Raw genomic sequence first — 57335 nt, forward strand, 5'->3', positions numbered from 1 at the left:
AAAATGTCATGACCGGGACTCCCTAATTCCGGTAAGCATCTACTTATGGACAACTGTTATTATGGCGTGACATTAATAAATGCGGACTTGATGTCTAAAATTACTAATTTGTTTGAACTTTGAAGTACAAGTTAAAAATTGATCCAAAATAACCAAAAACCAAAACTTAACTTGCCAAAAACCAAACTTTAAAAAATTATTTTCTCATAAACGCTTGTGTCACAATATAAAACATAAATGGTTTTCAAGTTAAAACATATGTGTGCATCGTCGGGTGAGTTGAGAGAGAAATGGAAGGGATTCGAGCAACTGCCATAGCCTACTACGATAGAGCGACCAGAGGAGAGAAAGACCTGGTGAAACAGTACTTCAACAAATTCGACATCAAGGGGGACGGGAAAATCACCCTCCAACAATACAAGAACGGGGTCGCGAAACATCTCTCCGATGAGAATATCTTCAGAAAACTGGATGCCAACGGGGACGGAGCCCTGGATTTTGATGAGATCACATGTCTTTACTACATGGAGAAGAAACTCGGGTTGCATAAATGCGCCGGGTGCCGAGATTTGCTCGTCGGAGCCTACTTTTCTTGCTTGCGTTGCGTTGAAGATGGGTTGGGTTCCGAGTGTCGTCTGTGCTGTGCTTGCTACCATCTGGGAGAATTTAGCCATAATCACTCGCTGAGTAACTTCTTGGATCAACATTCTATGGCTAAGGTGATGAAAAACCACACCCCCGATGCACGGCGAGATCGGAGAAAGGTATGTTTTGGAAGTTTTTGTTCATATTTCATGGACTTTTTCTTGCTTGTTACCTTATTTTTCATGAATTTCATATTTTTAGTTTTCAATTGAAAAAAATTTGGATCTAGAAATAAAGGGTCGATGTCATATCTGTCGTAATGAATATAGTTGATTGGATTCAGCTAACTGATTAGTTGAAAGAATCCACTGGTTCATAAAAATTGTATCGTACGAGTGTACACGAGATTTTTCTTACATTGTACACTGTCGGTGATAAAGTGAGCCTAGCTTTTACATTTATTTTCAAAAAGGGGCTCAGATTCAATCAATAATTGGTAAACTTGATGGGAAATAATGACGAGTTTAATTTCAGCTTATTTGAAGGTAAAAGTAGAAAAATGTGTTAAATTTTGAAAAAGAAAATGCTCTTATTTGTCGGGAGTCAACGCCTCTGATCTACAATCATTCATTGGACACGGTTTAGGATCGATGTACAATTGATGACTTACATAAGAGTTTGTCTAAAGACGACAGGGAAAGGTCAGTTAATATCTTTTCACCAACCAAAAGTGATATAATACATGAATTGCATAGTTTCACATCAATAATTATTTCTTTGCTTAATTTTTTTTTTTCGGTATTTATTTGCTTAACTCGTTGCTCTTAAAGATTGACTTATTTAAAAATGAAGGCACTTGCATCAAATTTTGGTGGTTTATTTAATGTCACTCCAAGACTCGGTAATACATATACATTAATCGAACTTTCATTACATTTTGATTGTCATTTTTAAATAAAATGTTAAGTTGTAGTTAAGCATTAAATAAAATCATATTTTTTAACTTTGAGAAAATGACTAAACTCGAGCCGGAACTGTCACGTCTCGAGACCATGGTTAGTCGACATTGACATTGTTTTACAATCATACAATTGAAAACAATTAGCATCGTAGTACAATATAAACCAAAAACCAATCTATTACTCATAATTAATCATAAAATTGTCTTTACAATGTAAATTATTAAAACGATAAAAATATGTGGAAGCGCTTACTACTTACTAAGTGAAAACTAAAATATAATTTGGAGGGTAGAGTAAGGGGTGATCACTCAATAAGCGGGGGTTTTTCGAGCACATACATAACAAATACACATGAATTTTGAAAATCATATATCATATCATGCATAACATGATTCTCATAACATGTCATCATACTAACCATAAGCATAATTTTGGCCAAGACACTGAGGTTCTTCTATTTTCTATGGTTTACTGATATCAGTCCCTAACTTTTACTCATCTAAGAGGGCGAGAGCGTATAACGGTTACAATTCTACTGTATAAGGGCCATAAACATATTGTGCATGCTAGATTCCCACCCATATCCTGAATCCTTACAGTGCCAAAACATAAAACATACGATAATCGTATCAAGAATGAGTAGAAACAGAATAACGGTGCTGGATCGAAACTTTAAAAAACGAAATAATTCATACACTACATAGAACATATTATAAAACAAGTCCACTTACCTTAGATCTGGAAGAAAATGTGAATAATTCAGAAATCATAGAAGAATTATGCAACCGACACTTCGAAAACGCAGTATCACATCTACCAAAAAATCATCCGCCTTCCTTGCGCCTTATTGAACTATTGGATCGGGCTCAAACTTGGACATTACGTTCACAACTACATCAAATAAATTATGAACGTAGAGATCAGGTTTGAGAGTGTTTTTAACCTGTTCATGAACGAAAAACCGTAGGTATGCTGTTCCCGCTTAAAATCTGAGCAGTTTTCTTGCGAAGAGTATATATAAACGAAAAAATAATCGTGGGATTTGGCTGAAATTTGGATATGTTATTCAAACATATGAAAGCATATTCTGAACGGTGGAGATCGGATTCTAAGCACGTGGGCGAGAGAAATAATTTTCTGAACTTGGACAGAACTTTGATGACACTCAGCAAAATTTTGGAAAGGAATTTCAAAAATTTGGAGCAAAAACTGAAAATTTTGAATTTTTGAATGGTGTGAAATTTTGAATGATATGGGTGATATTTATAGGGGTGAACTTAAAAATCTTATCATAATTTGGTTGATATTTCTTCCATAATTTTGAGATAATTCCTCCATAAATATCGAGATGTTCCTTCCATTCATGTTACATCACCAAATTCTGAAACTAGATGGTTGCATGTAGACTGCTTTCTTGTATATATTCATTATGTATCTGGACTGTACTGAAAATTCGCTAGTTTCTTTGTTGAACAAGCTGTCTTGTAAACAATATTTCCTTCCAATTATTTTAATATCTAGCCTTTATTTCGAATTTAATGTATATCTTGTATTGGATTTCGAATTTCATGTATTTATTGGATTAGAATTTTTTTTGAATACTATGTATTATTTAATATTTTAGAATTTATTGTTTTTACAGCAATACCATAATCAGGTGTAGTTAAAGATGAAGAACTGCGAGCAAACAATAAAGTACAAAAATCAAGTGTAGATTTTAAGATAACGCACAACTCGGACAACAATTATCCTTGACTTCTTAGATGATTGTAAGAATTGACTGAGATTTTGTACCACATAACAAAGATCGGGTCTAGTAACCATGAGATATATCAACTTACCAACAAGTCGTTTGAAGCACTTGAATCTGGTAATAAGGAATCAACATGATTATATGATGTCCAAGATGGGTGTGTTTTAGATCTCCACCAATCTCGAGGCAAGTATGTTTTAGTAATAAAGTGTTAGTTATAGAAATGGCTCATAATTCTATATTACAATGGATTTACACCTCAAATTTAACAGATTACTTCGCTTCTGTTAAACAAAATTTATCAATCATTGATGCAGAAAGAGTTGGAAGAACTCCGGCAGATTGCAAAATCCTATTACCTTGCAAGCTCCCAAGAAGTCCAGGACTTAGCACACAAATTCTTCGACTCCATGGATATGGATGGAGATGGTAAGGTGGATCTCTCTGAATTCCTGGAATTCATGAAGGAAGAAGGCTACACACGAATGCAGAATCCTAAATTCTTTAGGGAGTTAGACGTGGACGACAATGGAACCTTAGATTTCGACGAGGTCATGACAGCATATTACATTAACAAAAGCGGGCGCCCGTTCTGTGACAATTGCGATAATTTCATACGAGGAATATATTTCTCATGTGTCGAATGCTACAGAAACCCTAAAGACTCGTTTAATCTGTGCTGCGATTGTTATCGTTCTAAGAAATGTGATCACAAGCATGATGGTCGGGCTCAATTCTTGGACAACTTTGCGTTGTTGGAAGCTATGAAAAATTCGCGTCCGACGCAAAGGAATGAAAATGATCAACAAAATCAGGTATATATCTTTGTTAAGTACAAACACTCTAATATATATATATATATATATATATATATATATATATATATATATATATATATATATATAGTCTGATGATGTTGTATCATTTTGTGAAAATTTAATTTTTGTTGGCAGGCTAGAAGTCCGGTGCCATCACAATCACAAGCTACGAGAAGTCCAATACCATCAAAGACACAGGAAAAAATTCCTGCAGTACCATCACATACTACGACAGCTAATCCTGCACCTAGTTATACAAATAATGTTTTCTATAATACATATATTGTGAACCCTCCTACTCCGGTCACAAATTATCACAACGCCGTTATTCGTCCACCAAACCGGGTCAGTATTTTTTAATTTTTTTTTAAAATTATATTCTAGAATTTCAATTGGCTCAATTAATATATCTAAACATGTGAAAATGGAATTAATACGGACAGTATATATATATATATATATATATATATATATATATATATATATATATATATATATATATATATATATATATATATATATATATATATACATGAATTTCAGAACCACTGGGGGTTGGCACTTAGAGCATTGGAGGCGGCGCTGGCTATTGCAACCTCCGTGTCCATGTGTACCATCATGTGAAATATTGATCCAAAAATGTCAGCCACTTAATTTTATGCATGCATTTCGCAAGTTCATAATTTGGATGTTCGAATTGATGTAGACCAATTACTATGAGTTTGATTTGTTCTACTAATGCTTTCTCAGACGAGTCAGTTAATTCTTTTGTTTTCTATGATTTGAAGATTTATTTTGAGAAAATGTGTACGAAAATGTAATTTATGCTTTATTTTGTATTGAATTTTGATTTGTAATATTTATTCATGAATTATGTATATTATACTCCGTTCCAATTTTTCTTTTTCTTTTTTTCCTTGCTTGATTCCCAGAACTATCCACCACAAATTGTCAGTTGCATTATTTATTCAACTCAATGGAAAGATTTTTTCTTAATTTTACAATAAAAATATAATTATAACAAAGGAATTAAAAATTTTGCTTTACCTTAATTTTTTTTATTAAAACTAATAGAATGAATTTATTTAATTGTTTTAAGTTTTTTTAATTATGAAAAGTTATTTTAAGGCTTTTGGATATTTCATTTAATATTGATTTCATAATGTCCGAAAAATTTAGGAAAAATCCACATAGATCGCATTAAAATGATTCGGAGGTTATATATTAAATAGCGAATTAAATGACTGAGAAATCAATATTTTTAGCGATATTTTTTATTTAACAATGATTTTCAGACGTGATGGTTCATGGAAGAAGGTACCCGGACACGGAAGAAATTTAATTTCCATAAATTTACAAGGGAATTCTGAGGTAAATCAGTCATTTAAATAGTTTTGGAGAGGAAAGATATTTGTTAAAAGGGGTATGTATTTTTTTATTTGAACTTTCAACATTTTTATTTAATGTGCTAAACTCACTTTTAATAAATTAACTAGTAACGTTAAATCCTGAAAAATAAAAAGAACAAATAAATATATAGAAGAATAATCCAAAACCCTCATCCCACACTCGCGTTAATCAGAAGCAGAAAAAAAGAAGGGTTGCGGCTAGGGTTCTCGGGTAGAGGTCGAATTTTTCAAATCCTAGACAAATTTCGGCTGTTCTCGAGACATCTTCCAACCGCCGGGTCATCTACGAACCATCTCCGATCCAATACGAGACAAGTTTTAACCCTTCGTTTGACTTATCGATGAATTTTCAAAAAAAAAATCCTATCTCTTCGGGTAGCATGCATTCACGCCATTAAGGGCTTCGAAGGTATGCGTTGCTATGTCAAACTTGGATTTTTGTATGTCTTATTAAACGACTATAACTTTGAAGGGAAAAAAAAATTATGAGTTACATTTCATAAAATTATTTTTGAATATTTTTATACGAGGATACGAGGATGATGAAGTATTAAGGAAAATGTTGATTTTTTAACTTTTATATTGGTTTATAAAAATATGAGGTAAGGAAAAAATGTATTTTTATGTGTTCAAGTATGAAGAAATATGTTTAATGTACGTCTTATTTTATTATATGTTACTTATTATTTCGGAAGGACTTGCTAGCACACAAATTCTTCGAGTCTATGGTTCGTTAGTTTTCGTCGAAGCAGGTGAGTATGATTAAGTTGGTGATGGCAGGCGAGGATGAGTTGTTCATGGTGGAAGTCACTCATCCGAGTCATTCTAGTATTTTCGTATTAAATAAATTTGAGTTTATGAATTTTGAAATATTGGTTTTAAGTGAAATATTATTTTAGTACGTAATGGAAAGAACGGCTTCTCGTGATATTTGAGTTTATGAATTTTACTAATGAATTAAAGAGGAGTTGGGGTTTAGCAATTCCAGGTACCTTATCATGAGTAGTAGCTAGCTAATGTTGCTAACACGGATATTCAAAGAACGGCTTCTCGTGATATTAGTTTTTAGTATATGAATCCAGATTTGCTAACAGTACCGGCTCTTCGTATATATTTTTTTAATATTGAAAGGAATATTTTATTTCTAAGTAATCTTTGTTTTTTATTTAAATTGAAAAATAAGAGTTTTGCATTTGTACACTAATCTAATTTGATCTAATAATAAGGTTTATTCCTAGACTTGGTTCATCTAATATAATCTTGGTATTTATCCACTATGATTTGTTTTTTGTATTTATCTTTCTGCACTTGCACAAGTTCAGTATTTGAGATTATTTTTTTTTTGTGATTCATTCACAAAATTACCATGTTGCTGATGTGTGTTGAAGACACGTGAAGAAACAACACACACGCACACACACACACACATTCATACATATATATATATATATATATATATATATATATATATATATATATATATATATATATATTGGATATCTTCCCCGTTGATTATTATTCATTAGAATTATTTTAGCATTAATTTGTAATTTTTAAAGATGAATCCTTGGACTAAAAAAATATCCAATTAAATTTCTTGGAAGTAATATGAGAACAATCTAAAACATCTGTAGACCGAGAAACATGAAAATATAGATACAATAATTAACAAAGATGCTCATCCTTTTACTCGTGATCACGCAAGAAATCCAAGCCGTTCTCCATTCTTCTTCGCAATTCGAATCAATGCTTGCCGTTGCTTTGGGTCTGCCCCTATTGATTTGCAAAACTCGGTTATTACCTGAAAGTTTTTATGCAACATCAAATTATACTTTTAAAAAGAAATACTAATAACAATAAGAAGAAAATAAAGCAGTTTGTATAAATTATGTTATAATAACAAAAACCCAAAATTATTCTCAAACTAGTTAGGATTCGATATCTGCTCTGGTTTTTATCTCTTGGGTTAGGGAAGAAACTTTATATCTGTGTAAATGAGTCGTAACTATTTTAACTTTCTATAATTAATAAATGTCGTAAATTTGTGGTATGCATTATTACCAAAACAAAAGTTATAGAAGATTCCTTAACCAAGAGTTTGGCCCATGCAATATGAAGTGCATGTCTTCTTCTTTTTTTTTCCTCTGCCATTTTCAATTAGATTAAAAAATGCACAATTATTTTGATAATTGATTCGAATCCAATATTTGTATGTGGTCATATAGACTTCCGATCATTCTTCTAAAGATTGACAAATTCATGTCAAATATTAATCGAGTGCTTGGATTCCAGACACACCTTGGCTTATATATATATATATATATATATATATTCAAGAAAATTTTGATGAGATCTGCCCAGAAGCATGATTATATGTATCCAATAATTTTCAGAAGATCACACCGACAGATGTTTAATTAACAGTGAGTTACGTTACCTGCGAGTGTAGAGCGATGGCTTTGCCCCTCAGTTGATTGAACTTCTTCTTCCCAATAATATTACGCGCCACCACCACAACTGGAGCGAAGATGCCTTTCCCTTCATTCACATTCCTCATCACCGGACGCAACCGGACCGACCGCGCCACCCTGGAATGTGGCGCCGCCGCCGCCGCCGCCTTGGACTGCAGCGCCATGGTGTTGTCTTCGCCTCCGGAGATGGACGTGCCCCAGCTTCCTAGAGAAGCAGTTGCGGAAAGCGAAGTAGCCATTTTTTCTGTTGGGATGAGATCTTGAGTTGAGTGATAGAAGATTTTGGTGGTCATTTGTTTGATGGAATATTTAGAGCCACAAGAAGTTCTTGTTCTAGATTTTTCTTTTCTTGAATTTGTTATTAGTAAATTTAGGAGAAAAATAACATTAGATAGCCCAAAAAAATTCATACTAAATTACTAGATAATAAATTATTAAATTAATATTGCTCCCGAAAATTATTATTTTCGAAAATTATGATAAATAAATAAGATAAATATATTTTTATTTATTATATAATTATACCAATAGTAGGCACATGATATATTTTGCTTCAAATTAATATAATCTTAAACTAATTATGTGAAACTGGCTTCTTATTAATTGACATTAATAAAATAAGTTAAGTAGCTTCATAATTATAATTTGATTTTTACTTTATGGTATTTATTCTTAAATTCATTAATTTTATTTTAAATTATTAAAATTATTTTTTCAAATATTTTATTCCACATATCATCATTAAAAATAACATACCTTTCAAATAATAATTTTGTGTGAAATATTCGAGCTAGAGTGAAACTGTTTGGAACAATAACAAATCCACATGCATATATGTATGTATATTATATGGTGAAACGAAAACGATGCACACAATGTATCATACACAAAATCAAACCAAAAATTAATCAAGCAACCCTTAATCAAGTTCGAGATCAACTGTCTTTTTATGTCAACCTTAACAACCAGTTTGATCAGAGACTGGCATCAACTGTAACACTGCCCCTTGATCTCCTAAAACTTTCCAACTTTTCATGTTCTTCAAAGCACAAGGATCCAAACTTTGTTCTTCCTTGGGGTGACATTTTGGTGTATTTGGCTCGTACTCATGATCTAACACAGCATTCTCCTTTTCGTGCCTCAGCGGTGCTACCTTAGCTTTCACTGCTTTCCACTGACTCAAATTTTCAACTGGACTAAGCACAGAAAGCACATGTTTTTTCCTATCGTTAGCATACAAATCTGATCCAATCACCTCGATCTCTTCATTCTTCAAGCCAAGATTTTGCTTTAAAACACTATTTTTCTCATCATTTTCACTGTCACAATTGTCTCCCTTATCTTCGTTGCTACTTAGGTCATCTTCAAACTCGTAGCCGTCGTCTTCTTCTTCTTCGTAGATCTCGTCTGTGCTGCAGTTACGATATCTGTGATTTTGAGGGTAGGATTTGTTGTTTGTACATGGTGTCCTTCACGAAATTCTGGAAATGTCCTTTTCGAAATCCTGGAAACAGCAACGATTCTTTAAGTCGAGGCAAGGATAAATCCTTTATCCACAAGACGATATTGCCCGTATACAAGTGCTTTACGTTAACGGCAATCGTCCCTAAGATACAACGACTCCTATCTAGAGTAGTAGCACAACAAACTCTAGACTTCGACGAACAAAGAAATGCAAGATCTTTCAAGTGTGTATGAACAAAAATCTGCAGCAATATGGAGAAGAAATTCGATGCAACAAAAGTGTGTAAATGAATGCATGTAAGGGATATATATAGAGCATCAAAGATTGTCTTGAATGAACACAATATTTCGTGTAAAGATCCAACATTTGATGAGTAGCCACCTTGTTTCGATGAAAGGACGCCTTGTTATTCTTCCGCACAGCAGTGCACGCGCACCCGCACGAGAACTGGCGCGGCCGTGCGCCATGTTCTGTCCGCGCACTTTGAAAACCAGAGTGGCGCGCGCAGCTGCGCGCTGCCTTCTGTTCGCGTGCAAGAATGCGGGCATCCGCGCAAGGGCGCACCAGCTTCTGTTTGGACACCAACAAAATTTATTCCTTCAAATAATTTTGGTCCAAAAAAATTAATATTGGTCAAAGACCCAACCGCACCACGCCGCGCCGGGTCGGACGGACGCGCGTGTGTATTTAATTCACCGAGACCTAGTCTAGTAGCGTGAACCAAACGGTGCTTAGTATATATGTGAGGTCAAAGCGCGTAAACAAAAACAATGAGACTAATGAGTCATTAAATTAAGGGAAAATTATATTTTTTTAATCATATTTATTTATTTTCTAACGATTATGGTTGTTAATGTTATCAAAATTTAATCTTAATCTTGTATCATTTTAGTTTGGTAATTTTATTTTTTTCATCAAGAGAGTTGATGTTGCACTATATCATATACCAACCTATATGATTTTTTTTTGAATAGTAGATTATACTTTTTTTATTTACTAAAAAAAATTTTGAATGCACAAGCACCTATGACTAAATTTAATCTACATTGAAAAAGAAATTAAAACATAATTTAATTAGCTTATATGAATAAATTTTTTTGGAATATATTTAGCTATAAAAAATTTAAATCCATTTTACATATTGGGTTTTTCGGAGAAAATGCTGAGAGAAATATAAATCCATTCTAAATAATTTTTCCTTGAATCCAATGTTTCCACGAAAATAAAATATCTCTCCCGTTTTTACCTCTTCCACCGATAATAATAATTAACAATAATAAATAAATAAATAAATAATAACAAATAAATAAAATGTTCACTCAAAAAAAAAAAAAAATTAACTTCGAATCTCAGCCCTCAACCTGGAACCTCATCTGATCCCAGCCCTTCATATAAAGTCACCTCTCTTTTCTTCGCTACTATTCAGCAGTCGGCTGAGTTAGTTCACGCAGCTGACCCCAAACCCTTATTACCTTGAACTCAGCACTAATCTCTGCAATTTTTCATCGGAATTATTCATGGATTCAGATCAGGGGAAGCTTTTCATAGGTGGAATTTCATGGGAAACAGATGAGGAGAAGCTGAAAGAGTACTTTCAAGGATATGGAGAAGTATTGCAGACGGCGGTGATGAGAGACAAGATTTCTGGAAAGCCAAGAGGCTTTGGTTTTGTCGTATTTTCAGATCCAAACATTCTTGATGGAGTTCTTCAGGATAGGCATGTTATTGATGGCCGCACGGTAAGATTCGTCTGGCTTTTTGTTCATTTTCATTCGTTTGTTCGCGAAATATCTGTGTTCGACATTCGAGTTTTTCTTGGTTTATTTTAGCATCTGGGTTTATGTCAATTTACCTTTATTTTAAATATCTATGTTATCTAGCAAGCTCCAATTAGATGCTTATTGTTTTGGGGACCTAGTATTTGAATTTGTATTTCTTTTGTATTTGGTTTTTGTCGAGACCCATGTTTTCAGTTTTCTCGTTTATAACCACGTTGATTTCATTTACGTGTATGGCATACAATTATCCCATCTGCATAACATGCGTTTAAAGTATAAGCACTTTCCTAGAAAATAGCCCGAAGAATGCATTTATATCTTGAAATTTCTTGTTGTATTTTTTTTTGCTTTTGCTATATCTTCAGTTTTTGGTATCAGTTCATATATTAACCATCATTTAGGGTTGTTTTGCTTCATGGGAGACATTTTTAGCCAACAGCCATTCTGTTCCTGATGGTTTGTTTGTGTTTTGTTTATCATTGTTAAGAATTCTCATTGCATGTTGTGTTATTTGCCTGTCTTAATACTTTAGCATTTATTATGTGCACTGTATGGGTTTTACACAACCCAACTGCCAATTGTTGATAGGGTAGTTTTTCAACACAAGATTATGTCTGTTAATTAATTGTTCAATATTATTTGACTATCAATTCATAGGCTTCTTCCGATGGAAGATACTGTAACGTACTGCTAATCGACATCTTGGTACTATTCTGCTGTTGATTATTTTACGTATTTAGGAAAAGAGAAATAGTCAATAAACTAAGAAAACTCGGCTGATTTTTTTATATCATCCAGTTACTGTTTTTTGAAATGACATGAGCAAGATTTTGGATGATGTTTCATCCATTTATGACGTAAAATAGCTTGTACAGTGGATTAGCACGTGGGGTTGAAACTGTTTGCTAAGTTCTTCAACCAACTCCAGGAAGAACGTGCAGTTGAATTACCCCGCCTTTTATGTGATGATTTTTGTTCTTTATAATGATGGGATTTTATTGTTATACCTGATAGGTCGAGGCTAAAAGAGCTTTATCACGAGAGGAACAGCAAGTTTCTAAAGTTGGAAACCCTGGTGGCGCAAGAAATTTTGGAGGTGGTGGAAGTACCAGAACAAAGAAGATATTCGTTGGGGGTTTGCCAGCAACTTTGAGTGAGGATGGATTTAGGCAGTATTTCGAGACTTATGGTATGGTAACTGATGTAGTGATAATGTATGACCAGCAAACAAACCGCCCTCGCGGATTTGGCTTCATTTCATTTGATTCTGAGGAAGCAGTAGATAGGGTTTTACACAAGACATTTCATGACTTAAATGGCAAGCAAGTGGAAGTGAAGCGTGCTCTTCCCAAAGACGCCAATGTTGGTGGTGGTGGCCGATCTATGGGTGGTGGGGCTGGTGGTAACAGTGGAGGATATCAGGGTTATGGATCTTCTGGTGGTAATTCAAGTTCTTATGATGGGCGAATGGAATCAAAGTATATGCATTCACAAAATGCTAGTGGTGGTTATCCTACTTATGGTTCGTCTGGGTATAATGCTCCTGGTTATGGGTATGGCAATGGTATAGGCTATGGCTACGGGAATTATGGTGGTGCCAACCCAGGGTATAGTGGTCCTGCTGGTGGAGGCTATGCAAATCCTAATACTGGATATGGTGGTGGCCCTCCAAATGCTCCTAGAAGTTCATGGGGCTCACAAGCTCCAGCTGCATATGGCTATGGAAGCTCTCAGTGGGGTACTCCTGGCGGCGGCGGCGCAGGTAACAATGTGCTTCCTACTGGTCAATCTCCAGTTGGTTCTTCTGGATTCGGGAATCAAGGTTATGGTTACAGTGGGTATGGAGGAAATGATGGAGGTTATGGAAATCAAGCGGCTTATGGAGCTGTTGGTGGGCGTTCGGCAACCGGCCAAAATGGTAGTGCTCCTGGAGATCTTCAATCTGGTTCTGGCAGTTACATGGGTGGTGGTTATGGCGATGGAACCGGTAATATAGGCTATGGAAATGCTGGATGGCGATCTGATTCATCAGCAATGGGGTCACATGGTGGCCAAGTTGGCTATGGAAGCGGGTATGGTAGTGGTTCAAATCGATCGGGTCAGCAGCAATAATTTATCGCTTGAAGTCAATCTATTCTTCTTTTGAGGAGCTCTTACAGTTTACAAACTCTCCTCTCTGGCCAAAGTAGGTGGCTCTTGCCAGAAGTCACCTATTCTATGGGACTCTTTGGATTTCTTAAGTTTGTTTGATCATATTTATTGGTTTTACTGTTATGCCAGTTTCTAATAAGTCATACTTCTTCGAGAGTAGTCTTCTTGCAATTTTCTTTGCTTTGAAGTGTAGTTTTAAGCTTGTTTTGTGTAATGTTTGAGATATGCTAGTTTCTATTGAACCTATCCTAGTGAATTGCTGGTGAGCTATTAGTGTTTTGACCTGTAACCCCAGTAGAAAGGTTTGTGTGCTCTGGATTCTCCATTTCCATGATGGTGGTGATATTTCATTGCTAATCTGTTCGTTGAATGTGGCTTACCATAAACTGAATGATGTTTCTTTGATATTGATATCATTAAATGCATGTTGATTTGGTGAACCTTTAGTGGCAGGAGCTCGGATATTTCCGTAATATATAATTCTTTCAATAATGGAACTATCGAAGATCTTAGCTCTAGTTCTTGTTCATAGAGCTGTAATTTTTGTTGGAAGTTCAGCATTATGGCATCAGATAAATTAGTTTCGTAATGGATTTCAGTGATAGATAGCAGTAATGGGATGAATAGCCATAAAGGATAGCGGTAATCTACTGGTAGATACATTTTGGCAATGGTATAATCTTCCTCCTGTATTTGGCCTTGTGTTGTACAGGAGTGGAGGGGCTTGCATAAAAAAGTTGGATCAAAAATTTTCCAAGCAAGCTAAACATGAGCATATTGGATAATCTGTTTAGCATGGAATGAGACTTTAGAGGTGGCTGTGCCTGTTGTGACACGAGAATTAACTTGAGCAGAAGCAGTCCCTGCAGCTGTTGAAATGATATCCTTCAATCTTCCTTGGGTTTCTTTGGGAAGAAGATTCACAGCCATAGATTTTGGTATGTTGGTTTTGTAGGGCTGTTAGGCTGGTTTTCATGTTACAATATTGTGGACGGATTCAGATACAATAGAATTGTTCTCGTCAATTGTTTCATCTAAATTCTAAGGCGACTATTTGGTACTTGTTCAGGAGTAAAGTCTTTGGATTTTCTCTGCTTTCAATTTTAGTGTTAAATTCGGTTTGCTCATACCTATGTTTACTAGCTTTTCCAGGTCTTCACTTGCTATAATATCTGAGATATTTTAGCCTCTCTATAGAACTTTTATTGAGTCAATTAATGGCTAGTTACATTTTGGCCTGCAGCCCTATGAGCAGAATTTGTGGTATGGAATTTTCTTGTCTCTGTAGTTTTTGATGGCGGTGACGTATTATTCCATATTCCATCACTTGGCCAAAACTGGACTTTGTGTCTTGAGTATAGGGTATCATTTGAATTAATTCCCTTGGCAAACCTCTTACAGACGGAGTTCGGTTATTCCTGTCTTTTTTAAATCTTTCTTTCTATTCTGGAGGTAGTTAAGATCTTAGCTGTGGTTAATGTCGATTTGAGTTGTGTTTCCGTTAGAAGTTTGACATTACCACAATTTGTAGCTCATAGTGAATAGATAGCAATGGGTAGTGGTAGTGATTATGGATAGCGGTAATCTACTGATAAATTTTGCCGTTGACATAATCTTTCCCCCTCTGTCTGGCCTTGTGTTGTACAGGAGTCAAGATTCTTCCAAAAAAGGTCTGCGAAATGGCCTCCTGAGACAAACACAAGCGTGTCAAAGGGGTTGCTGTGACTGGGTTGAGTTATGATGAACCGAAACAGGTCCTGAAGCATTCGAAATGGAATCTCTCAAGATTCGCAGCATGGACTTTGGTATGTTGATTTTGTAGGGAGTTGGTTTAGTTTTCATGTTCTGATATTGTGGAGGGCATTGAGATAGAAGAGTACTACTCTCTTGACTGATTCTAATTGTTTCTTGTTCTTGATTCATTGACCTTTCTCCTTTGATACATTTAAATTCACATTTCAATCTTACGCAAAAGTTGATGTTATATACAACATAATGTGAGAATGAAGGAATAAAGTTACATTTTGATGGAGGGATTTGGAGTTAAGATTTGAAATCAAACTTATTCACCTAGGTTGTTTAATTTCTAAATTAATGAATTTAAAATCCTGCAGCTATTATTTGTAGTTATTTTCTGATCACAATGCTGAATAGATTGTGGTTACTTTTTTAATAACAATGATGAATTTCTAATTCTTAATCCATTCAGTCATTTGAAACCATCTACTTCCTTTTGAAATCAAATACTCCAATCTAGATGGACCTTTATATATATGAAACACCTACGATATTGCATGCATCTTCTGCTACCCGTCCTTGTGTTGAAGTGAATACATAAATTGGTCTCTGTCGGATGTGAATTTTATGTTCAGATTTATATTTTGATTAAATTGACACCTGTGAATGCTTGAAACCATCCTAAACTAAGAACCAATCTCAAGAAAAGATGTATTTTTCTGCGATGAAAAATGAATTGAAGTTTCCGTCAAGTTTTACGAAATTCAAAATTTTTTAATATCCATATAATGTTCTTTTTTTAAAAGTTTTTTTTTCCTCAAATGATTAGCTTTTTATTTAAAATGTAATTTGGAATGCATAAAAAACGCAATCCACCGTTGACGAAAAGGTCCTGTTTTTTTCCTAGAATCCTAGGGAAAGCAATATGTACGTGAGAATCCTTCATGTTTCCTCGTATTTTTCGCATAACAATGGGTCCATAACACACAGAAAACGAGAACCATCAATCTCTGCACCCTCTTCCTTCTAACTAACATGGTCTGCTCCCACCAATGTTTCTTTTGCTCCTCTTTTCACATTACATTCCTTAAAGTTCGATATAATGTTTACCAGCTTCTCTCTTCCCTCTCTTCCACCAGACTTCTAATCGTTATTATCTTTGAAGTCTCCGCCATTGATCCACCACCACCTCCGTCTGTCCAACGCCAATCTGAATACCGGAACTCCTAAACCTGGCTCTTATATCAGCCACATGGATCTCTCTTCGCCTTTCGAGAAACTCGATGGTCTTGACCGGGATGACTTTCGGGAGGCGGCATACGAGATTTTCTTCACAGCATGCAGGTCTTCTCCGGGGTTTGGTGGACGGAGCGCGATCACTTATTACAACTCTTCAGAAGGCGGGGATGGAAATGGGTCAGGTCCCGGATCACCAATGAAGCCACCGGGGGTTGGGATGGCAGTGACGAGTCGGGTGAAGAGGGCATTGGGGCTACGAATGTTGAAGCGAGCGCCATCTTCCAGGCGTTCGAGCTCATGTGGAGCGAATCCATCATCTCCAAGTGGCGCAGGGTCGAGTCCGAGGATGTCGTCGACATTACCTGCGTCGTCAGTGGCAAGGCTGAGGCGACCGATGACGTCGGCAGAAATTATGAGGCAGCAAATGAGGGTGACCGAGCAGAGTGACAATAGACTTCGCAAAACTCTAATGAGAACTCTAGTTGGCCAAGTATGCAATATTATTATTTTGTGTTACGATGGATATTGCATGCATGGTTTACGACTTTTTTTTGGGGGAAATGCATACGTGGTTTACGACAATTTGAAGATACATATAGTAGATAAATAAATTATGGAGTTTATTTTAAGATGATAAATTTTTACTTTGAAAAGCTCCTATAAATTAAATTTTTTTCCTTCCCTATCGAATTCCTTGTCGGTTAATGTTATGTTAATTATAACCAAATAGATAAACAAAAACTTCACCCTAGCATATATATATTGACAATGATTTTTGTTAGAAATGTGTTGTTTATTTATTTTCTTTTTTAAAAAAAGAAAAATATTTGAAGATTCGTTGTTTGATTAGATGGGCAGGCGAGCAGAGACCATAATTCTTCCCCTGGAGTTACTCCGTCATCTGAAACCATCTGAATTCAACGATGCTCACGAGTACCATATCTGGCAAAAACGCCAACTAAAAATACTCGAAGCAGGACTACTCCTCCACCCTTCTATCCCACTAGAAAAATCAGACGTAGTTGCCGCTAAATTTCGAGACATTATCAATTCTTGCGAAACAAAGGCAATAGACACGGGGAAGAATTCGGAGGCAATGAAAACACTTTGCAACTCTATCGTTTCCTTGGCTTGGCGAAGCCCCGATGGTGGAGCCTCCGACGTGTGCCACTGGGCCGATGGATACCCCCTCAACGTCCAAATCTACACAGCGCTTCTCAGCTCAGTTTTCGATAGTAAGGATGAAACGCTAGTCATTGATGAAGTCGATGAACTGCTAGAGCTTATGAAGAAAACGTGGTCTACTTTGGGGATTAACCGGTCCATACATAATCTATGTTTCACTTGGGTGCTTTTTGAGCAGTATATCGCAACTGGGCAGGTGGAGTCGGATCTTCTAGGGGCATCTCATGCTATGTTGACTGAAGTAGCAGCCGACGCTAAGAAGGTCAATAGAGAGGCGATTTACATCAAGATGTTGTCAAATGTTTTAACAGCAATGAAGAAGTGGTCTGAAAAAAGGTTGTTGGATTATCATGAAAGCTTTGATAGGGGAACAGTTGGAATAATGGAAAGCATTCTTCCTTTGGTTTTCTCTGCCACAAAGATACTAGAAGAGGATATTCCATGCTACGTGTCGATTAGTCAAGAAAAGGGAGAGACGGGGGACGAAGCTTCGGGGAATAGGATCGACTATTATATTCGAGCATCACTGAGAAACGCATTTGCCAAGGTATGTATATCTACACTCTAAGAATGTTTTCTTTTGCTTGGTGTTGCTAACTTTTTTATATCGATAGATGCTCGTGGATAAAAATGGAAACGGGACATCCCTTGAAGGGCAAGAAGTGAGTGAAATGCTCATCAAATTGGCTAGAGAAACCGAAGAATTGGCTTCAAAGGAGAAGGATATATTCAGTCGAGTTCTTAAGAAATGGCAACCCATTTCTGCTGGAGTTGCGGCTGTTACACTGCACACTTGTTATGGGACGTTACTAAAGCAGTACTTAACGGGCACGTCCATGCTCAAGAATGAAACAGTCTTGGTGTTGCAAAGGGCTGGGAAATTAGAGAAACTTTTAGTACAGATGGTGGTTGAGGATTCTGTTGAATGTGAAGATGGAGGCAAGGCAATTGTGAGAGAAATGGTTCCTTACGAAGTTGATTCCATCATAGTTAAACTTATGAAACAGTGGGTTCAAGACAAGTTGAAGCAAGGGAATGAGATTTACCAAAGGGCAAAAGAAACAGAAGTAAACTTATTGAACCACAAATTCCTCTATATAAGTTTATAAAGAAAATTATTTCTAATATACACACGTGGAATCGAAATGTCACATTTCACCGTAGAACATGGAATTGGCACATTAAGTTCTTAACTTTTTTCATAATTCTGCAGACATGGAATCCAAAGTCCAAAACTGAGCCGTACGCTCATTCTGCTGAAGAACTAGTCAGATTTGCCAAGGAAGCTGTAAAAAATTTCTTCGAAATTCCTATAAACATAACAGAGAATCTTGTTTATGATCTTACTGAAGGTTTAGAACATCTCTTTCGAGATTACATAACGTTCATTGCATCATGTGGTAAGAATTGCTAATTTATCTAGTTTACACAATTTTTGTCTCTCTAAATCCTAAGCACACATTTTTTCTCATTTTTAGGATCAAAACAGAGTTATATCCCCACACTTCCTCCGCTAACACGATGTAGCTTGGATTCAAAGTTCCGAAAACTCTGGAAAAGAGCAGCATGCAGTGTAGGAATTGAAGATCCAAACAATAATTTGGGCAATGAAGGAAACAATCCCCGTCCATCGACAAGTCGTGGAACACAACGCCTATATATCCGTCTCAACACCTTACACTACCTTCAATCACAAATTCACTCCCTTGACAAAACATTAACTCTGTCGCCGAAGGTAACTCCATCACCAAAATCCTGGTTTGGTAACAGAAGGCAACTCAACAGTTCATATTTTGAACATAGCCGATCAGCGATACAAGTTGCTTTTCAGCATGTGGCAGAAGTAGCAGCCTATCGTCTAATATTTTTGGATTCAAACTCGGTTTTCTACGGAAGCCTATACATTGGTGATGTAATAAATTCAAGAATCAGGCCAGCATTAAGAATACTCAAGCAGAATCTTACTCTTCTGTGTGCAATAGTGACTGATCGTGCTCAACCACTAGCTCTACAAGAAGTAATGAAGGCCTCTTTTGAGGCGTACCTCATGGTTTTGCTAGCTGGTGGCAGCTCCCGAACCTTCTCCAGGTTTGATCACCCAATGATTGAGGAAGACTTTGACAACTTGAAACGAGTATTTTGTACATGCGGAGAAGGTTTGATAGTTGAGGATATGGTTGAAAAGGATGCGGAAACAGTTGAAGGGGTGGTGGCATTGATGGGGCAGTCGACCGAGCAATTAGTAGAAGATTTCAGTATTGTGGCATGTGAAGCTAGTGGGATAGGAGTGGTGGGTCCAGGGCAGAAACTTCCAATGCCACCGACAACTGGTAGGTGGAATCGATTAGATCCAAATACCATATTGAGGGTACTTTGCCATAGGAATGATCAAGCTGCAAACCATTTCTTGAAGAGGACATTCCAACTAGCAAAGAGAAGGGACTCGAGATAATTAAGAACACTGTATTCTTAAAAAAAATTAAAACAATATACACCAAGAGATTTCTTAATATATGTAATGAAGTTTTCTTTTTAACAAAGTTTTAAATGAATTTTTAGTGGTATTCCTAAGACAAGAATATAGGATGGGAGAGCACACTTTTAAATTTTGTCTTCATTTTTCTTAGACCTAAGCAATATTTGATTTGTAATATCAAGGGAAAATCGGGAGTTGCTTGAAAGATTTTTCTTGTACTACTTTGGATATTAACTATTGTTGAAAATGTATTGGATAGTATTACCACTAGTGTCTAGACACACACATGGCATCATGACAGCGTCTATACCGATGTTTATTGCAGAACTGTGCAGAATAATGATTTGTATGACCTCTGGAAAACAAATTATAAGAAAAGTGAAAATCGGTGACTATGAGACAAACTCGACGACTCATCCTTAACTTTACTCTGAAACGATATTAGTTTATTGCTTTACTCCAAAACTTCAAAGTTTTAGACAACTTCAATCAGAAGATGGAGAACCAGGAGTTGATTTTTCCAAAATCAGCCATATATTTTCGATCATACGTTCTGATCATATAAAAGAAAACTTCACGAAGAGATAGCTATCAGGTATGAGTTTCTTACAAAGCAGTAGTCGAAGGTACATGTCCTTGCCTCTTCTTTCCAGTTCACACGTTTCTGGATAACAATATTACAAAGCCCTATTGACTGAGTAACTATATTCACCTTTGAGGAAAGGTAATCACAGGTTTCTTTGTGAATTTTATATTTGATCTCCTAGGCTTGTTGAAGCTGTTTTAATGTAAATTTATTAACACGCAAATTTCATTTGTTTCTTACACAACTTCCAGGAATCTTGAATACAACTACAATGAGATTACCACTAAATTGATACTGACCCTAACTGCAATTTCAAGACCAGTATGGAGGATTTTTTAGATTTAACTAGATTAGAAATCATGCAAACTTCAGAAATAACCAATACATTTAGATTTAGTTACCAGATTATTATTTAAATTTTGCAAGAACTACATATCAGATCTTTACATCAAAATGTAACATGGATACAAGATCTGACATTTCATGGTACCTGAGTATAATTCATAATCGGGAATTATTTAATAAAATAGCAACAGCAACACACACAGACAAGGGGTAAGGGACAACTAAGATGACCCTTTCTTTGATTCATGAAATTGACTTTTTATCTTTCTTGTTCTTGATACCATATGCTCAGTACGCTGGACAAGGAAAAAATAAATAAGAAAATTTATAGCAATTAATTGTGAAGTCCAGAAACAATTGAAAAATTAATTTAACAAAGAAAGTAATTCAGCCACGTACATGCTCAGTGTGAGGCAAATATTTCCCGTCAAATGTCAAGACAACACGATCCTTTCCATCCACACCTTTAATTTTGTCGACTGAACAGTAGAAATCAATTGCCGACATGCTACTTGTTAAGTTCCCCCGTCAAGCAAAAGATTTTAAAAAGAAAAAGAAAAGAAAGGGTAAGGTAAATCATATTGATTAAATATTGTAATTTAAAGGCTCAAGTTCACCTTTTTATTTAGGCCATCACCACTATTGTACATTATAAAAGTAATACCACCACCCGCAAAACTTTTGGTAATTTAAGCCGGAATTATTAAATAGAAGCATGATCATAAAAGAAGTTTAGTTACTAACAGAAAATAAGAGGTGATACGCTGTCAGAAACTAAGACTCAAACTTGACTATTTAGCATTGACACTAGACTTGTAATTACAGCAATTATGCAATTTTTCGGGAACAAGATAAAGATTTTAATGTTCAATTTCTTGAGAATTGTAACAGCACTTCTCTGGCAGAAAAAGATAAGGTCCTGCTTCCTAAACTTGTAAAAGGAATTCGATGGTCAATTACAGGAACTATGTTATATTTATAATCGACCACGGAGAAAGAGTGAATGTCCTGCCTGCTTAATGACAAGGTGATAATTTGTGCAGGATTGGGGATATGTAGGAATCATAAAAAAACAAGGGAACCTTTCAAATATTCAATTTTATCAGAAATTAAAAAATACATATAACTCACAGGTGAAAGGTCATTTAAAAAAAAAAAAAACAGGGAACCTCAAAAAGGACATAAGAAACTGGGTCTGTCCACAATATCTATAATGAAGCATTTACCAGATGATATTGCACATTCTATGGCATATATAAACAACATGGAAATGTGATTGTAATTTGTATGCCACATTCAAGTTACTATTAGTGTTGAGACACTAACTATGAAGCAGTTACCAGGTTCAAAATAAAGAACAACTACTTACATGCCATCACCAAATTCCTCATTGATGATCTCCTTTATGCTCTCCCCAAAATGCATAACAGCTTCGTTTAACCTGTAAACAGGAAAATAAGAACTTTAGAGATCATACAGAGATCCCGAAAGGCAGCACAAGGTCAGACAAATGCATAGTTGCAAACGACATTTTAATTGGTCCAAAAATCAGGCTTAGACTCGGTCATCCCAAAATTTCTGGACCAAGTAAATACCTTAATTGAACTGAAATACCAAAACCTGTGGCGAGCTAGAAATTTCAGTATAGATACTTTTCCATTCAAGTGAAATCCCCTAATATCTGACTTTAAGTTCTTTTTGTGCTATTCTCTCTTTGCACAGAAGCATGGTCGAAAAGGTGGAAGCTTTTGCAGTTTGATTCATATTTTTCGACATCAAGCACTTATCTTCTATATCATAAATATTGCGATCCAAATAACATAAACTACATCATCTGTAAAGATGAAAAGACCACACACACACACACACAAAAACTAAAGCCTATACAAAGCATACATGATAAATCAACTCAAATATACAAACTCAAAATTGTTCAATTAAGTTAATTTACATCGCTTCACTCACTAAATGCATTAACGATTCTTTCAATAGGGAAAACAATCGTCTTTCATCAAAGAAAACAAGTTTCTCAAACTCAAACCCGGAAACAATGCCAGCAAATCTAACCCCCACGCTTAGCAAAATTCAACATAGAAAGTAAAAGCTTTCCAGAAACTAATTTCAACGAATGAGAAAATTTCACCAACATAAGAGGACAAACCAAAAGCAAGCGAATTACCTATAAATAGTGGGTTCTTGAATTAATCTTGGATCAAACGATCGGAGGGGCGGTTGCATCATCTCATGAAGGTGATCTTCAGAGAGTTCGGGCAGGGCTTCCCGGAGTAACGGCGCGGTGTCCGGCTTGAGCTGGGCTTGGCGCCGCAGGAGCTGAGCCACGTACACATTAGTCAGGCCAGTCTCCTCGGCTATCTGCCCGTAAGTCTTGCCCGAGTTCCTCTTCACCGCTTGGAGTGCATCCACCGTGCGGAGTTTGGATTCCATTGAGTTGTTTCCAGACACAAATGTTCCAAGTGCTATTATTATTCAGATTTCTTTATTTCCTGTTTTTTTTTTTAGAAAACAAATTAAAGTTCGGTCAATGAGAAAAAAGATTGAAACTTGATTTATAATTCTTAAAAGAAAAATAAAGATTGATAAATGATAATTTAGTTTTATAGAGAAAATAAATATATCATACTTAGGCATAGTTTGGTACGCATGATAGGATAAACATGTGATATATAATATAAGGATAAGTTAAGGATAAATAAGATGTAGGATATTATATTTAATGTTGGTATGATTTTAATAAGAGTGATTAATTTATATATTAGATTGTAATGACAAAATTAACCTTATCATAATAAATTTTATAATTTCAAATTTGTTGCTTGAGTTCTATTTCTTATTTGTTCATGCGTCGACAATGTTTGCATGATTTATTTTTATTTTACCTAATTTTATATATTATATAATATGATAATTGAGCCCTTAATTTTGTGAGCCAAGTCAAATATAAATTTTTAAAGTTAATCGAGTGATACTAATAATTTTATTGAGATTCATACAAATCATTTATATAATTATCTCGAGTTCATTTATATATTTATCATATTATATAATATATAAAAATAAATAAAAATATTTATTTAATTTTAATTTCTACCTACAAGTAAAATGAGAGAACAATAGGGTTTAGGATTTTTATATATTGAGGGAAATTAAGTCATTTGTGGTGTTTTTATCATTAGATTAAAATTATCACATCTCATTTAAGGGATAATTTATCCCTATATAAAATTATTTATCACGGGCTCATGATAATATCATGAGCTTTTAAAAAATGTACCAAACATGGGATAAGAGATGATTATTTATCAATCCATCTCTTATCCCATGTACCAAACTATACCTTACAGTATATTCCATCATTAAGAAGTAAGTAATAATCAAGCTCAAGTGTTTTGAATTAAACTATTTTACAAGAAATTGAATTTCGATAGATTTTTATGTTGTTAGGTTGTTAATATCAGGAATATTTTTTTAAAAAAAGTTTGATGTTTTAACTTATAAGTTCTTGTATTTTATACGTTATTATGATTTTATAAACAATAAAATATTATTTTAAAAATAAATTGTTAAGATCGATATTTTGTTTATTTGTGTGTTCCACACAATCGTATTTTGAAGCAATATACCATATTATCCATTGTAATCATATTTATTTATTTATTTATTATTTTTATTATTTTTCGACATGACATTCTGATATCTTTAAATATGTTCAAACATTTCGATTCGAGCTAAAAACATTCAACTATTTTAACTTTTATTCCTCTCTTATATTAGGATTTTGCTTCCAAATTTGTGCACTAATTTATATGGATTAGCTTATCTAATTTTTATGACTTGAAGAACAAAATTATCCCAAATCTAATGGATAAGACATGTAAACGTACGTGGCATCACAAACACCCTTGCTATTTTTTTTTTTTTAAAAAAAAAAAAAATAGCATTACGTTTGTTCAATATTCCTCTGATAAGGTAAAAATGTAAATACTTGCAACTTAATGAAATAAACATTAATAAGAGAATTAATTATGTTTGTTCAATATTCCTTAGCGGAAAGAAGAATAATTAAGAGAATTAATTATCGATTATCGTATCTTTAATACCAATTGCGTATGTCTCGCTTCAACTTTACATAATTACGTCGATCGAGTTGTACAATGATAATATATAAATGTTTCAGAATTCATATAATTACTTTCGTAAAATCGATAGATAAATAAATAACAGTCAGTTAAACTTAAAACGTTATTAAATAAATTATTCAATTTAAATTAATTGTATTTTTCGTTTAAGAGAGATTTGCACCAATTTAAGTTCAGAAAGCAATTACCAAAATGTGTCTCCATCTTTTTTTTTTCTTGGCCCACTTCATCTATGTGAAGTTTCGTATTATCATGTTAATTTTACATATTCTAGATACCAAATAACATAATTTTGGTTTTATATATTTGTCATTTTACGAATTTGATAATTTTTTATAAAATTTCAAATATTAGTCATTTATTTTGTTTTTTTGAAATTTTATATCAAAAATGTTAATATAACACTCTACACGTTAGTGCACATCACATCGAAAAAAATACGAAGATTGACACACAAAAAAAAAAAAAACAAAAATAGCAAATAAGATTAAAAATTGATAATCTATACTATTTATTAATGCTGAGCACCTTATAAAAACTGCCAAGGAGGACACCATCTTTTTTTTTTCCAGTTTTACCCTTACAGTTATAGTAATATTAAACTTTTGTTTTTTTGTTTTTTTTCTTTCACCACACACTTTTATTTTTATTCCAATCATTCAAATATCAATTTAGTCCGTCCATAATTTGTCAATTTTCACTTTAATTCATCGATAATGATAAAAAAGATTGTACACACACAACACGTATGTATATGCATAGTATCTAGTAGAAATGAAAAGAGAGAAATATATATTTAAAAAAAATCCTGTGAATAAAACCAACATGCGATAGCGATTACGTAATTTGATTCAAAACCCAGGGCAAAACTGAAATATCAGTTGCTATATAAAACGCAAATTAACGCTGCGAACGCTCACCCTTCTCTTTCTCCCCCCTCTTTTAAAACCTCATTCTCTCTTTTCTATCGCCCGGAGGCGCCACCCTCACTCCGCCGGCAGCGGCCCACTGCCGACCAACCATATTTTCAGTTTTCTTATAAATCCTATTTCCTGAATCTAATCTGTTATCCTTGATTGTGTCAACTTTACATTTCCGAAAAATTTTGGTTGTTTTTTTAACCGATTTATGCTTTATTTCTTGTCGTTTTAAGTGAAGCGACTTTTTTGCCCCTCGGGGTCTCGCTGACGTGGAACTCTTATCTTCATTTTTTTTTTGTTTCCTTTTAACGGACGGTCAAGATGAGCTCGCACGCGGGAGGAATACTGACGCCTGGCGCGCCTCGAAAGCGGAAGGAGAGGGGACCATCTGACGGTGTCGCGTCACATGAACCGTTAGTCAAACTAACGGCCGTCAGAGGGTCAACCGACACAATGACGCCGTCTAGGGTAGCCGCGCCGCAGCTGAAGCCGCTACACTTTAACCGGCTCTTAGCCGGTTACATGGCTTACGAATTTTTAACCGAAGGAACATTACTGGGACAGACGTTTGATCCGGCTCGACTGGAGCCTATGGCGGTGGACGCAAAGAATAAGAAAGTTGAGAGCTGCAGCCAGCCGAGTGGGAAATTGGAGCCGAGTACGTACGCTGAGATGGCAAACCTGTTAAAGAGCGATGGAGCCCATATTCCGGGAGTGGTGAACCCCACCCAGCTAGCACGTTGGATTCAGATGTAGACTGACGTGGGAAAATGTGATCGGTTAGGACGACATCAATGTTTCTTTTTATAAATAATTTGAATTTCATATTACGTGTTCTTGGCTTGAATATATATATATATATATATATATATATATATATATATATATATATATATATATATGAATAGTAAAGCGTGCATGGGCTTGCATGCGTGTGAGGGAGTAAAATACGAGATACGTGACGCTTCTACCATAACTTGGTTGGTGGAAAAATATTTTTACAACGATCCATGTCAGAAATTTATTTGTACATTTAAGGATACTCTAAACTTAAAATAATGGGATACAATTGTTATTCTTATGTCAGATTATTAATCTTGAAACACATGCTTAATCTTCAAAATTCATAAAAAAAGTTTGTCCATTTTTGCATCATACTCCTTGTATATAATAGGGGTTATTTAATCCGTCGTATTGTTTTCATGATAGCGAATGCCGCACTGTAATTCAAACTACAAGCAACCATTTTCACAAAGCATCGGTTGCATGGTATGTTCGAAATGCCAAAAAGCAATCATAGTTTGCATCTGGAACACTCAAAAAAGAAAAAACCTCGTACAAAATGTCGTGACATTGAATTCAACACCAAAATGCAACAGGACAGACAATAAGTTATTGGACAATCCATATATATCTTCGAGTTTGATACCTAGTTTATTCACATAATTATCTATGACAAATACCTCCATTTAGCGGGGCGATCTCTCGATACCAGAAGAACTTTCGGAGCCAAGTAATCAAAGGAAGGAGAATACATGTCATCTGGTCCAATGATTTCTTTTGCATTCTGTATGTTATTATAATTCATGGAGAGGTACTGAGATCCATCGTCTTTCAAGGATTCAAAAATAAATAAGCCGAGCCCACAAACTCCCATTACGAAATTTGAATTTCCCCACACTTGCGTCAATGCTGAGAAATGGGAGTGAGCTTTCGATTCTGGTAATGTGTAGGTGCTGAAAAGATTCGGCTTCCGTAATGAGAAGCGTTGGATTTGGGAGGTGGATTGCTTTTTAGCCATTGATCTTAAATTAGTGCATCCAATGTATACTGCATCGCCACAAGAAAAAGCTGACTGAACGTCCGCACCAACTTTTGGAATCTTAAGACCTATACCAGATGGGTGACGAAAATCAAGAACATTAATGGAATCAGGAGTGCAGAATACCCCATCATTTCCCTCTGCATCCGATGAACCAATTCTGCAAAAAGTACAAAAAGTATATACACAAGTATGAGAAAAATGTCTTGTAGTCAACTTAAAGAATTATTTAGATACACAAGTATGAGAAAAATGTCTTAGAATCAAATTAAAGGAACTATTTAGATAATTGTGTGAGAAATGAGTGTTACCTCTGCCTAACTCCTCCGCCTAATTCTGCATCGGTGTTGTTCACATGGAGAGCAGAAATTTTTCTACCAGATGAAGAAACAGAGAGTAATGCCTGAGGACTGAGAGAGCTCACATCAAATAGAGAAACAGAGTCTGCTTCTGCTATTACCACTTTTTCTCGATTTTTCCATTGTAAAGGGCTTGCATAATCCATCGCCAACACGGGCTTCTGCAACTCCCATTTCATTACTTGATCTCCATCACGTATGTCATAAATTTGCACCATCCTTTGACCGCTAGCTGTTGATATAATTAAAGGTCCACAAGGTTTATACCACCATTGTCGGTTTTCAGTAGCATTATACATTGACAAAGTGTTTCTTCTAAATATGGTGTTGTTTGACAAGGGAGCGAGGGCTGTTCTTGTATTAGTGGAGTCTTCCTCAAAGTGAAATGCTCGTATATTTTTTGAGTAAAAATCCCACGAGCAGAAACCCGAACCCACAGAATTTCCAGCAGATGCCGCCACAACATATCTCCCAGAGCACCCATCTGCGCTTGGGGCACGGATTAGCCAACAATCTTGCCACAAGTTTGGTGAGATTCCAGCTGGAGGTTTGTACTCTGCCTTCTCCTGAAATAGACACAATTATAGCATAGTTGATAAATACTTTACACTTCATTTTTCATTAAAAGCTCCCAACACTAATGCATTAATGAACAAACACATACAAAATACTATAATGGTTCACTGTTTTATTTTTAACAGATAGAGATGAGCAACAACAATGCAAAAATTTGGAGTAGGCGAAGTGATTCAAGTAAGATACATACCTCACAGTTTGTTATGTCATAGAATGAACAAGAACCATCATCATGAGCGAGAAGAACAGACTCTCCTTCTGACACAAACCATCCTCCAGTTGAGGTCTTGTAACCAATTTCATTCGACTTAAACATACAACTGTCTTCTATCTCCTCCTCAAATGTCATGGCTGGAACTCTCCCTTGGTCATCAAAATCATCGAGCTTTTCATCAGCCATCAGCATAGCATCTATGGTAACTTTATCATTAAACATATTAATGGAAGAAGTTCCCACTATAGAAATTGCCGAATCCTCCATTTCTTTAACTTCACTTGACTCTGCACGAGCCTTTGTTTCCTTCTTGCTCAAATAAGCCAAGAATTCTGAAGCAATGGTATTGCCATCTAAAGAGCTCACTTTCTCCTCCAAATTCAGTACACCCTTCTCGGTGGCAATGCTATGGGCCTCAGAACCTTCAGATGTAGTCCTTGAAAATGTTCTCTCTCTTATCAACTTATGATGAGGGAATAACCGAGCATCCAATTCTTCAACATTTAACCCCTTCACCGAGTTTCTTACATCCACCAATTCTTTCTTATCTTTCATATACTCAATTTCACCATTTTTGGCTGACCCTGTCTTGGTATCTCCATCATTACGGACAACGTGGTTCATAGCCCTCTCAATCCCTGAAATCTTTTCTTGAATATCAGACAACATCATCTTTGACGACTCTGAATTAGTCATATCCAACATTTCTTTAGTCCGCTTTATATCTGATGCTATTCTCTTCACTTTCCCTTCCAAAAAAGCAAGCTTTTCCCGGAGCTTGCTGGGATGCTTGTTCACACTATTCTCTCTTGACAGCCCAGGAAAATTACTTACTTTATTAACCGTTTTAGACTCTCTCAAACCAGACCCATATTCAACTTCAACACCAGAAGTTTTCAACGCTGCTTTTTCTAAAACAGAATTTTCAATGAAATTATCGAGGTCTGATCTTTTAACTGAAATTGAGCTCAAACTTCCTATTTTTCCCTCATTACCACCATTATTCAGAACCATAACCTTAGATTTCACGATTTCTCGAGAATTCTGTTCCAGCCCTTCTTCAATTTCTCCATTTCTATCCAGAACTTTGGAAACACTTTTCTCAAGATCAGATTTTTCCCCAGATTTATCACTCAAACCCCTAAAATTAGAACGATTCCCTTTCACCTGATGTGGGCCTAGGGGAACCCTAGTAGAGCTTTTTCTCAAATCAGATAAAGCTCTAGTAAAATCAGAGGGGCTACAGCTCCTACCTCGGGGAACCGAAGAACTCGATCGCCTGAAGCGCGGCTCCGCGCGTGAGTCCTCCACCGGAGGCGGCGCCGCCGCTAGAGCGGACTTATCAATCCGTGCCATAGGCCTGATGTTGGGCTTCTGAGTTGCTGCCCGGATACGGGATGTAGACCTGGAGTTCTCCTTCCCTGTGGAAATACACTTCCCGGAACCTGGAGTGATTTTTCCCCAACCAGTGCCGCGTTCTTTCATCCGGCGAACTGCCGATGACGAAGACATCGTGTATGGGGAAATTGAAAATGGATCCTGCACTGTGTGTGTAAATTCACTGCGGGACTTGGGTGTGGAGGGGGAAGGATAGAGTGAGAAATTGGGCATGTGTCTGCCTGCTTGGCTTCCTTCATCTTTTTCCGGGCGGGAAAATTATTTATTTTTTATTTTTGAATTTTTTTGCTGGTCCCGCTGGGTTAGAAACGCGATTTTTGTCTTCTGTGTCTAAAGTCGTCTTCATCAAACTATTTGGTAAATCGATTATGGAATTTTCAACATTTTCGGAAATATGATTTCTGGCAAAAACCATTATCAAAAATTATTTGGGATGCCCTGCTCCAGCAAGGCCCAATAAAATATATTGGGCCTTCGAGCGGAAACTCTTAACTAACTCCAAAGCCCCAAATTAGTTCCATTTTTATTTTTATTTTAATAAATAAAACTTCCGAGTGCGTACACGATTCGGCTTTTGGAAACTTCACACATAACTGTCCACCAAGTCAGACGAAATTTTAATTAAACAAAGCAAATCAATTTAATTATCTTATTAGTGATTTTATTTTTTAAATTATGACAGAATAGATTTTTAAACTTTTAAAATAATATAAATAAGTTCGAACTCGATTATTTTATAGATAAATTTGATATAGATTTCTATTGATTAGTATAAAAATATTTAATAAATTCAATTTTTTGTTGTTCGCATATTTAATTGATATATATATAAATACTTGAAGAAAAATAATAATTCACTACTGACTCAGAAAAGACATGCCATTGGTGTATGGGCCACGTCAATTCAGACAGAATAATTCAGACGGCATAGATCTAACCACGTGGCGAAACCTCCGGGAATCCGTGGCAAATGGGCCGGGAAACTGATCGGCGTTGAAAACAACGACGAAAATGGGCCGACACTTACACGTAAGCCCACGTGCATCGGGCCCACCAAAGAACTTTATGTCAAATCTGATGGGTCAGCTCGGAACTGGGAGTTTGAGTGATTTCAGAGGGATTCTCGTACCCGTTTCTATAAAACACCAACACCAAATTATTCAATTTTCTTTCCCTAAAAATTTTATTCCACTGTGGAGTGAAATAAAGTTAGTGAAAATGACAGCCTCATCCTTTCTTTTTTGCCTTCTTTATTTTGTTTTATTATTAGAAAATATAATTTTGACTTGGAACTATAAAAATCCGAAATATTTAATTTTTGACAAAAAACTTGCGTGAATTGATATCACACGGATCGTATTTTGTGAGACAAATTTCTTATTTGGATCATCCATGAAAAAATATTATTTTTTATGCTGAAAGTATTACTTTTTATTGTGAATATCGGTAGGATTGATTTGTCTTACAGATAAAAATTCGTGAGATCGTCTAACAAGAGATTTACTCTTATCATCCATTGTAAAGGCGTATTTTATAATTTTTGAATGCCGACTGATTAATAATAATAAAAAAAAAACAATGACAGTTTATTTAGATCTAAAAGCTGACAAGAGCCAAACAGTTAATTTGGGATGAATCTTGTAAATAGGCGTTGAATGGAGTACCTGCACCTATATTAAATTATACACACAATTAGACGCCTCTTTAAATGGTCACTTAGTCTGATGTAATTTAATGCAAAAGCACATGCATTTACCCTATTTCAAACTTCTATAATTGGAAGTTAGCGTTATTATATCCTTCAATTGTCTATTGAAAATATCTCCATCCTTTTGTTCTTAAAGAATGACAAATAACCGGTAGGTTCGATGCTATATGTGGGGACACTGTCCTACATGATTTGAATGGACAAGATTTAAACACATATGTGATTTAAAAAAAAATTAGGGGATCTCATGTATGTGTGGCTAAATTTGATCCCTTGATTCTATCATGGAGGCACTACTCCTACATATAGGATGAAATCAACCCAAAGAACTCACAAAATCTAAAAAAAAAAAAAAAGATGGATCTATTGAGAGAGATATAATTTATTAACATTCCAATATATTAATTTATACGAGCTAAAAGTTCAAAGGAACTCAATCTCTTCCCAAAGTGATTCAAGAATTATTTTTAATTGAACTTGACTTAATAATTTTTTAGAATAAATTTAATTTAATTGGTGTTGTTTAAACTCCCATTCTGATGACAAACGTTCCCTAGGGTTGCTAATGATATATCAAAGCCTGATTAAGGATTTACCGACAAGTGTTTAGCATACGATGATCATGATAACGACATGAATAAAATAATATGCGCATATAAAAATAAAAATACAAAGAAAGTAAGCCCACTTTCGAGAATTAGTATTTAATTTCATAATATCAATGAAAATTATTTAAATATCGGGATTTTTAATTATTTAATACCAAAATGGGTCCCGATATTCATCAAATTTCTTGGACTTGGGTATCTCTTGGGAATAAAAATTTCCGAAAAATCGAAACAGTCAATCCAACCAATTTAATTCTTCGATTCCATTTGTTTAGTAATTTTTGATTTATAGTTTTAAGAAATATCCATTTAGTCGATTGACGCCTGTTATTTTTATGGTTCAGACAAATTGTATCATTATATCCAACTGAAATATCCATCTGGTTATTTTTTTATTTTAAAAAAATAAGGAGACAAAATTTAGATTGAAACAGTTATTTAAATATTCAATTTAACATCCAATGCTTTTTTTAAAATTATACTGCTTAACCGTAATCTATCATCAAACATGCTCAACGAGACTTGGGGACAATAATATTTTTGGTTTGATAACTTGCATATTTCATTTTGTTAATATTGTAGGTTAATTTACGATTTTTTTCCCTTCACTTTCATTTTTTGTTCTCATTTTTAGTCTTTTTTTAATGGAAATGCTCATGTGACAATGGAAAATAATTACGAGGCACCAAAAATGCTATTATCACACTGAAATATGCTTATGTATCCGATATCACATAGCACTCTGACAAATAAAAAACTAAAAATGATTTTTAAAAAGTTCAAATCAATGGATTAAAATAGTAAATTGTCGATAACATGACCCAAAAAAAAAATGTAATGTGACACAAAATATTAACTTCACTTGTGCATCTTAAAATAAAAAGGCAAAAACTTGTGTGAGACGATCTCACGGGTCGTATTTGTGAGACGGATCTTCTATTTGGATCACCCATGAAAAAATATTACTTTTTATGCTAAGAATATTACTTTTTATTGTGAATATGGATAAAGTTGACCCATCTCATAGATTATGATCCGTGAGACGATCTCACGTGAGACTCACTCAAATAAAAAACTCTTTGCATGTTTAGGCCACACCTTTTCGTTTCTTGGATACCCAAAACGAATGGGGTCTTGAAAATGGGGTTTTGTCTTCTTTTCCATATTCATAAAAATGATAAAAAGATCTCCTTTAATGAATACCTAATAAAATTCATCTGTTGAAAGGGTTCACGTGAGAGTCCTGAATAATTTAACATGAGTGTCATCTTATCGTTATTCTCATAATATTGCACGATGAACGTGTAACATATCCAAAAAAAACATATATATATATGTGTGTGTGTGATAACAAAATTGATAGACACAATTAAGAAAATGAGATAACATAGACCATCTGAAAAGTTGGGCATTCAGTCACTGGATAAATAAATAATTAAGAACTGTAGTAACTTCAATATTTGCAAGTTTCGCTTAATAGTTTTCCTAAAATTTAAATAATTTTCTCAGCTCTAAATCCCGATTTTCACCAAAATACTTTCTTAGTATTGAGCCACACATACAAACTTAATTACGTGTACATTATGTTGACATAGAAGCAAAAAAATTCGCATGGCAGCTAACACCACCGAGAACACACCCCTCACCATGACAGAAGAACCTTAACCAATTCTGCTTATAGCCAAACAAACATCTCAACCGGTATTCGTTCAAACTATATATATCGAGTATATATACGAACACGGGTGTATATATAGCTTCTCTGGATGAGACGAGCATTCTCGAGGTTCTAGGATATTTATCTTGTTATCACCCTATGCATGAAGCCAATCGTTGAGGTAGTTTAATTACCTTACGAAATATACAAGCTAGCTATATGCACACATTGATCTTTTAGCGATCTTGTGCATCATACGATTTTATCATCGTCTAATAAGAATTTCGACCTGCTAATTAAGCTTTAAAAATTAGCCAAAAGATTTTAAAACTCCCTATTTATTATTGCAACTCGAGTGCTGGAAAATGATGACATATACAAAATCCATACAGATTAGTTATGACTAATATATATATCCATATCCTTCTTTTTTTTTAATCAATTAACTTGATTTGCCAACACCAACCCCCAAATGTTAGAAAAAAGACATAATACCTGATACGCCAATCTACGACTTGTCATAAATGGTTTTTCAGAATCAATGCCAAAATTGGTCACATAGTAGTGTCATATATAGATCTCAACAAGCCAGTAGTACCTGCCATAGTACGCAAGAAACTACCACTTGTATTAACAACAAACTTTCGAAATGCTTAATTAATGTGTTGACGCACGAATTCAAAAAGGCAAAGTCCTAATTAACTATCTTCCAGTATATAAATTTCAAGAAACTACGTACGTACAGAGACAGACAGATCATACATACAAGAATTTTCCCGTTTGGAACAAGAACAAGAACAAGAACGTAGTGAATATGTATAGCACATCCACTCCATTACCGTTGATACTAAAATTTTTAGCATTATATATATTGGTAGCATGATCAAATATGAAAATCCCAGAAACTCGATCTAACCAACAAATTAAAGCTTACACAGCGAGGAAAAAATTAGGGTACCTCTTCATAAGCGCCGCCTCGTAGTTGATGTTCATTAAGTCGGGTAACATTGATTTATAGTAGATAAATAGATCGAATATATATTGAGAAGTAGAAAATATTACTCGATTCTTGCAGTAAACCCCATGCAAATGGCGGTGATCTTAGATAGATAGATGATTATACTCTGGAGATGCATAGAATAACAGCTAACTCGGCGGCAGCGCTGCAGGTTGCGGCGGCGGAGGCAGCCTCTTCCGTTTCTTCTTCTCGTAGCTGATACCTCTTGCCTTAGACTGCGAATCACGAACTTCGCGTAAATAGAGCCTAACTGCCCGAGCCCCAAACGGGTTAGCTTCGGGCTTGCCTCCATTTTCTTCGTAAGCTGCTCGGAGGCGGCCTATGAGGGCATCGAGGCTTCCCCAAGCCTGACGAAGGGGGCACGGGCAGGGGGCAGGCGGGTTCGGGTGCCCGAAAAAGGGGCAAAGCTGAGTGTGAATTTTAGTCTTGCCGAACTGATCAAGGTAACGGAGGAATTCCAGCACGTGAGCTCCGCTGCAGCGGGAGAGCGAGAGGGGAGGGCGGTGGTTTCGGAGATACTGCCCGAAAGTGTTCCAGTCTCGGCGTTTCTGGTTCTCGTAGCGGCTGAGGGTCGTCGGAGAGGAGGCGGAGGATCCCGACGGTGAACCCATCATTGAGCTGCTGCCGCTGCCGCCGGATGCGGGCGTGGTGATGGTGAAAGTGTTGATCTCTATGTTCGAACTTGAAGAGTTGATTTGGTGGGTTATTGGGTCCATTCCCTTCCGATCTCGAATCCTTAAATTCGCTTGAAAGCTCAGAAAATGAAGAAAAAGGAGAATGGTTTTAGGGTTTCCAAGTCCAAGATTCTTGATTATCAAATTCACAGACACGAAAACATGCTAACATAGGATTTTGATCTTTTCCATGAGAAAGATGAAGCAACAAGTCAAAGATCAGTACAAAAATGAAAAGGGAGCTAGAGAATGATATTAACCTTTTTGAGGGTTCAAATCTATGTTTCGTCAATCCTAGATAAAACCATGGAGAGTTCCACGATGTCTGTAGCTTTTATGGCTTTGTTTTCTGCAAACATTTGAGGAAATTTCTTGTTTTGGTCAGAAAAGGGGGGGAACTGTAGTAAAAACCCTGTGTCTGAGTGGAATATATATAAATGGAGGAAGAGAAAGGGAGAGAATTATTATGTATATATATATTGGTAATAGGGTAGGGCTTTTGTGGAAATGAGAAGATATTTAAAAAGGGTAGCTGGGAGACATGGTAAAGCTGTGGGGAGACTATAAAAAGAAGGAATAATATGATTTTTGTTGCCTTTATATTGATTTGACAATATATACCTTTCATAATTACCAAAATGTCCTCTTTTTTTGCAATTCTATTATTGCGGGTTACTGTTGTTTTCTATGATATTTTCCTATAATATGTACTATTTAACTTCGACATTGAATGCTGCTCATATATCCAATTTATCAAATGACACTATTTTATAATATAATTTGTGGAATGTAGAAAGAATAATTTTTCATTTCAGATGTGCAAAATCATGCTAACTGTATGTTTGTTTTTTTAATATATATTAGATTTCAATTTTAGTTACATATATTTGTCTATTTGGCTATTTTATAAGTTTTTTTCTTTCGTCACATTTATTTGACGTATATAATAGTGTTATATCAACACTTTATGAACATAAACTAAAATTGTAAAAAAATCGGAAGATATATGAATATATAAGACTGAAATTTGATAACATAGATATCAAAATCACAAATAAATAAACAAAAAAAAATCATTTTTCAATTAAATTTAATTTTAAAATAAATATTGTCCACACACGAAACGTTATTGTTTCATCAATTTAGATAGTTAATTCACAGAACAACACCAGATGTCTTGATCACTCGAGATTATATTTTCAGTACACAAATAATCGGTGGTTCATGATTTCCTTTTCAACTTCAAATAGGTAAATGTGTACCAATACCACAATGATTTTTTTTTTTACATTATAAATTATAAAGTTGGAATACAATTATTATTTTAATAACAAAATCATTTACTTATAAATAAGGGTATGTGGCACATTATATCACCACAAACACACTGCACCATCCCTCTTTTCAGAATATTACATTATTGTGACCGAACCCTTAAATAATTTCTGAAATATAATAATTAACGGTGAAGAATCCATAATTTATTTTACGAGTACTTAACTATATTATTTATTTATAATATTAAGTTGGATCATATACTGAAATTCTACGATTATATAAATATTATCAAATAATCAACGGAATACTTGACAGGAAAATAAACTATATATCTTGCTATGATATTTGAGCTAGAAACATCGACTTTTCTGCGTATATATTATGTTAATAATTTTAAACATATACGTGACGACATTATATAGAAGTATATATAATTTTAACACCATCATCATCTTAAAAAAATATAGAATTTTTCGCAACAGTTGTATGTATATAAAAGAAATAACATTGTAATTACTTCAGTTGTAAAAAAATCGAAATATAAAATATATGGCAATAATATATATATATATATATATATATATATATATATATATATATATATATATATATATATATATTGGAGTTCTTGAATTAGCGAGGAGAAAATTTTGCAATAAATGAATCGTAAGGGTAGTCCGTACAAAATGTGCTATTGATGGCGATCATATATATATATATGTTTGAATGCAGGTAGGTAGGGTGTCTCCTTTACTTTATTTTATTTTTGTAATTAATAATTAATTAAATATTTAGTGGTGAATAATGTTTTCAACATAAAAACGTTTCATATATATTTTATACAGAAATGAAAGTTGCAACGCTATCTAAATTTTTTTCTACGTCAACTTGCTAGAGATTCATTCCTTATTTCATGAATCAAAAGACATATCGTGACATACATTAAATATATATGCACTTAGTATAATGAAACATAATATCGATTATGATATCAATTCTATGAAAATTTGGAATTTGGAAGTATTCTATAATTAAAATTGATATGTTCAAATTTAAAATTTCAAAACTTATAACTCCGATCACTAGAACAATACGTGATATCCTATGTAAGTTCTCATCAAGTGATCATACTCAAATCTAGTGTCGGATGAGTTATGCCATGACACTCTCTCGACCTTTTTCTAATGGTCTTCTTTATGAAATCTAGTGTCGGATGAGTTATGTCAGGACACTTTCTCGACTTTTTTCTAATGGTCTTCTTTATGATTTCAGGCCTATATAAGTCAAAAATTTGAATTCGAGTTAGTATTTTCTATCGACATCGAATATTATATTTATAATGAGTATCAATATGCATATAATTTATAATGTGTATGTGAGCTAGGTATGTGTGGATCAACTAGAGAATTATAGGACTTTGAATAGTATAAGTAAATTAATAATGGATATGTGCTTGCGTTGCTTTCACAAATTAAGTGGATAATGCTAGATAGTCGTCCTATATGAAAATGACCTGATATAATAATTTTTTTTTTAAAAAAAAAGAATCTGATTCGATTTGTCAAACGACAAATGCAAATAATATCAAAGCTGATAATTTTAACGAGTAATTAAGAATATGACTTTATTAAATTTTAGGTAAAAAAAACTATACATATATATGTGTATGTATATATTATTAAAAATTTCACGACGTTCCGTGTATGATACAACGACATAAACATCTCTTGTAATTTAGATTCGAACCTATATGATTTATGATGAAAACCCCTCATCCCATGAATAATATTTTTAAAAAAAAAAACATATTTTACGAATTTGTGGTAAAACAAGAAAAGAAAATTAAAATTATCAAGTATGGTCTATTCCCTGAGACCACAAAACAAGTCAAAATAATACGTACAATTAATTGTTGGCTCGAAAAGAAAGCAAGGTCGTGGCCTAGTTATGTGATCTCATCTATTGTGCCTCCACGTTACCGACTGTACGTCATACATTATATTGTCTATAAGCGAAATAAACAATCAAGTATTTCATTTGATTTATAGAAATAAATTAAAAGTTTCAAAATATATATTTAAACTCGTATTATTGAGGTTATAATTAAACTTGTGGATCGAAAAAGTTTGATCCAAGAGAGAAAACATGGACATTTGGGGTGTAATAAATGAGAAAGGAGTATGTACAAGTTAAAATACAAATTTCACCTACCAATTTAATATGCTCAGTTTTCGTCCAAGATATCAATCTGCCATTTAAATATTATTTAAAAAGAAGGGTCGAAGGTGACAACTCATTTTTACAAATATATCTGGACTTCAAATAAACCACATAAAATTGAAAAAAAAATAAAGTACTTCCAATTCAAAATCGAACTATTTGCTAACTAAAATTACAAAATAAGTTCTTTTAACTAAAACCCACAATCTGAACGAAAATAGATAGTTAATTGTATCATAATTAAAAATAACATGTCATAAAAAAAGATTGAAGGAGAAGGTGAAGTTGATCTTAGCAGAGCTACACTTGGTTAATTTTCTTTCCTAATTGATAAGTAACTTTTTAAGATATCTATTAGTACGTCTGTGTTCATTAATTAGACCTAATCATACTGTCACTAAAGGATATAACAATCAACTGTGTTGTGGGTTTTTCCCATTAATTCAAGTTCCGAGGAGAATATATATATATATATATATATATATATATATATATTATGAGTGACTAGTAAAATTTTAGTCAAAGGAAAATGTACACCAAGAGATATTGATTTCCCACATTTGACATTAGGCAATGATGATATTAAACTATATATAATGCAAGGGACGAATCAAATCGCTCCTATATATATCTTGTGTCTACTTTATTAGCCAAAGAAAATTAAATAGAGTTGATAATCAGATGCCATGTTTTGTTCTCGTAAACAAGTTTAACTAATGGAATCTGTAAAATAAAAATATACATGATTGGCAGACATGTTGCGATAATGTTGAAATAAAAAAAGCCGATTTTGAAGTGGTGAACAAGATGCGACAATCTTGAATACAAATATGAAAAAGTAGTACGATTATTATTTATCACCAAATCTATATATGGTTTCTTCAACTCTGTAATAAATATTGCACTTTACCCCTAGACGAGTTCATCGATAGCACCTTACTTTCGTTTTCAGAATAAATAATTATTCATGTCCACATGTATTCTCCTGTGCTGGATGAGAAGCAAATTAAAGAGAGTAAATTTACAAAATAACAAGTTTTACAGCACACGACCATAAAAAGATTTCATCACAGTTACCATAAATACAATGAATTTCGAATTCTTGTGGCATGATCACAATACGGATGTATATATCACTCATAAAAAGCTTAGATTGTTCTTGATAAATTCACAACTGATAATATAAACATGAACTCGATCTTGCAAGTTCCGCGGCCAGAGCTGAGTTGTCGTGCATCTTTGGCTGCAAAAGAGACAGCATGTTTCAGTTTATCATCAGTCTCTTAAAAGTTAGGTAACTAAAATCTGCAGGGAAAATAAAGGTTTTTCAAATTTTGCAAGAAGCCAAATCATGCAAGACTGAAGCTTCATGGTCCACCAGAAACCGTTGGACCATCCCGTTGTATATTTTTTCGTTTATGGAGTATGGAGGATCCCATGGTGTGGGATGGAAATGGGGTGATCCAGTTGATGCGAGATCACCATAGAATTTTCTTTCAAAAGAAGAGCAATGAAACTCACCAGTAAATCTTTTCCATATGCCATCTAAACAGCATATATACGAATAACCCGATCGATCTTGGAACGACATACAGGGCAGCCCCATTTCTTGGCCTTAATTTCATTCAAACAAGACATGCACCCAGCCATGTGCCCACATGGCACACAAGCTCCCTCCAGTGGAGCATCTAGGCATATTGTACAAGATGAAGAAACCACACCATTTTCATTCATTTCACCTGTACTACTAGATATGGCATGCACAGATGGGGCATATAAATCGACAGGGTTTGTATCGATTGAATCAATTGAGGGATAGTGAATCGGGCCATCATCTGAAGATTCATCAGCTAATGGAGCCGATGGGACAGAGACTGGAGGAGGATTTTCGAGGACCGGTGCAATCGTAGAAACCTCACACTTGCTTCCAGTAGTATCTTGACTAGAAGATGCCCCATCATCATGGTTTTCTTGATTCTTGGAGGTGTTCATGGGATTGACCGAACTTGTTGAAGCATCTGGTTGAGATGGCGAATAAGGTATCATTTGTGGTTGACTTTCAATCGTCACAGACTGAAGGGAGGCATTAATTGCCATAGCAATTTCTTCATCTTCCGAAGTTAGCGGGGCGGTTGCTGGGGCATTAAGGATGGGATTGTTGAAAGGAAATGATGGATGCATCACCTGATTTCAAGCCAGCAGGCGACAAAATCAATTTTCTATCTTGAATATTAATAATAAATAAATAAAAGGTCATGGCTGATACATAATGAGCCACTTGTTCTAAAGCAGGAGATTCGACAGCACAAATGTTACAGAAAAATCATGAAGTAAAAGTTGTGTTTTCCACCTGTGGAATTCCTTTGCACGCATTACAAAAACGCTGCAATTGTTGTTTCTCACTTTCATGAGCAGGTGCCAGTCTAATTCGTGTACCTACAGAACAAGAAAACACAAATGATTTACACAGTCAAATTAATTTTATTTCATCTTATTTAAATGTTCTTATTTACATGTTACGCACGATTAACAAGTCAATAACAATCATTGCTTCTCTTACAAGTACATTCTTAAGTTATCAAGAATTATAAAATATATATACTTTGAAGCATATTCCATCGCAAAGGAATATACAGCCAACTGCAACTTGAATGTGGAAAGTTGCTCGGTTCAACTTCATTTAAGGGATTTTCAATTAAATCAGAACTGTAGAACATGAATGTATCAATTTTACTCAGTTTACTTGACATAAAAATATCATAATTCAAAGAATGAACTTGAGAACTGACTTTGTGATATATCCGATATTATTGCCGCTGGATCTTGCTGGTTAAAATCTGGTTCGTCCAGATTAGCTTTCCAGAGTGGAAAAATGGTCCGTGGTTGGGCATCCTGATAAACATTATAAAAGTTACATGACTCAGACACTGTCAAACGTCTGCTAAAAGAAATCTTGATTCTCAGAAAACATCTAAAACAGAAAAATACATCAAAACCAATCTGATAGCAACTATACCTCATCCACAGTTAATTACATGTAAAGTCAGAGACCAGAAAGACCCAAATCAGAAGAAAGGTAGTCAAAAATTATGTTCGCTCAGAAAAGCAAAAGACAAAAAGGCACCTGATTAGTAGCATATATGGCAAGCTCCAACTTGAGAGGCTTTCTAAGATTACGGGAACCACAAGGTAAAATAACCACCCACCTGCAAAAAGATGAGAGGAAAGCATCACGGTTCTTACATCAAGTATACTCTACACAACATGAACTGAGTTCTAATATAGATATGACCCTGAAAGGTTAAAACAAAGAACATTCACAAAGAGTGTTTTTGAAACCACAAAACACCAAGCTAGATCAGAAATATATGGTTGCTCCTTACTAGTTTAACTAGCTGTAGAGAGAACCCTTTAGCTAATAAGAAACGGAATTGTGAAACAAATTTATGGCTAGAAAAGAAACATTCAGAGTAAACAGAAAAAAAATAACAAGGGCATTCTACCCACACTTTTCTTGAAAGCAATTGAGGCGCAAAACGTTCCAGAATGCCAGGTCCATAAAGCTCTCGCAGCCAACCAGAGAATAAGCAAATATGCTTCTACACAGCACAACAGGAAAAAAGTCGAACTAGTATTCATACTATAGATAAAAAAAAAACAGAACTAAAACAATGATCAGGGGGTAAATATACCTCGATTGATCGTACAACATTGCTATACCCTTTGGCTCTGGCAACATCAAGTGGGGTTTGACAGTCATCGTTAATTAGAAGTGCATTTGCTGAAGTTTCAAGTAACACTTAATCAAACAAACAAAATTAAATTTAAACAGATGTCTGCATGGTGAAAGGGTGCACAAACCTCCGTGTGAAAGAAGCAACCTCACGGTTTGTTCCAGACCTCTTTTTGCAGCATGATGTAATGGAGTTCCTGCATGACGGCCTTCAAAGAGAAAACAACTCTAACATAAAAAACAACACAACATCTTATGCTTGCAAACCATAAGATTTCATGAGACACACATCATATGAGAAAGACTGCAGCAAAGCCAAACACAGAACAATATTCATTTAAACTGACATGTGTATCGAATGCATCTAGAAAGCACATATTCACTCAACCATCTCAATGATATGTAATAAATGCCTACATAAAAAGGAGAACATACTACGTGTACCACGATCATATGTGACTTCAACTCAAGTGCCTATCAGACTAACAGTTAGCTTGTTAGTTAACTCGGTTATTAGTTAGTTCTAGTTGGTTAGCCTACTCATTTTGATTACACTTGTATAAATAAGAAATGTACAGACTACTACCCTCTCCTCTCTCTCAACAAATAATAATAAAATTCAGATTACATTCGGTGCATGCTCACCTCTGCAATAGTGTCCATTTCCAATCTCACTCCATCAAAAAATACACATCCAACGAGTAAACATATAGCTGACTTACATACAAATACAATCATTTCTTGGTAACAAGAAAGCAACTTAAGTCACAACATTAGAACAGCTGTCTAACAAAAGGTATTCCCTTTATCTATATACCACTACACCTTCTGGCAGTAAAACTCAAGGGAGCAACGCATTAATAACAGGAAAATACCACATGGACTACATATTTGGAAAATTAAAGTAACAAAAAACAACAAGATTTTTTTTTACCTGGGCGATAAGCATTGACATTTGCGCCCAGTTCAATCAAAGTTTTTGCTACATTGAAAAGCTCTGGATTCATGCAAGCCACAACAAGGGGAGTCTTCCCTTCATTATCAATCCACTGCACCACAGGCCAAACCATCATTTCAGCACATATGAAAAGAACCCAAAGCTTCAAAAACATTTTAACACGGGCAACTAAAAGATTGTGCTGTGTAGTCACCAGCCACAGTAGATATAGCTCGGTGTTCTTCGAGAACGATACAATGAGACACGTATTAGTTCAAGAACTTTTGCATACTTAACACAAACATTAATACTATCATATTGCTAATTAGCACCAAAAGAAAAAATTCAGACATGAATATGATTAATCATAATCAAACATGAGCAACCATGCCACTCAAAAACTTAAAAATAAAACGCAATTAAACAATAGCATATTTTTCCAACCGAGATCAACACGGAAATCACAGGATAATTCCCAGGTCCTCCCATAAAAGATTATCTGGCACCGACGAGTAATTTAGAAAATGAATAAAATTGTATATTCCAAAAGTATTATACATAAAACTAGGAAGCACGTGTACATGAAAGAAGCAAAGATCATATTTTCACCCATATATTTTCCATAAATCGAGATGGGCAGCAACTGAAAATCGAAACTTCAACAACAGAAGCATCAATAACTCTAAACAAATGAAATTAGAATAAAAACATTTAGATAGTATATACCTCAAGGCCAGCGCCTTCGGTTCGAAGAGATTTGATGCCTTCTATATTTCCGTAATTCACTTGCTGATACAACAACTGATCCTTCGATTGCTGCTGTCCCATTCTTCAAGATCGAACTTTTTGAAAAGGGGAAAAGTAGAATCAAAATTCCCAGATTTCAACAAGATTTTTGAAGCGGAGACAGAAATGCTTCGCTCCACCTGAGAAATGGAATCGTGTGGTCTTCTAGATAATGATAATTATGATATATTATCGCTTAATCAGGAAGGCTTTGACCGATTGTTTTTTATTTTATTCATTAAACAATTATTATAACACGTAGTAAATAAAAATCAGTAAATAGTTCAAATAACTGTGGTAAAAATAAATAAAATTTTGATTTTTACTGAGTTGAATTTAATTTTATAAACAATTTGATTTTAATTGAGTTGAATTGGATTTTACAAATTCTTTGTTTATTAATATAATTGAATTTATTAATTCCTAAATGTATAATGATTTGAAAGTAGAAAGATTATTTAACTTACATGATATTGAAATAAATCTTGTAGTTGAAATTGGAAAGAGACAGTTTTGTATTTTAGTAAATTTATCTAATATAGTTTTTTTAGTATTAAATAATGTCCACATTTATTATTAGTGTTCGGACATTTCTTTTTCTTTTTAAATAAAAAGCTTGATATTTTTTAAAAAATAATTTTACATTTGTTCAGGGTTATTTGAAATGAATAATAATCTTTTTTTTCTGAACGCCGTGCAAATTCTAATTTAGCATTGCAAAATTAATTTTGGTATTTTTTTTAAAATAAACATATTATATTTTATTATTTTTTAAAATAAAATTTTTATATTAATTGGAATAGATAATTGTCAAAATATATACATCAATTAAATATTAAATCAAAAATGTTAATAAAAACTTATAAATGAAATTAGTTAAATTAAAGATAAACTTTAAAAGGTGAAAATTATTTTATTTAAAATAAAAAATAAATGAAGATCAATAAACTGACATTGTGGTTCAAAAAATTTGGTCGATAAAATATTTGATTGTGAAAAATGGTTATTTAATCTGGATAATTATAATTTTTGGCTTTGATTTCAGCTATTCGAAATTTGTTCAAATTAGCTCAAATCAACTAATTGTATGGGTTGAATGTACACATATTATAATTTATTTTATTCCTTAGTTATTTGAAATTTGATATTAGATTCAACTCAAGTCTCAATCTAGTTAAAATCAACTTATTATATGGGTTGATTGTAAACATATTATAATTTATTTTATTATGACTTTTTGATGGTTCCATTCTTGATTATTTTGTTCAAAATTGATGAGTTGAAATTAATTGAAGAATTATGACTTTGTGTTGGTTTATTCTTGATTATTTTTTTGCATAGGCCTAGATTTATTTTTATTTCATTTTATATGAAGAATTTAAATAAGATGTTTTCTATTATGAGAAAATATTCGTGAAAGATATTTTGCCCAATCGAATGAATGATGATTTGATCAATATTTGTTTCATTGTGTACGTGGAGAAAGATATTTCAAATAGTTAATCGATTTGTGTGCGGTTGGAAAGCTATCTTGAAACCTTCTAAATTGTAATATTATCATCAGCACTCCAATTTATTATAAAATAAATGACGTTTCTAAAAAACTCACAATATTAATCATTAAAACCGTTCCATAATTAAAAAATGGGCTAAATATACAATTAAGCAAGCCATAATATATATATATATATATATATATATATACACACACACATATATAAAATTAGTTACGGCTTGGAATGTCTAAATCTGGCTTGACAATATCAAAAACTTTAATCTTGCATATATAATGCAGCTGTTCTCTAGGGAAGTGCGTCTTTCTTCTGCCCCCTCACATTCTGTTGGTTTAATCGCTTTCTGATCCCAGACCTTGCACTCAACGATGACGAAGGACCCAGTTCGTGTTCTCGTCACAGGCGCCGCGGGTACGGTTCAACTTCACTTGATGCATCGTATCTCGTCTTTTGATCCTTTTTTTCCTTCATTGGATCGCTGGTTTATCATTTTCGGATTGATTTTTCTTTTACTGATTGTTATCTCCTTGTTTCTAGCAATTGTTTATAAAAGTGGCTGATGAAAAGTTTATTCTTGATCGTTTAAAGTGCTTTGTGACCAGATTAATTTATTAGAAAGACTACGCACGGATTTGAAGTTTTTGAGAGAAAAATTTATCTCTTTTGTTTTTTTGACCCGTATACAAGAATTATTAGTGTTCTAATTGATTTGAGGCTGCTACTAATTCAGCAAAATCGAGGATTTATCTTTTCTGCATTTAATTCTTTTCTTCTGTGAGTGGCTCAGACATTTAATTTGAGTTATTATTATTATTTGGTGCTAATGAACTGGGTTTTGATCGACCTATGTTATTTTTGTTTCGATCTTTTTTGGAGTGTGTTGTTTGCGTTGTGACTGGGTGAAATGATGGGTTTTCTGTGCTTTAAAATTGATTTTAAGTTAAATACGTGAGCCAAACGAAGTTTCTGAAGTTGGGGGAAGGGAGTTTTTTCCCTTTCTGTTTATGTTGTTGAAAAAGGGGTGAGGGAGGGAGAGTGTGCGTGCGAGAGAGAGAGAGATCAACGTGGTGAATCTATTGAGATGAAAGTTTTGCCATGTACTGATTCATTTGCCTCTTTGGGAACTCCTCTTTAGCCAAATCTAACTTTCAATAAATAAATGCCTTGATTTGAATTCACAATTTATGATCTCAATATCTGGGAAATTATAACTTCATTTCTTCAGTTCCCCATTTCGGTGGCAACGGTGGGAAGCATCCATAGCCAGACTTGCCATTACCTGGTTTTTATTTTTTATTTTATATTTTATTTTATTTGAATCTGATGAATACACTTCTTGGTCCGCTGTTTGTGTTGTGGATAAAGATTATGGCCCCAAAGTAGTTTTTCTCATTTTATCACTAATGCTTCGCCCTTTTCTTTTAAATTTAAATTCACGGACTGGATCACCCCCCCATGGGAACCTGGTTTCAGATTTGACAGCCACAAGCTGTAACTTTTGTGTGATGGTGGTTGATGTTTTTTGTTTGAGAACTGTAATCTTGATCCATAAGTTACAGTAGCTTTCAGTACTTTCTTTGCCTGTTTTTACAGGGCAAATTGGATATGCCCTGGTTCCTATGATTGCCAGGGGTGTTATGTTAGGCCCTGACCAGCCTGTGATTCTTCACATGCTGGATATTCCACCTGCCGCTGAGGCTCTTAATGGAGTTAAGATGGAATTGGTGGATGCTGCATTCCCTCTTTTGAAAGGTTGGTTCTTTTGCTTCCTCTGTCAAGGTTTTGTTTTATTTTCCCTGACTTATAGCATACCACATGAGATTAAAAAAAATAGATTTTCATTCAAACCTATCCTTGTTTTGAATCAGGCGTTGTTGCTACAACCGATGTTGTTGAAGCTTGCACTGGTGTCAGTGTTGCAGTAATGGTCGGCGGATTCCCAAGGAAAGAAGGTATGGAAAGGAAAGATGTTATGTCGAAAAATGTTTCCATCTACAAGGCCCAAGCATCTGCTCTTGAGAAGCATGCTGCCACTAACTGCAAGGTGATTTTTCTAGAACTTCATTACCTTTTTGTTTCAAGTTGATTTGGTATATTGAGACCTTAATTTTCCAACTCAAAATATATCTTTGTCGGACTCGTATTTTGCAAGGAAAAAAATTGATCTATAAGTATTTGTGGCTATCATTCCAGGTTTTGGTTGTTGCCAATCCTGCCAATACCAATGCATTGATTCTAAAGGAATTTGCGCCATCCATCCCAGAGAAGAACATTACTTGCTTGACTAGATTAGACCATAACCGGGCTCTCGGGCAGGTTTCCGAGAGATTGAATGTTCAAGTGTCCGATGTTAAAAATGTCATTATCTGGGGAAATCACTCCTCGACACAGTACCCCGATGTCAACCATGCATCTGTCAAGACACCGGCTGGAGAGAAAGCCGTCCGCACGCTTGTTGCTGATGATGAATGGTATATAAGTTTGACTAGACATTGAAAATCTGAAGCCATTACACACAGCAACCTTTGTAATTTTTCTTTGTTCTTATCTCTGGGATTTTACTTGAATTTCTATTTGTTAGGTTGAACACGGGTTTCATTACAACTGTTCAGCAGCGTGGTGCTGCAATAATAAAAGCCAGAAAGTTTTCTAGTGCGCTTTCTGCTGCTAGTTCTGCTTGTGACCACATTCGTGATTGGGTCCTTGGGACTCCAGAGGTGAACCTTTTGTCTTGGCCATTTATTTTGAGGTCTCCACTTAGTTTAATGTTGCTAATAATGATGGATGAATGTTTAATTGGGATCTGTACCTTTTTCTTTTGATCATTATTGCACGATTCCAGGGTACTTGGGTGTCTATGGGTGTATACTCTGATGGCTCCTATAACGTCCCAGCAGGGCTCATCTATTCTTTCCCAGTTACTTGCAAAAATGGTGAATGGAGTATCGTTCAAGGTGAGACTCTGAAACGACATTAAAGTCGGGGTACTCAAGACAACTTATTTTAGTTTCGGCTGCTAAATGAGTTGACCCTGTTTCAGGACTTTCCATCGATGAATTTTCAAGAAAGAAACTGGATTTGACTGCTCAAGAGCTGAGCGAGGAGAAAGCTTTGGCATACTCGTGCCTCTCTTAATCTCCTTCGCCTTAGTAATTGGTGCTACTCCATTTTCAGCAGTTATAAATAAATGCGATTGTTGGACTAAAGATGGAGACGTTGTATCATCCATCTTCATTCCAGTGCACTTTAATTACAAGACTTTTGCGTATATTGATATGTAATTAAATGGTGGTCAATTTACACTAGATGAAGTTTCCCATCCGTAATAATGCTACGACCTAAACTTCCTTCAAAAATTTCAGCCGATCTTTATGTGTTGATAGGTACCTATATCTGTTTTTTTTTTTTTTTTTTGTAATCGGGGAACGCTTTCCCCAAAGCCTTACTCGTAGGTGCGCATTGGATAAATCTATAACTGAATGTATTAACATGCAAATTATGTCAATCAGTATAATAAATTAGACAAGTCTTATGTGACAGACTCGTTCAGAAAATGTTGATAAGGAATTGAATCCATACATACGTTTCATTTTTATTCATGTATTAGGTAATACATAAAAAAAAATTATGAATGAAATGAATTTTCTGTCAAAGGGAGCTTCCAAAGGAGGAGTTAGATGCTATGTAATGTCCAAAATTAGCATGGAGTGAATTGCTTCCAAAAATGATTTTTTTACTTGGGATATTAGTTTCTTGTACAAATTCTAAGTTTCTGACCGACTCTGCGTACATTATTTGACTCACAAATTTGGTTCTTTTTCCTATATGCATGCACACGTCTCATCTTACATTAGCAATTTGAAAGTATCCCTGTTACTAATTTTAGAAACCAAATATCTGACACGTGTCGTATGTCGCGCAATTTTATTTCAATAAATATCTATAATAATAATAATAATAATTTATAAAAAAATATGCAATTTTAAGAGGTCTAAATTTCTAAAGGACGTCTAAAACTAAATTTATTAAATGTTTAACCATCGATATCCTGCGGCAAAATAAGTACATCGCTCTCGATTCTCATCCTTATTACCAAATGCTGAAATTGTTAAACTTATTTGTAAGGGTGTGCAGTCGTTTATACTTTATAGCCGAACCGAAATTAGCATAACCAATTTTTTTAAATATTGGATTTTACATGACCATTTTTCGTTTAAGTTTAAATGAAACTTGAAAAATGGATTGCGTGAATATTTAGGTTTACCATCAAAATTGTAATTAAAAAGCTCATACAAAAAAAAAAAAACACACACACACACACACACAGAAAATCAAGTCTAACCCTATAATTTAAAAGAGTAGGTCTTTTGTGAGACGGTCTCACGAATCGTTATTTGTGAGACGGGTCAACTCTACCAATATTCACAATAAAAAGTTATACTTTTAGCATAAAAAGTTATATTTTTTCATAGATGACCCAAATAAGATATCCGTGAGACTGTCTCACAAAAGTTTTTGTCAATTTAAAAAACGATTTAACAGAACGAAATTTTCAATTAAATTCATTAGAAAATTTGGTTAGTCGATTATTTCGATTTAATCGATGTTTTGCTCATCCCTCCTTATTTGTGTGTTTCCTCAACTGATTATAGTGAGAATCGACAAATGACCCATAAACATCATAAAATCATCCCAGGTATTTTGATCTATTCTTGCCTCCAAATTTACGATCTTTAATTGATGCACCCACATCCTTTTTCCAGTTTCTTTTGTATTTTTTTTTTCCTTTCGATTTTCCGTCCTCACTTAGGATCGGAGTCATTTCGATTTAAATGTGAACATTTATGAAATTTTGTTGAAGTGTGCGTGATTCACATAACCTTATCAACTTCCAAAACTCAGTTTTCGAAAGTCAAAATGTCCCCTTACCTTCCGAAGACTGACTTTGGTGGCTACAAATTTAAAAGTTTATCTAAAAACTCATGTTTAATCGCTCTAAATCATGCTCATTGTAGTCAACCTTATGTTGACCACCTTTTTTTACACGATTTTGTCCTAATTGAACCCTTTTTTTTGCTTAATTCGTGCGTTTTAGAGCAATGCAAAAAACTTCGATTTGGGTAAAAGCATGAAAAAAGCAGTCAACTTAAGGCTTATCACAATAAGGTGATTTAGCTTAATTGTGTTTGGATTTACGATTTTTTAATTTTATTGATAGAGACTTAAAAACAGTTATATATTTTTTGGTTTCCTCTCAATATTTGCTTTTGTCTTTCCTAATTTTTTTTTTAAGCTCAACATCTATTTTTTGGGTCCATCCAGGATACAAACGTGCGTGATGATCAGGTCCATACTTATTTTTGTCGTACTGGGCCTTTGCACAATGCTAAGTTTGTCTGGAAACATTTAACTTAGTCATATGAAATCTGGTCTCTATATGCATGCAAGTTTTTCTCAATCTCTCTCAGAGTTGCTGCATAAATGTTTTTTCTTTGGCTCCACCCTAAAATTTTTGTACCTTTTCTTCATGTTACATTCTGGTTTCTGGAAAAGAACTTCCCTGGAAGATCCATACGGTATGTATGTGCACAAGTTCCAATTTTTCTGTCGGACTTGTTGTAGCAGATTGGCTTGGCCTGTATTGAAAATATTTTGTTCCGGTTAATATAAAATCATTCTGATGTTGATACCATACTTGGCTGGGCCGTGGCGACATACTAAAATTGGTTGAATATACGGAAAAATGAATTTTCTATGTAAAATGAATAAAACGATTTTGAGGGGAGTGAAATAATATCATTTTCATGGAAAATTTTGATCACATGGGATTGAAGTTCTAGAATTTTCTTGGAAATGGAAAGTAATTGCAAGAGTATAGTGTGGTTTAGGAGGGATTTAAGGATCGAAGATAATCCTGCTTTAGCTGCTGCTGCGAGGGATGGCAGTGTATTACCTGTTTTTATATGGTGTCCTAAAGAAGAAGGCCCATATATACCGGGAAGGGTTTCGCGATGGTGGCTTAAGCAATCTCTTATACAGTTGGAGCAGTCTTTGAAATCTCTCGGGGCAGAATTAGTACTAATCAAAGCAGAGAGTACTCTATCTGCTTTATTGGATTGTATCGGTGCCATTGGAGCGACGAAAGTCGTCTACAACCACCTTTATGGTGAGTTCTTTTGACAATCGGTTGGATGGGTTACAGAAATAGTATGCTTCTTTACGTGTTTTAGTGTATTCAATAACTATAGTCGCGATGTTTCCCTTGTTAAGGTTCCCGTCGAACGTTAAAAGAAAAACATACAAGACTTGATGAATAATTTTCATAATAACTTGGAAAGATTTAGAGAACAGTAAAGGTGATTCAAATTTGTCTGGAATCCTCCTAGGAGCATTGATTCTTTTCTTGTACTCCTACTTTGCTCTTTATTGCTCGACTTTCGATATATTATCCGTCGTTTCAGATCCTGTTTCGCTTGTTCGTGACCACAATATTACGCAAAAGTTGGGGGAAAAGGGAGTTGGTGTTCAAAGTTATAACGGTGAGCTATTGCACGAGCCTTGGGAAGTATATGGCGATAATGGAAATGCTTTTACTACGTTTGACGCTTATTTTGATGAATGCTTGAAACTGCAAACGGGATCAGTGACACAACTTCCCCCATGCTGTTTGGTTCCAGCAACAGGTTTGACGTTTCAAATTTAATTTTCTTTTCTAGTATGACATCTCATCGAGTTCTTGTTTTCGGGCTAGTTTTTCCACCAATTTTAATAGGCTTAAGGTACCTACCATACTGTAATCAAGCACGAGTCTAATGAGCTGTCCTTGGTGCTTTTGACAGGGAAGGTCGAAAAATGTTTGATTGATGAATTGGGTCTTGAAGATGAATCCGAGAAGTCGAGTAACGTGTTGCTGGGAAGAGGATGGTCACCAGGCTGGGCCAATGCTAACAAGGCTTTTACTCGATTCATCGAAAATCATCTACTCAACTACTCAAAAGATAGGCTCAGGGTCCATGGGAACTGCACATCCCTTTTGTCGCCACACCTTCATTTTGGGGAGCTAAGCGTGAGAAAAGTTTTCAGCAGTGTGCTAATGAAACAAACGGTTTGGAAAAACGAGCAAAATTTGGTCGGTGAAAACAGTGCAAACCTTTTCCTCAAGGCTATTAGATTAAGGGAGTATTCCCGGTACATATGTTTCAATTTCCCGTTTACTCACGAAAGGCTGTTGCTGAGTAACCTGAAATTTTTCCCTTGGAACGCCGATCAAGAACATTTCAAGGCTTGGAGACAAGGACGAACCGGTTATCCGCTTGTTGATGCTGGAATGAGAGAACTCTGGGCAACTGGATGGATTCACAACAGGATTCGAGTTATTGTTTCGAGTTTTTTTGTGAAATTTCTTGTTCTACCGTGGCAATGGGGGATGAGGTATTTCTGGGATACCCTTTTGGACGCTGACTTGGAAAACGACATCCTTGGATGGCAGTACATCTCCGGAGGTTTGCCTGATGGGCATGCACTCGAGCGAATGGACTTCCCTCAGGTGAGACCGAGTTAACTTTTCAGCAAGTTAAGTTTTTGTTACGGAATTTTGCGAATCAGATTTCTTGTTTGTGTACGTACCTATATTAACGGATTCTTTTGAGGCCCATCAATTTTCTGTACGGCTGCTAGAGACGTATCATTTCCATTTCGTTCGGTCCTTTCTCGATTTGTGATCCAGGTTCAGGGATTCAAGTATGATCCAGACGGAGATTATATAAGGCAGTGGTTACCCGAGTTGGCTCAAATACCATGTGAGTGGATCCATCATCCATATGATGCACCTGAATATGTGCTTGAGTCTGCAGGCGTCGACTTGGGATCAAACTACCCAAAGCCTATAATCGACATAGATTTAGCAAGAGCTCGGCTGATTGAAGCCATATCAATCATGCGAGGAAAAGACTTATCAGCCAAAGTTGATGGAACAGATGAAGAAGTCTTTGATAACTATGATACAAACATCAGTTTGGCTATGCCCAATGTAGTTGTCAAGGGCAAAAGTCTTTTTCCTGATGCCTCGTCTCACCATCGAAGGGTGACCTCAATGCAAAACTGGAAAAACGTGTTTATTAACAAGAAGAGGTTGAACTCTTCCAAAGGCGAAAGAGTTTTAGAAGACGAGTCGCGTGGTTGCAGTAGCGGAGGGGATAGGTCGAAAACAGACGATGACTTGCATTCGACAGCCGAGTCTCGTTTGGGTAAAAGACAGGCAACCTGCAGCGATAGAGATCCATTTTCCTTTCCCCATAACGGTTCTACCATGTCACAGCACATGGAAAACATGCCAAGTAAAATTGGTATTAAAAAATCTATTGATCATTTCACAAGATTCATCATCGGTAATCTTTATCTAGATAGTACTCATGACTGTGTTTGAATCAGTCTTGTTTCTGGTCTGTTAATACAGGAGCTACTCATCCGCACACTTCAAGAAATCATACAATTGACGGTGGAGAAAGCTTCGATGTGTGAAAGCTGCTGGATCAGAGTTCTCCTTGTTGGTTCTCTTGTAAATATGTGCTTTTTAGTTATAGATAATAATGCGTTTTCACAGCTAGTACTTTTTGTGTACCCGTTTTGTATGCTTGCTTAGATTTAAGTTTCAGCATCTCAGTTATGGTGATAAGACAGACTTGGAAGTTCCAGGGCAAAATCAGTTTCAATATTTTGAGTTCATATGATTTTGAATTCAGACAGAGTGAATAACACTCCAATGTAATATAACCAAACATTTCACCATCAATAAGCTATATAATAAAGAAAATGGTTTAATTTGAAAAATTAATGGAACAAGTTTATTATGGTACGTCTTCAAACATATCAACATATAAAGAATTCTTTTTTTGATTTAGCATCCAAACGCTCGATCTTATATTTTATTAGTTTTACCTTTATTTCTGAATGTGGAAGTTTGGTCCATGCATTTTCCGTGGTCAGCAAAAATGGATACCTTATGCCAAACATCGATGGAAACATTGACCTAATTCAAACGTTTGATGAGCCATGTTTGGTAAAATGTCTTTTTCATACAAGGGTTTATTAATGCGGATTGCACATGCTTGGCCAGTTGGATCTTGCACAAGGCATTCATTAACCTTGTGTTAGATTCGAATGTTCGGGTACAAAATATAGAGAACAAGAAGGCTCCACAAATGGCCAAGAAACATAAAACACAATCCACTGTTGTCGCATTCACCTTTAATTTTGTGGTTGTCGTTTGATTCGTACCAATATCGTACTGATGTTGTACCCTTTGGATTTCTCCAAAGGACGTTCAAATCGGGACCTCAAACAAATGGATCATATATTACCAACAAAGATCCAACTTAGGGGGGACCTCGTAAAATGCTCTAATGTGTGGTGGGTTAGGGGACACCCCAAACTTTACTAGTTATCAAATAAAGTTTGGATATCATTTGCCATTTAATTGAAATAAGTAGTCATTTTTATCACCAAGTGTTCTATATTTTTATCATTGAAATATGCTATAGTTGGAATATCGACTACTTTAGTTGCATCAAACTTTACTTCATTTCGGTTTATTTTAGTATTGAATGTTGTGGCAATGCAATTCATTAGTGTTAGGTAATTGGTAAGTGGGGAAAGCTTTTACAGTGTGATTAAGAAAGCAAGAATTGACAAGAAAGTTTTCCGACCGTTGCCTAATTAAATACACCAACCGATAAAATGTCATTATTCAATGGAAGAAAGTGGATTAGAGGACAAATGTGTGAAAGTTATTTAAGCATGATACTTTTTGTTATTTCACATTAATGATTTTTTTACACTTTATTTTTTCCTGAGTAAAAAACCCTTTTAACATTACTCTCCAATGTCCTCGGATACAATTTTTTGAAACCACAAAGGCACATAATGTGCATCACTCCACAACACAAAATTAATGCTGGAGCTTACCAACTTGGCTAATGAATGAGCTGCAGAATTTGTTCGTCTTCGAATACGAAAATGTCCTTCAAAAGCATTGTCCAGTAATAGCTCTTAACCTGATCAACTAGAACCCCTTCTGGCCCATTGAAATCTCATGGTTCTGTCACTGAACGGACAGCACCCATAGAATCGGAAAACACCCCAACGCAGACGCTTGCAGAATAATAAGCCTAGCTTGCCCTAAGCTCACCCCTGAGAACAGAACCTGGGCACCGGATTTTAAAGGCCGTGGCTCCAACAATACTCCCAGCATCGTCTCTCACGATGGCACCTATCGAATATATCCCTTAGTCAGCATCAAAGCTCGCATCCACATCCAATCGATAATGTCCCTGTCGTGGTGAAATACCTGACGACGTAAACCCCGTAATATTTTTAAAAAGCTAAGGGTATATATGGTAGTTGCATACTGAATCGGATAATAATGACGGCGGCATATCTGATATTAGAATCCACTTGTAACTGTACGGATTTTGTAGGTTGGTTGTACAATTGTTCGTAAACTAACGCCGTTAAACACTTGATGAAATAAACACTAATTAGGCAGTTTTTATATTAAATTAAATAATAACAGCTCATAACAACTATAGTCAAGATTAAGAGTAGTGATTAAACTATTTAGTATGATAATTTGTCATCTTGATGCCCATTCCCTCTACTGAACATCCAAGGGAAACAAAACTGAGAATATGTGAAAAATGATCCTGAAGTTTTTAAAAGAAACTCCAATATATTTATGTTGTTGAAGCCACAAAATTATTATAATGACGTCAAATTTCAGGCATATGTCGTGATTTTTG

General features: G+C 34.9%; 10 protein-coding genes across 13 annotated transcripts; 5 read left to right on the forward strand and 5 right to left on the reverse strand.

Moving 5' to 3' along the window:
• Positions 1 to 205: 205 nt before the first annotated feature.
• On the forward strand, positions 206 to 4868 carry LOC140829478 (uncharacterized). Its single transcript, XM_073192741.1, has 4 exons — positions 206 to 764; positions 3618 to 4115; positions 4254 to 4463; positions 4662 to 4868. The coding sequence occupies exons 1-4, from the start codon at positions 291 to 293 to the stop codon at positions 4740 to 4742; spliced, it is 1263 nt and encodes a 420-aa protein (XP_073048842.1). The 5' UTR covers positions 206 to 290; the 3' UTR covers positions 4743 to 4868.
• A 2232-nt stretch (positions 4869 to 7100) lies between these two features.
• LOC140829999 (protein PROTON GRADIENT REGULATION 5, chloroplastic-like) lies at positions 7101 to 8314 on the reverse strand. Its single transcript, XM_073193280.1, has 2 exons — positions 7965 to 8314; positions 7101 to 7328 (listed from the first exon to the last, which is right to left on the reverse strand). Exons 1-2 carry the CDS (start codon positions 8289 to 8291, stop codon positions 7224 to 7226), a joined length of 432 nt encoding a protein of 143 aa, XP_073049381.1. The 5' UTR covers positions 8292 to 8314; the 3' UTR covers positions 7101 to 7223.
• Positions 8315 to 10877: 2563 nt separating this feature from the next.
• On the forward strand, positions 10878 to 15334 carry LOC140829480 (heterogeneous nuclear ribonucleoprotein 1-like). 3 transcript variants are annotated; one of them, XR_012117471.1, is made up of 4 exons: positions 10878 to 11202; positions 12256 to 13426; positions 14105 to 14330; positions 15040 to 15334. XR_012117471.1 is itself a non-coding variant. In XM_073192743.1 (2 exons), exons 1-2 carry the CDS (start codon positions 10981 to 10983, stop codon positions 13351 to 13353), a joined length of 1320 nt encoding a protein of 439 aa, XP_073048844.1. In that variant the 5' UTR covers positions 10878 to 10980; the 3' UTR covers positions 13354 to 13762. The 3 variants fall into 3 exon arrangements, 1 of the variants encoding a protein (XP_073048844.1); XR_012117472.1 differs by lacking the exon at positions 14105 to 14330; XM_073192743.1 differs by lacking the exons at positions 14105 to 14330; positions 15040 to 15334 and having other exon boundaries at positions 12256 to 13762.
• Positions 15335 to 16091: 757 nt separating this feature from the next.
• LOC140829479 (protein unc-13 homolog) lies at positions 16092 to 21256 on the forward strand. Its single transcript, XM_073192742.1, has 5 exons — positions 16092 to 16858; positions 17219 to 18100; positions 18168 to 18620; positions 18767 to 18953; positions 19032 to 21256. Exons 1-5 carry the CDS (start codon positions 16382 to 16384, stop codon positions 20003 to 20005), a joined length of 2973 nt encoding a protein of 990 aa, XP_073048843.1. The 5' UTR covers positions 16092 to 16381; the 3' UTR covers positions 20006 to 21256.
• On the reverse strand, positions 20983 to 23467 carry LOC140829482 (cyanate hydratase-like). Its single transcript, XM_073192744.1, has 4 exons — positions 23140 to 23467; positions 22330 to 22401; positions 21360 to 21468; positions 20983 to 21256 (listed from the first exon to the last, which is right to left on the reverse strand). The coding sequence occupies exons 1-4, from the start codon at positions 23403 to 23405 to the stop codon at positions 21182 to 21184; spliced, it is 522 nt and encodes a 173-aa protein (XP_073048845.1). The 5' UTR covers positions 23406 to 23467; the 3' UTR covers positions 20983 to 21181.
• Positions 23468 to 27349: 3882 nt separating this feature from the next.
• On the reverse strand, positions 27350 to 30670 carry LOC140829483 (KIN14B-interacting protein At4g14310-like). The gene is made up of 3 exons (XM_073192745.1): positions 28985 to 30670; positions 28171 to 28784; positions 27350 to 28019 (listed from the first exon to the last, which is right to left on the reverse strand). Exons 1-3 carry the CDS (start codon positions 30617 to 30619, stop codon positions 27488 to 27490), a joined length of 2781 nt encoding a protein of 926 aa, XP_073048846.1. The 5' UTR covers positions 30620 to 30670; the 3' UTR covers positions 27350 to 27487.
• Positions 30671 to 35146: 4476 nt separating this feature from the next.
• Positions 35147 to 36558, reverse strand: LOC140829484 (protein LIGHT-DEPENDENT SHORT HYPOCOTYLS 4-like). The gene is made up of 2 exons (XM_073192746.1): positions 36332 to 36558; positions 35147 to 36150 (listed from the first exon to the last, which is right to left on the reverse strand). The coding sequence occupies exon 2, from the start codon at positions 36111 to 36113 to the stop codon at positions 35526 to 35528; it is 588 nt and encodes a 195-aa protein (XP_073048847.1). The 5' UTR covers positions 36114 to 36150; positions 36332 to 36558; the 3' UTR covers positions 35147 to 35525.
• Positions 36559 to 40619: 4061 nt separating this feature from the next.
• LOC140829485 (putative E3 ubiquitin-protein ligase XBAT35) lies at positions 40620 to 45193 on the reverse strand. The gene is made up of 10 exons (XM_073192748.1): positions 44966 to 45193; positions 44237 to 44351; positions 43431 to 43511; positions 43262 to 43350; positions 43077 to 43168; positions 42694 to 42775; positions 42359 to 42461; positions 41920 to 42005; positions 41091 to 41753; positions 40620 to 40812 (listed from the first exon to the last, which is right to left on the reverse strand). The coding sequence occupies exons 1-9, from the start codon at positions 45065 to 45067 to the stop codon at positions 41115 to 41117; spliced, it is 1389 nt and encodes a 462-aa protein (XP_073048849.1). The 5' UTR covers positions 45068 to 45193; the 3' UTR covers positions 40620 to 40812; positions 41091 to 41114.
• Positions 45194 to 46772: 1579 nt separating this feature from the next.
• Positions 46773 to 49905, forward strand: LOC140829486 (malate dehydrogenase-like). The gene is made up of 7 exons (XM_073192749.1): positions 46773 to 46950; positions 48133 to 48291; positions 48408 to 48583; positions 48733 to 49010; positions 49121 to 49256; positions 49382 to 49493; positions 49580 to 49905. The coding sequence occupies exons 1-7, from the start codon at positions 46908 to 46910 to the stop codon at positions 49672 to 49674; spliced, it is 999 nt and encodes a 332-aa protein (XP_073048850.1). The 5' UTR covers positions 46773 to 46907; the 3' UTR covers positions 49675 to 49905.
• A 2074-nt stretch (positions 49906 to 51979) lies between these two features.
• Positions 51980 to 55241, forward strand: LOC140829487 (cryptochrome-1-like). Of its 2 annotated transcripts, XM_073192751.1 has the most exons (5): positions 51980 to 52705; positions 53001 to 53222; positions 53379 to 54085; positions 54266 to 54884; positions 54995 to 55241. In XM_073192751.1, the coding sequence occupies exons 1-5, from the start codon at positions 52393 to 52395 to the stop codon at positions 55057 to 55059; spliced, it is 1926 nt and encodes a 641-aa protein (XP_073048852.1). In that variant the 5' UTR covers positions 51980 to 52392; the 3' UTR covers positions 55060 to 55241. The 2 variants fall into 2 exon arrangements, with proteins under 2 accessions (XP_073048852.1, XP_073048851.1); XM_073192750.1 differs by having other exon boundaries at positions 54266 to 55241.
• Positions 55242 to 57335: the final 2094 nt, after the last annotated feature.

This window comes from Primulina eburnea, chromosome 4, assembly GCF_022965805.1.
Source record: "Primulina eburnea isolate SZY01 chromosome 4, ASM2296580v1, whole genome shotgun sequence".
NCBI classification, from domain to species: domain Eukaryota; kingdom Viridiplantae; phylum Streptophyta; class Magnoliopsida; order Lamiales; family Gesneriaceae; genus Primulina; species Primulina eburnea.

Excerpts from the sequence above, each read along its gene's own strand:
- LOC140829478 (XM_073192741.1), top strand. The coding sequence starts at position 291 with ATGGAAGGGATTCGAGCAACTGCCATAGCCTACTACGATAGAGCGACC. Across the intron at positions 765-3,617 it reads CACGGCGAGATCGGAGAAAG|AAAGAGTTGGAAGAACTCCG; the intron begins GTATGTTTTGGA and ends TCATTGATGCAG. Across the intron at positions 4,116-4,253 it reads AAAATGATCAACAAAATCAG|GCTAGAAGTCCGGTGCCATC; the intron begins GTATATATCTTT and ends TTTTGTTGGCAG.
- LOC140829999 (XM_073193280.1), bottom strand. The coding sequence starts at position 8,291 with ATGACCACCAAAATCTTCTATCACTCAACTCAAGATCTCATCCCAACA. Across the intron at positions 7,329-7,964 it reads CCATCGCTCTACACTCGCAG|GTAATAACCGAGTTTTGCAA; the intron begins GTAACGTAACTC and ends AAAAACTTTCAG.
- LOC140829480 (XM_073192743.1), top strand. The coding sequence starts at position 10,981 with ATGGATTCAGATCAGGGGAAGCTTTTCATAGGTGGAATTTCATGGGAA. Across the intron at positions 11,203-12,255 it reads ATGTTATTGATGGCCGCACG|GTCGAGGCTAAAAGAGCTTT; the intron begins GTAAGATTCGTC and ends TATACCTGATAG.
- LOC140829479 (XM_073192742.1), top strand. The coding sequence starts at position 16,382 with ATGGATCTCTCTTCGCCTTTCGAGAAACTCGATGGTCTTGACCGGGAT. Across the intron at positions 16,859-17,218 it reads TGAGAACTCTAGTTGGCCAA|ATGGGCAGGCGAGCAGAGAC; the intron begins GTATGCAATATT and ends TTGTTTGATTAG. Across the intron at positions 18,621-18,766 it reads AAAGGGCAAAAGAAACAGAA|ACATGGAATCCAAAGTCCAA; the intron begins GTAAACTTATTG and ends ATAATTCTGCAG.
- LOC140829482 (XM_073192744.1), bottom strand. The coding sequence starts at position 23,405 with ATGGAATCCAAACTCCGCACGGTGGATGCACTCCAAGCGGTGAAGAGG. Across the intron at positions 22,402-23,139 it reads CAAGAACCCACTATTTATAG|GTTAAACGAAGCTGTTATGC; the intron begins GTAATTCGCTTG and ends TCCTGTTTACAG. Across the intron at positions 21,257-21,359 it reads ATTTGCCTCACACTGAGCAT|CGTACTGAGCATATGGTATC; the intron begins GTACGTGGCTGA and ends TTCCTTGTCCAG.
- LOC140829483 (XM_073192745.1), bottom strand. The coding sequence starts at position 30,619 with ATGCCCAATTTCTCACTCTATCCTTCCCCCTCCACACCCAAGTCCCGC. Across the intron at positions 28,785-28,984 it reads ATGACATAACAAACTGTGAG|GAGAAGGCAGAGTACAAACC; the intron begins GTATGTATCTTA and ends TGTCTATTTCAG. Across the intron at positions 28,020-28,170 it reads GGCGGAGGAGTTAGGCAGAG|AATTGGTTCATCGGATGCAG; the intron begins GTAACACTCATT and ends TACTTTTTGCAG.
- LOC140829484 (XM_073192746.1), bottom strand. The coding sequence starts at position 36,113 with ATGGACCCAATAACCCACCAAATCAACTCTTCAAGTTCGAACATAGAG.
- LOC140829485 (XM_073192748.1), bottom strand. The coding sequence starts at position 45,067 with ATGGGACAGCAGCAATCGAAGGATCAGTTGTTGTATCAGCAAGTGAAT. Across the intron at positions 42,462-42,693 it reads CCATATATGCTACTAATCAG|GATGCCCAACCACGGACCAT; the intron begins GTGCCTTTTTGT and ends AATGTTTATCAG. Across the intron at positions 41,754-41,919 it reads CGTGCAAAGGAATTCCACAG|GTGATGCATCCATCATTTCC; the intron begins GTGGAAAACACA and ends GCTTGAAATCAG.
- LOC140829486 (XM_073192749.1), top strand. The coding sequence starts at position 46,908 with ATGACGAAGGACCCAGTTCGTGTTCTCGTCACAGGCGCCGCGG. Across the intron at positions 48,292-48,407 it reads TGCATTCCCTCTTTTGAAAG|GCGTTGTTGCTACAACCGAT; the intron begins GTTGGTTCTTTT and ends GTTTTGAATCAG. Across the intron at positions 49,011-49,120 it reads CTTGTTGCTGATGATGAATG|GTTGAACACGGGTTTCATTA; the intron begins GTATATAAGTTT and ends TCTATTTGTTAG.
- LOC140829487 (XM_073192750.1), top strand. The coding sequence starts at position 52,393 with ATGGAAAGTAATTGCAAGAGTATAGTGTGGTTTAGGAGGGATTTAAGG. Across the intron at positions 53,223-53,378 it reads CTGTTTGGTTCCAGCAACAG|GGAAGGTCGAAAAATGTTTG; the intron begins GTTTGACGTTTC and ends TGCTTTTGACAG. Across the intron at positions 54,086-54,265 it reads AGCGAATGGACTTCCCTCAG|GTTCAGGGATTCAAGTATGA; the intron begins GTGAGACCGAGT and ends TTTGTGATCCAG.